The following is a 72089-nucleotide window of genomic DNA, read 5'->3' as shown; positions in this document are numbered from 1 at the left end:
CCAGTCTGCCGTTACCACCGCAGCCACGCTCACCCAATGGGCCAAACCCACCCAATGGGCCACATCCACCCGGCACCCGACAATGCATAAGTGGGTTTTGGGTTGCAGTTTGGGCACTCGGTCTCTAAAAGGTTCGCTATCACTGTATTATACTGTAATTCCATTCATAAAAAGTTTCCCTATAGTCTTTCCATCTTCTTTTATGTAACAATTGACAGTGGTGAGATGGAACTTTCTAATTCTCACTTTGGTGATGTATTGAGTGTAACAAATAGTCTTGGAGGTATGCATATCTTTCCTTAATTGCTTTCCTGCCAGGCCTCTAGTCTGCACTCCAGAGGTTCTTAAACCTTCTGTCCAACAAAAAAAATGGTGAACCTGCCAGAGGAGAATTGATCTCTCCAGAGCTACTAAAATAAACTCTAAATGGAGAGCTACTTATATTGGTATTTTTATTTACAGTACTCAATTTAACAAGTCCTTATTGATAATCAAACAGTAGAGCCACTCCACCGTAATAGCTATCCCAAAAAAGGGTGACTATATTAGTCACTTGATTGAGTAGGCGGATATAGAAATTGAATGAACAAATTAAAGAAAGAAACAAACAAACAAATATCTTAAACTTATTCACTAGATGTGCCAACAAAAAGTCTCAGCAACTGAACAAGGTTTAAGCTCAGACTACCCAACTGTTCTTCAGAATATAACACTATATCATCTGGCATATCTGCTCCAACCTCACACAGGGGATCTCTCTAAGCTGCCTTCATTGACTTGAAGATAGATTTTGCCTCACTTCCCTGTGAATTGAGGAGAAAATTAGCAGCCTCATCTGTAGATGGTTGCTTCTTCAGTTGATAATGATGCTTTAGGAAAACACTTCTATACACATCAATAGAATAGAATATCTTTATTGTCATTGTGTAACTCACAACAAAATTAAGTCAATTACAATTACAAAAACAATTACTTGCATAATGGCAACATGATGAATCCTATCTCCATACTTTAGGGAGTTAAGCAGGGATATATTTTGGCCCTCTTATTATTTAAGTTTTAAATAAATTTATTTAAATTTAAGCAATTTTTTTACTAAATGGGAATTATATATACACGACCTTGGCTCACAGATCAATTCTTTTTTTATAAGGCAGTAGTTCCCAACCTTTCTGGCTCCACAGACCGACAGCAGTGGTGGGGGGAGGGACTGGATGGGGAGGGGATGGTTTCCCCACACGCAACCTAATCCTGCATGTGCACAAATGAAGCTTCACACAATCACTCACCACTTGTACAGACCAGTTCCCAAAGGGCTGCTGACTGGCCCGGGGGTTGGGGACCCGTTATAAGACACTGCTCCTGCTATCCTATTGCTGTCCCCACTCTATTTAGGTTGATGCTAGTATTATTATTGCAACATAAAGTCAGAAATCAGTTATTCCTAAATGAACATGGTTATATTCTTTAAGTGCCATCTCATCAGTTGTAATGGTATGTGAGGATGACCTTGGGAGACAGGAGGAAGAGCTACAGACTAGACAACATCATGCAAAAGATATCTCAGTCCACAGAAGGAAAAGGGATGGAAAGTGTCTCAGAAGGTTTTCTGAGCATCTCCCTAGTTTTCTGGAAAGTAAAAGTTATGGTGGGGGAGGAATGCTTACAGAATCTGTAAGATTTTGTTACCGCAGTATTGTTTTTGTTTTGTTTACAGTAAAGGTAGTGTTTATGGTTTATGCTTCTTTTCTGGGCTACCTTAAACAACTGATCCTTAGCCTAGTTTTTCATGACTGATAAATAGTCTCTTCTTGGAAGAAACCAATAGATCTTGATTTGACTCTCAATGACTTCCTGCATATGTTAGGGTTAGAAAAAGCCGTGGCTGAGACAAAGTACAGAATATTTAATTTAGACCTATAAAATTATACAATCAAAGCTTCATATCATTGCTCAACTGCCTTCATCAACACTCCCTCCTATCATCTTAAATACCTTATCTTCAAAGTGAGGGACTAGAGATTCAACATCCCTTTTCAAAAAAAGTTTGTGTCTGCATTTATACATTTACAGCCAATGTGCCAAATACAACCCTTGTTGAAAGAGCCAGACATGCCAATAGTTACTCACACCTTGACTGGACTCCAGTTCAACTATTGCAATTAGCTCTATTTGGGGCTACTCAGAAATTGCAGTTAATACAAAATGCATCAATTAGGCTGCTCACCACTGCAAAGTATGGAGATAATATGCTGCTTGTATCAACTGCTTCCCTGGTACAATTCAAAGCATTGATACTGCTGCTTAAAATCTATCTGCAGAATCACCTCTCCTGCTTTGAACCTGCCTCAATACTTAGATCAGCAGAAAAGGAACCTTTGAAGATCCCTCAGTTGTTATGGAATTGACTATCTAGTAGACAGTAAAGGACTTTCTCTGGCACAACTCCAAGGCCATGGGATTTATTCCCAGCCTAAGAAGATACATTCAAAGTTTCCTTCTATCATAGAAAGTCTCATGATCCCTGCATGATCTCACAGGATTCAAGTTGGTTATACAAGCAGCAATGTGACATTATCCTTACCACTCAGTTTGAGTAAAATAAATAACTGAAATGTAGAAAGCACTTGCTTATTGACAAACATGTGTACCAGAATTTACAAGCGTCTTTCTAATCTCTTTTCTTAAAATTCTCTTTATTAGTCTGTTCTGAGCCTTTAGTTAGAGATTGTTCTGAACATAAACTCAAAGTCTGCACATACTTATTTCCTAAAGTTCTACAGGGGCATCATTTACTGTCACATGAATTGTTTTTTTCAATCAACATCCTAATCCTCATGCACCATAGTATCATAATTCCAAAAGTGTTGTTGAAAAAGAAAAGGAAGGGCTCACAATGCAGAGAACTTCAAAATTGCATTTCCATTGCTTTAGAGAAAGAAGATATTTTTTTCTGGACCTGACAGCCAAATCTCCCTCACTCCACAAAACTATTTCCTCCACCCTTGTTCTTTTTGGGTTCTTTTACCGTGTTTTCCCCAAAATAAGACTCGGTCTTATTTTTTTTTTTTGGGCCTCCAAAAGAGGGATTAGGTCTTATTTTTGGGGGATGTATTTTTTTCCCCACTGTCTCATCTCGTGGTGGCAGCCTCAACAGCCCTGTCCAGCAGAAGTCTGCGTGATTGCCGCCAGCCCGCTTCTTCTGTGGCCGTTCGCCGTCGCTTGTGTGTATCGCCCCCAGTCTCCGTTTCGCTGGCAGAGGCCTTCAGGAAAGGCCTTTGCAGCCCAGAACGGAGATCTGGGTTGATGCGGGCGTCACCCACGGTCTCCATTTTGCCTTCAAGGTCTCTGCCAGTGAGCCGTGGCGAGTGGCTGCAGAAAATGGTTGATGGTGGCCACGTGGACTCCTGCTGGACGGGGTTGTTGGTGCCGCCGCCACAAGGCAAGTATCAGGGTGTGGGAGGCATGGCTGTGGCGGTCCTGAGGTAAGCGGGTGCAGGGCACGTGGGCAGCTCCACCCCACACTCCACCCTAACTTGATTTTTATGCTTGCGCCTCGTCTCACCTCGTGCAACCAGACGGTGGGATGGAGTGGGCGGGTCTTAGCTAGGGCTTATTTTGGGGGTAGGGCTTATATTAGGTGCATGCGTAAAAATCAAGCTAGGTCTTGTTTTCAGGATAGGTCTTATTTTGGGGAAAACACGGTAGGGCCTCTCTTCTTCTGTGCCTAGAAGACTACTGGGAGACTCTCACTCTCATTTAGAAATCCAAGCTAATTGCTAACATTCAGTTTTGGAAAGGAAGCCAAGGGTTGCACAAAGGTACGGTAGATGAGAGCCCTAGGTTGCTTCTCTCCTGAAGCAAAGGAAAGAAATAAGAATAAGGCAAGAGCAATTTCCAAACTCATCTGCAGTCCAACGATGTTAGTGGAGGCTTTCACAGTCCTGCAGCTTCAGTTAATAGGGAAACCTTTCAGAAAGCTGGCCTAGGCTGCGGCACTAAACTCCAAAATCCCATGCTCTGCCTCATTAACCTGTTGCTATTTCTTTGTAGGACTGCTGGGATTCTTATTGCACCAGGAAACAGCCATTGTTCGCACACTGTAAGAACTCCCATTCATCCAGACTTTCACGCTCCTTTCTTTTAATCTGATCACTTTTTCCTGAACTTTTAGCAAATTTTTGAAAATCAGCTTCATCTTAGCTGATACCATAGCTTTAAATTTACTACTATGCAGCAGCCAAAAACAAATAAAAAAGCAGAAGGCAACATGCTAATGCAAAGTAACTAAGGGCTAAATTTGATTTAATGCTTCATTTATATCAGCCAGTCTGTTTGTGAATCAGTTGTATTATATATTACATATTATATCAGTTATCTGTGAATAAAACACAAAAGGTGGGACTAAATGTAAAACAAAATGGGAAATGGAGCATAATTCCATTGTTTACTTTTTCATATTTGACAAAATGATGGCATAATTAAGAAACAAATCCTGCTGACAGTTACAGGTCATAATGATCCACAAACGGAAGAAGTCCAAACTATTTAAGGCTAATAAGTTCAAAATTAGAACTCTTAATTGTAAAGAGTTCATAACCAAGACCTTTGCAAGAACAATGACAACAATACAAAGAGAAAAAGAAACAATCTATATCACAGTCCCAAACGTGCTTCGTCAGGAGGCAACTGGACTTTTTTGTTTTTCTTTGAAGACATTTCACTTGTCATCCAAGTAGCTTCTTCAGCTGTGACTGGATGGTGGGGAATGGAAAGATTTATATTCTTTGTGGACAGCTGGTCATTTGCACTCTTTTAGAGCGTTGTTGAGGCCATTTGGCTTCTTGGATGAGAAACGAAACGTCTTCAAAGAATAACAAGAAAGTCCAGTTGCTTCCTGAAGAAGCGTCTTTGGGACTACCATGACCTGGATGACTGAGAATCTCCATAAACCTACAACACAACTGAATTGAGATACAATGCTTAATCTAGAGCAAGAATGATATTAGGAAACAGACCAGTCATTTCATATCACTTTGTTACCTTTTGAATGTTCTCACTCTCTATATATCTAGAGCCATGGTGGCGAACCTATGGCACGCGTGCCACAGGTGGCACGCAGAGCCCTCTCTGTGGGCACACACACCATCACCCCAGTCCTAGGCCTTCAGCTGGGTTTTATAAAACCTTTTCGCTTTAGGCCTTCGCCATGTGCAAAAAAAAAAAAAAAGGTTCAATCAATTTCAACTTCTCGTGGGAAAAAAAAATCTCACAAAGTTGGTATTGATTGATTAAACTTTTTAGTCCCATCCAGTCTGCCGTTACCACCGAAGCTACACCCACCCAATGGGTCATACCCACCCAATGGGCCACACCCACCAATGGGCCACACCCACCCGGCACCCGACGATACATAAGTGGGTTTTGGGTTGCAGTTTGGGCACTCGGTCTCTAAAAGGTTTGCCATCACTGATCTGGAGAAACTGTATTTAGTTTTGCAAAAACAGATGTCATAAGAAAATATTCTAACCATACAACATCTGTAGATGATGATTTGCTATGTAGATCCTGGGAATGTGAATATATAAGCTAATTAGGCAATTAAAACCCCAAAAGGGCCCCAGGTCTGGATTTAATTCTGTCTGAACTAAAATAAACCCAGTTTGAATGATGTTGGCTATACTTTTCACTTAGGTTGATAAAACAGCGTCTACACCTAAAAAATGGGGTACGTAATAATTCCTATCTGGAAAAAGGAAAAATGATGATCAAGCCAACAACTGCCCAGTGAGACTATTTAGAGGTCAACTAAGGCATGGTAATTTCATTTTAAAATTAATTATATATGGCCAAACTTACAAATAAAAGTCTTTAGCATTTACTCTTTGGGGATTTAGTATCTTATCATCCATGTTGGAAAATCTCTAAAAAGTCTCCTATATGCTGAAACGCTTTTATGGGAGTGCTGATCCTGGAAACATATTTTGCTATACTATAATTTTTACTCAGAAACCTGCAATGAGTTGGTAGCAGCTATTCTTAGCTCATTTTCAAGTCAGACAAAAGAATACTATGTGCCACTTCTTTGGGCAGGTAAAAGTCCCAAGATGACCCTTGATGTTGTAACATTTATATCTATAGCCTGCAACTTCATTTTTTATTGACAGCAAAGTAGGTTAAGCATGATGACAGGCCTTTTTAGCATACATGCTATATTTTAATTTTTATTATACAATCTCTCTCTTTGAAGTATGGATCAATCGTGCCTAATACAGTTTGCAAAGGATCCAGGAACAGTGCACAAAATATGTACAGCCTAAAGGACAGAAGAGAAAAAGGTGACATGACTGAAACCTTTAAATATATTCAAGGTGTCAAAAAGGTTCTAGAAAGCAGTATTTTCAATATTAAGCAAAAATCAAGAACACGGGGGCATAAACTCAGACTGAAAAGAAGAAAGTTCAAAAGTAATGTTAGAAAGTATTACTTCCAGAAAGAATAGTGAACACTTTGAACCAACTTCCAGTGGAGGTAATGGGTCAATCATCAGTAACTGAGTTTAAACATGCTTGGGATAAATGCATGTCCATCATCCTACAGAAATAAAAAAATATTTAAAAAAATAATTAAAAATATATAAATTAAAAACAAAACAAAATATTTCAAAGAGCATACTTGATGGACCATTAGATCTTTTTCCGCTGTCAGTTTTCTATGTTTATATGTAATGCTCAGTTTCTTTCAAAATGTGAAATGTAAACAGATTGCTTGCCATGTCTACTTTTGCTAAGGAAAATTATCTTGTGAAAGAAGAAAACCAGATCAATGTATACTTTCGAGAGGAGAGGGGAGAGGGGAGGGAAAGGGAGGGCGTGGATCTTTTCCAATTTTGAACAGATGCCATTTGTTTCAGAATGTTCAAAGAATAGGATTTTGGCTTTATGGAAAACCTCTATTTAAATATTCCATTTTACTTAACAAAGTCTTTCAGAAAGCTTTTACCAAAATAATTTCCACTATGTACAGTAAATATTACAGATCAAAGCTGTTCTGCTGAATAAGAAAAGTCAATAGACAGTGGGGAGCAGGGGTACAGAGAGGGCGTATATAATTTCAACCATGTGCAGATAGACCTACAAACACAATTAGGACTGACCAAGGCAGTTAAGTGAATCACATTCAAGTTTACACCTTTTTTGCCATGTTGTTAAGTGAATTTATGCAGTTGATAAATGAATCATGTGGTCGTTAAGTGAATCTGGCTTCTTCCATTGAGTTTGTCAGAAGCTTGCTGGGAAGATTGCAAATCAAATGGCAACTGCAAGACCCTGGGATGCTTCAACTATTGAATTCTAAAGCTTCCTACTTCCATTATATATTCAAGATGGACAGTGATTAATATTTATATGTTACTTATACGTAATGGTGTAGGTCTATACATATGTTGTATATAGTATATTTAAATGTGTTATGTATGTGTACACTTTGAGAGCAAGCAACTAAATTTCATTTTTAATGTGTGCCATTGTACCCACAATAAAAAATGACAATAAAGGTTATCTATCTATTGTAAATGCATACCAGTTGATAAGTGCTCAAGTTTTGATTACATGACCATGGGGATGCTAATGTTCCAAAGCACAGATACTTTTTTCAATGCCATTGTAACACTGAATGGTTGCTAAATGGATTATTGTAGGTTGAGGACTACATGTACCAAAATTATAGTTAGATGGGTTAACAAATGTTGTGGACTAATAGCTTTGATGCACTTATTTGCAGGACTGCTTATAGCAAACTATTTGCTGGGCAGGTAGGAATGTGAGGCACCAAATAGTGACCCTTACAAATGACTTCATATGCTTTCTGAGTATATGGAATATATTATATGGATATATTAAATGAAAATGGGTTTTTCCATTTAAATGAATAAAGTGAGAATCAGGCACTTAAGTGCATGCAGTAGAATATAAAGTCAAGTTTCCCTCATTCAAAAGTACAAAGTGTGCATCTGTGGGATAATGTTTGCATGTGGTATTGGATAAAAGTGAGTGATTAGTATATAAGAGTTATGTTGAGATATATTAGGAAAATTCATGAGCACTGAATTATAAAACAAATATATAAAGAAAAGGTGAATGGTCTAAAAAAAGGGAAGAGTCATGACTGAGGAAACTGATGAGATCCTCTAATAAAGAAAAACAAGAAGTTTAAAAAAGAAAACATATATGAAGCTGGTAGAAGCAATTTTAGTTTGCAAGGGGAAAAATATGGGAAACTATAGTGAATAGAGTTTTGAGGTAAAGTACTTTTACTGTGTTTCCTTTATCTCATGATTTTAATTTAAAACTCAGAAGAGTTTTGCATACCCCAAAAGAGAATCACACGATGGGTAGGGTGCACAGAAACAGTTCTCTTGGCTGCTTCACATATTACTGTTATTTTATTTTACAGATTATTTCATATATTATTTTTATCTGTATGCATGTGATAGAAAATCTGTTTAGAAAAAATGTATATCACAGAGGTAGACTTATAAAGACAGCCATGGAACTGTCGGTCGCTGCTTGCTAAGTGTATACATTTTGCTGCATTGTAAAGGAATGTGTCAATTGGCATCCATTGCTGAATTCCAGAAATGAAGCCCTCGGGCTAATTTCACTTCAGCTCTTGACCTAACTTCAAAACATATGCAATTAATCAGTTCAGACTCCTGGAAGAGCTATTTGTCCCTTTCCTTGAGCATTGGTTTGAGAAGGAAACAGCAGGGAAAGCATGCAGAGCACTGACCATAAAAGGCATCTGCCTATTCTTTTTAGTAGTGAAGCATCATGTTGCATTTGTCTGCTCTTTCCTCATACTGAATCTTAGTGCAGGGGGGTCCCCAACCCCCGGTCTGTGGACTGGTACCGGGTCACAGCATGCCAGCAACTGGTCCACACAAACAAGCAAAGCCCCATCCTTGGGATGCAGGCAGCACCACAAAACCATGCCCTCTCCAGTCCGCGCAAAAACCTTTTCCCACAGAACCGGTCCCTGGTGCCCAAAAGGTTGGGGACCTCTGTCTTAGTGCATGTCTGTCTACTGGAAGGACAGGGTGAAAATGTAGGGTGCGCTCAGAGTCACATGATTGGAAGGGAGGCGGGCAGAGAATGGAGCAGTCACCAACATTCTGAGCCACAGCCTCTCCCATGGTGAGATATATTTTTTTTAATCTGCAGCGCCATGGCTGATCTATCCTATTTTTCAATATGATCTTTTTCTCACAAACACTGCCTGACATAGTACATTTCATTCCATTTGGTTCAGTTTTGCATTGTTAAGTATTTGTTATTTTTATTATTATGGTTCATCACAGTCAGCCAGATGTTCAGACTGGCGTTGGCATTTTTGGCCACCTATCTAGTCCTTCCCACGGACTTGGAATAGGCAGATCTGGATGTTCGATGCTGTTACAGATATTGTCGTAGGATGTAAGCTGTTCCAAGTAAAGCTACCTTTTGCAATTTACTGATGGTGAATTTGTCAATGCCAATGGTGTTCAAGTGGTGCTCTAGTTGTTTTGGGATTGCACCCAAGGCATCTATTACTATTGGTACTATCTCTGCTTTCTTTTGCTACAGCCGTTCCATTTCTATTTGCAGAACTTTGCATTTTGTTGCCCTCTTCAGTTATTTCTCTTCTATTCAGCTGTCTCCAGCTGCTACCACATCCACTATCCAGACTTGTCTTTCTTATTGTTAACATTGTTAAATCTGGCATGTTATGTGGCAGGTGCTTGTCTATTTGAAGTCTAAAGTCCCAGCACTTTAGCTTTTTCATTTTCTATATCTTTCTCTATTTTATATTTTTATACAGAGCTCAAATTAGTGAACATATCTAATACTCCAGTCCCTTATTTTCCCCATAACAACAACAACAGTTGGGCTGAGAGACTCCCAAAGTCACCCAACTGGCATTCATGATTAATGCCAGCCTAGAACTCACTCTCTTGGCTTTTAGTTTGGCATTTTAACCTCTGCAGGTAGTCCTCGACTTACAACAGTTCATTTAGTGACTGAAAATACTGAAAAAAGCAACTTATGACCATTTTTCACACTGATGACTGTTGCAGCATCCCCATGGTCATGTGATCAAAATTCAGATGCTCGGCAACTGATTCATATTTATGATGGCTGCAGTGTTTTGAGGTCATGTGTTTTGTGACTTTCTGATACGCAAAGTCAATGGGGAAACCAGATTCACTTAACAACACTGTGACTAACTTAACAACTGCAGCGATTCACTTAACAACTCTGGCAAGAAAGTTTGTAAAATGAGGCAAAACTCACTTAACAAATGTTTCACAGCCACAGACATGTTGGGCTCAATTGTGGTCGTTAAGTCAGGGACCTTGTACACCAAACTTGAAAAGAAAAAAATATTTGATTTCCAACACTTCCGTTGGGTTAAAAAGAATAAAGAGAGCACTGAACGAATCAAAGCAACAAGTCTTTGATCTCGGCCCCGCCCACTTCTTGCTTCTGCCCCGCCCACCGCATGGCTCCCAACAGATTCCTCTCTGAGGTAAACGTGGCTTTCCTCACGGTTGCCTGCAATCTGCGGCCACATCGAATTTAAGAGGGGGAAAAAAAAAGAAAAGTTCCTGAATCGCCTGCCTGGCTCCTTCCCAGGACAGCACTGCTCTAAACTTATTTACGGTTCTTCCATGTGTCTGACATAAAGTGTCTGCCGCCACGAATACCAAATATTGTCCCCCTCCTCGGCACTCTCCCGGCTTGTCTCCACTGCCCCAGAGAACTTCTCTTGGCCCCATTTTGCCCGCACCCTCAGCTCACCAACTCCTCGTACACGCACAAATCTCCCTTACATTTGCTCCAACCCCAGGCGGCGTATTTCCTTAGCTGCCCCCCCCCCCCAAACTCCGTCTCTCCCCAGCCCTTCTGCAGCACAGCCCTCCGCCACCCGCCACCCTTTTTTCCAAGAGCCTCCGCCGCCTTGGCGCGCCCTCTGGAGAACCTGGATTCCGCCTCCACTCGGTGCTGCAGCTGGTGCAGGGAGGGCGCGGTGGGATTATCTCATCCCTCCTTTCTCCGCCCGGGAGGGAAGGGGATGCAGCCTTCCCGAAAGTTATTAAGAGACGAAGAGAAGGACCCTACAGTCTCTCTCCTCCAAGTAGCCGGGAAAGAAGCAGCAGCAGCAAGACCGCGGGGGCAGGCGGGAACGGCGGCCCGGAGGGTGAATTTCACCCGAACGCTTGCAATGAATGAAGAGCTCGGGCGCTGTCAGATGTATTCGGGACAGGCTTACCTGTTGGTCATTCCAGCAGCCGCGATTCCCAACATCGCGCAACCGGGAGAGCAGCAAAGTCCCTCAGCCTAAAGCAACTTTCCTCCCTCCCTTCCTTCCTGGCTGGGTCGGGCGCTCTTCGCCTTTTCCAAGGCAAGTTCCGCGCAGTAGCTGCAGGCGGGGCCGCCCCCGCAAAGCAACGCAGGAAGCAGGAGGGAGCGGTGAGGCGGCGGCGGCAGCAGCAGCAGCAATGGCGCGTCACTGCCCACACCACTCCAGCCCCCTCCGCCTGTCTTCCCGCGCCCGCGGCGGTGAAAAAAAAAAAGGAAGGCCGGCGCGGTGTCCTCGGGACGCCTCGCAACCAACCACCCCCGCCGCCAAGAGAGAGTTTCGGATGGGCGACCGCTGGTTTCTGATCGTGGGAGCCTTTCTAAGAGTTGTTCCTTTCCTAGCCCGTGCGAGAGATAACTGGCCACCCACCCCTGAAAGTTGCCTTAAACCAGGGGTAGTCAACCTTGGCTCTTTTATGACTCGTGGACTTCAATTCCCAGAATTCCTGAGCCAGCTTAGCTGGCTCAGGAATTCTGGGAGTTGAAGTCCACGAGTCATAAAAGAGCCAAGGTTGACTACCCCTGCCTTAAACCCTAACAGGGCCAGACCAAATTCCGCGTGTCCCCTGTATCTGTGTGGTTGACCGTTCGCGCGCTTTTGAGGCGCGGGCGGGGGGGGGGCTTATTTATTTATTTGCCTTCATTTGTGCTTTCTCTTGCGTCGAATCCTCGCCCAACGCCCCCCCCCCTTCCAATCCTGGACTCGAAGTTCTACAGTGGGTGGAAAATGTTCTTTTTCCTAAATCCTACTTAGGTTTTAGGACGCTTCAAGGCAAATAATTATAAGCAGGAAGCCTGGTCGAAATCATTAGAAATCTTTCTGGACATTTCTTCCGATTCTTAAAACCTATTTTTTTTTTCCTTACGTCAGAGGATCGATAATGGGTGGCCTCAGATGTTCCCATCTGAAGAAGCCTGAAGAATTGAGATAACAGTTGCTTTTCTGGATGCCCATTTACATTAAGAGTATGTCTGAATAAAGACTTTGATTACCTGAATGGCCTACTGAAGTCACAGAATTGTATTTTGTTTGTGGTCTAGAATAGATTACGTCACCCTTTTAAATAAAGAAACCATTAAGACTCAGAATAGCAGTCTGATATCTTTAGATTAGCAGCGTCTTCATCCTTCAGGGATTTCAAATAAGCAAGACAAGAACATGTATCAGTATTAGCTAAAGTTTTGATAGCTGGTGACAGCAGTAGTATGAGCTTAATAAGAACTTAGATAAGCAGTTATTGTACTAAGAGTTCAAGGTTACAAAGATTTGCCAGCAACTGCAATAACAAATACATGCCCAGAAGCAGTTATATACTTGTTAACACAGCACAAGTGTCATCTAAAAAATTAAAATGTCTCCAAACTGCTATTAAATTGAGCCTGCCTTCATTTAACCAGAACAATAATTGGGATAACAGTCTGAGGAGAGATTAGATAGGATGTGAACTGTGAGTTTAGCAATATGGCAGAAAGAATATCCACAGCTTCCAAACTGAAAGATTTGAAAACTATTGGCTTTCTAATTCATACAACAGATATACCAGAAGAATATTATAATAATAGGTGAATATTTGATCATTCAAACTATATACTACAGGGCTTTTCAACCAGTGGTACGGGTATTGCCTATGGTACATTGGCACCTGGCAGGTGGTACGCGACCATCCTAGAAAAGTGGTAGCAGGGGAGGGGAATGAGCTGAACCAGTGGCAGCACCGCACAAGCCTGAGTAGGAGAGGGCTGGAGCTGCAGGGCTGTCGGCTCAGTGGAAGCGCCAGGATCAGCGCCAGGCTCCAGCTGGAGCTCGGCGCTGATCCTGGTGCTTCTGCTGAGTGCAGAAGAAACGCTGATCAGCTGGAATGTTGCAACATCTCCAGGGTCTTGTGATTTACATTCAGATGCTTGGCAACTGATTCATATTTATGACGGTCACAATGTCCCAGGGTCATGTGAAGTGACCAAAACCTGCTGCAACCACCCAGCAGACGGGGGGGGGGAATAAAAACCAAACACCCCCCACCCCACCCCCACTGCCAATCTTCAACAGAAATGCTCACAACAATGAAAACCTCGGACAGGAGGAAGAGCACCGCCGGGTGGGCAGGCAGGTGTCTTGCTCGGCTGTGCCTTGAGGGGCACTTTTTTGAGTGCCATTGTAACTTCGAACAGTCACTAAGTGAACTGTTGTAAGTCAAGGACTACCTGTACTTTATCACTTTTTTTTTTTGATCATCAAGTTTTTGACACCTTACTAGGCGACTGGTGGTATTTGGATGTTGCCATATTCTAAAAGTGGTACAGTGGGTGAAAAGGTTGAAAAGCCCTGATATACTATACAAAACTATATACCCCACAAACAGTGGTGGGATTCAGTCAGTTTGCACCACTTCGGCAGAACCGGTAATTTTTTTGTTGCCCAGGCTCAGAATGGACTTCCGGAAGCGGCATCCACACAGAAAACCGGTTGTTCACATATGTGAATCCCACCCCTGCCTACAAAATACTACAGGCATTTGGGAAAATGAGGTTAGTAGATTCAGTTGCTTTTCACTGTACAGGTAGTCCTTGACTTATGCCCACAATTGAACACAAAATTTCTGTTGCTAAGTGAGACATTTGCTAAGTGAGTTTTGCCCCATTTTATGACCTTTCTTGCCATAGTTGTTAAGTGAATCACTGCAGTTGATAAGTTAGTAACATGGTTGCTAAGTGAATCTGGCTTCCTCATTGATTTAGCCTATCAAAAGGTTGCAGAAGGTGATCACATGATCTTGGGACACAGCAACAGTCATAAGTATGAACCGGTTGCCAAGCATCTGAATTCTGATCACATACATCAGCGGTTCCCAACCTTTTCTATACCCCGCACCCCTAGAACGCTTCTGATATATTCTCGCACCCCTTACAAAAGTAATACCTGGTTATGCATATGCACTATAATTTTGAAACTTCTAAACCCAAGTTTTCGCACCCCTTGGGATATTGTCTTGAGAACCCGACATACATGAACATGGGACTGCTACAAAGGTTGTAAGTATGAAAAATGGTCATAAGTCACTTTTTTTAGTGATCTAACTTTGAACGGTTACTAAATGAACTGTCCTAAGTCAAGGGCTACCTGTAATCAGAGCCAATGTTGACTCTCTTAACTTACGTGAGCATCACCTTTTACCACAATATCTTACATTTATTTACTTGGCATTTTGATGATTTAAGATAGTGGGAGGAAGGGCATAAAATATAAAAACAAAATTAACTAATTAACATCAACATAACAATCCAGAAGTCAGAAAGGTAATGGTATTTTAATTTTGCCATTATATTTTAAAATGATGAATTAAAAACCAGACCAAATTGAAAACACAAAGCCATCCGATGCTTTGAAGAATTCCCTTGAGCATCTGGTATACTGAGTTGGAGAGGCCATTTTGAGAAAAAAGCTTTTGCAATTTTCATCTTGGAGACAAGTAGTTCAGCTGGTGTTTATCCTTTAAATAATCTAGTCCAAAACCACATAAAATACCTGGAAACACAAAGGGGGGATAGAAATAGTCACCTTTCACTGTGCTAGATTTTGTTTAGAGGTAGTGATGCCTTCTTAAACCAAATTCAATAACAACTGAAGCAACGTCCTGAATAAAAATCCTATTCATGCCATCCAGCCACTATGTTGATATCTGCATGCAGAATCTACTGTACAGTATGTAAGTGTGTATGTGTGTGCTTTTGCATGTATGTGCACCTTCAAGTAAATTATTTAACTCCCTGCAGTTTTCTTGGCAAGGTTTTTCTGAAGTGGTTTGCCACTGCCTTCTTCCTAGGGCATACAGAGAAGTACTGGCCCAGGGTCACCCAACTGGCTTTGTACCTAAGGCAGAACTAGAACTCAGTTTCCCAGTTTCTAGCCTCATTAACCACTGTACTATCAAATATTTATAATTACAGATTTTAATATTTATTAAATGAAGAATGATTTTATACACATTCATAGACTATTTCATTTGACNACACGCTCTCGCACAAGTTGAGCTACGCGTGCACATGTGTGCTGACCTGTGACTCGTGCAAGTTGAGCTGTGTGCACGCCAGCTCATGCAAGTTGAGCTGTGTGCACGCCAGCTCATGCAAATCAAGCTCACATGGCCTGGTTCCGAAGAGGCCACGACCCGATAGTGGGCCACAGCCTGGGGAGGGGGGGTCCCCTGGCCTAGAGGTGGAGATTCTTGGAAGGTTGAGAATTCAATCTTAAGTAGCAACAGATGTTTTCTCTCTCAGGGCTCAAAGAAAAAGATATCTCTAAACTTCACATAGATGTCAGTAATGGCATGTGGCCAGTAAATGCTCAGCTCTGTTCAGTTGCCCTGACTCTACACCAAATAAAGGGATTACAGGGTTGTAAAAAAAATAAATAGAATATTTCATTCATCAGTGTGTAGGTGTTGCTGCTGGACTCCTTCAGTATAGCATTATGTGCAAAAATTTGTCCCTTTATTTGGATTTGTTAGCTAGTGAGCTGCAACTCTTCCTTATTTGGAGATATGCCAGCAAAAGGACTTCTGAATCTAACACAGAGATCAAAATAGTTTTTAAGGAAACTCTGGCAATAGTCCCCAATAAGTAGGTACTGCCATTGCCTGCTTCTTAAGGTTGACAGAGAAGGGCTGGCTACAGGAAAAATAAGAGCCAACCATCACCAATTCACTAAAACAATACACTGAGGTTATAAATACGGACAGGTCTCCAAGACATCTCTTCATGATAAATAAGCAGCTAAAGAACAGGAAAGCTCTTATGTGCTACTTTCCCAGACATTCCTATTGTTGAGTTCAAGTCCCATGACACACACATGCACACTCAAGGTAGACTGGCGTAACCAAACCCCACAGAGCTCCATTAACAGTCTCCACATATACTTCTTTAAAGGATGAAGTGTGAGAAAAATACCTTGCCAGGCAATAGTGATTGAATGAGGAACAAGGTGATATTCAGATGGCTGTGAAATAGCATCAGCCACCTCCTATAGCTTACTGATTTAGGGCAGGAGGTTAGAAATGTAAAGGGAAATATTGACCCAGCCACCTTTAGTACATCTAGCTATGAAGTTATTTTATGCAAGCAAATAAAGGTAGTACCTAGGACTTCATCCATTCTATAAACACCGAGGAGCAATTTCTTACCACCATCCCAACCCTACCGTAGCAAACAGGAAAAGCCACCAGAGGGTATCTATCTTCCCTCAGCCTCAAGAACCAGCTAAATCACAAGAATGCTTTCTTCAGTGGGAGCCCAAATGAGTAGTCATCCCAGGTTTGAATTCAGCATGTAGTTTGACTTTGAAAATTGGTCTTAGATGTAAACAAATCAATAGCTGGACAACAACAACAGAGCAAGGATGGCAATTTTTTTGAAGTATTTTTTTCCCCAAAGAAATTATTTTGGCCTCTGAGGCCTTCATGGGGCATAGAAATAATATTGCCTTGTAGTTGGGTCTGGGCAACTTTCAGCCTTTGTGTTTTTTGCGGAGAGGATGGTATCTAATACAGTATGTCCATTCCAAATCCTGACAATGCCAAAATAAATAAGGATCTTGACATCATGGTACAAGTTCTGCCCATTTGCACTTGTGTCACAATATTGCATTGAAAATAATTTTAAGCGATGGAATTTGCGCTACAATGTCTCAAGAGGTTTGCCTCTTTTCTTCCCTGTGGTTGACCACAGATGCAAAATAGATGCATTTATCATGATTTGTAAAGAAAAAAGCACAACAAATATGCCACTAAGCAAGAGTCTTGCTACTTGTTTTCAGCAACATGATCTGGGCTTCCCTTGAGGCAACATAAAAAGAGCAGGGCACATGCAGTCCACAACCTTATGACTGCCCCACCCCAGCCATTCATAAAGGTGGGCAAATATCACTCTCTAGATGCTGCTGACATCCCTCAACATTGTACTAAATACACTTACCAAGAGTTTGGAGTTCAGCAAGATCCAGCGGTGGCACAAGTTTGTCAACAAAAAATCATGACTTATTTTCTGCATGGTAGATTTAGCTCTCCTGTCTCAAACATCACCTTTGCTGCTGTTACAACCAACCTCACCCCTTTACATGCCAGAACATCCCAGCAGTTTTCTCACACTTTATAATTCTACCCATACCACATGCACTAGTGCAAAGCTTTGGCAGCAGTTCATAATGAAGTACTCAGTTGTTGTGTTGTTCTGCTCTGCAACCACTTCTGTTCATCATCTGGATTCACATATAAAATATTTTTGGAGTTTATATTTCTATAGAATATAGAGACTGTTGTGCAAGGCAAAAGAAGCAAATAATTTATTTTAAAAAACATGGTAAAACATGGGGAACTGTGGCAGAGGGGAAAAAAAGGTTACAATCTTATAATTAAAGATGTCAATTTTGGCAAATCCACTCCCACTTCCAGCACTACGCCAAAAGCCTCAGGGCTCCTTAAAACTCTATGAAATGTTTATCAATAACATTTATCTTGAGCTATCATCTTCAACAAATGGCTGACAGAACTTAAAACTGCTTACTTTCCTCAATGTACTGTATTACTACATTCTAAGTATTTTCTCCAAGTACAAATCACACAGTTCTTTGCATAATTTTAAAACAAAACCTTAGTTTATGTATTTTATTGTATTAGATTTAATGGTTTTTGGGCTCCAAAATTACTCTGGGTAGCTTGAATCTTAAAAGGGTAAAGTAAAATAATAAACAGAGGAAACCATGTATGTCCAGACAAGAGAAACTCCATACACTATGAAAACTGCACTCAACAGGAGATCAGCAGCCACACTACTCCAATGCCTGGGAAAAGTCAGTTTTTAAAGACTTCTGGAACATCATCAAGATAGGAAAAACATGGATATCTGCAGAAATGTTTCCTCTGGCTCTGCATTATAATTCCAAAATCTTCCGTCAAGTTCTGTTTCCAACCACTTCTAAATCAATCTGAAAATTAAATCCATAAAGCTTTTCTTGTGTATCACAAGCTCAGTCCAACCAATTGCATGCTCCTGCAACAGGTACTGCACTGTGAGAATCTCTAGACCACTACAGTATGACTTGTTTAGATTGAACTGAGCCTCAGCTTTCAGTGCATTTGAAGAAAAAAAACCCACTTAAAACTACATTAAGCTACTGATTAGGAAATGGTTGTACATGTAGCATATTGGTGACACAAATTTTATTTACAACTATCATCTCATCATCTCATTCTATAGCTGAAAGAATCAGGGAATGAGATAACCAACACATGTTTGGACTCCCAGTTGGCGCCTGTGTGACATATTCAAGTTTTTTTCAATGTACAATTTGGTAAATCCATAGGATGGATATACAGTCACAAAAGTTTCTACCCAATTCTAATGCTATTTTGTATGATGAATGAAATGTACCTTTTAATTCCTCTGCAATCGATAATAGATGTTTTATAGTGCTGTCTTATACAGTAGTGGCCAAAATTGTGGAAACCTTTTGGGAAAAGTGTACTTTTGAGGTTTGATGGCTAATAACACCACTTTTTTTGTAGTAGTACTATAAAATTATATATCAATGGAAAGATAATTTAATCAAGAATGTAATGCAACAAAGTTTGTTCAATTATCTGTACTGTATTCTTTTAAAAGTTATAGCCAAATAACCAGAAAAAGGAAGCACAACTTGCTTAGGTTGATATCAGGTAGCTTTCCTTCATCTGATTGTAGCCAATGAGCATGAGTGTTTAGAGAGCCAATCAGGTGTCATCTTGTTTTGGCAATGAGCCAATCAGATGACAGTAGGATTCAGTTATTGATGTCAAGTATTGAAGCTGAGAGGAGGACATTTGTCAGTGTGTTATGTGATCGCTATCAAGTTGGTTGGGTTTTTTGTGTTCTTTCATTTAGTGAGCTTGTAAAATGTAATAAAATTAAATTAATGGTGCAAAGAGTTGACAGATTTCCCAGAAAGCGATGTAAAATAATATTATTAAGTGAACAAGGCTACAGTTATAAAGAAATTAGAAGAAAAATTGGTGGAAACTTAACCAAAGGTGGCATTTCTACTGTATACTTTTCCCAAAAGGTTTCTACAATTTTGGCCACCACTCACTATATCTGTGTTCATTGAGCCCACTTGCTGGAAATGATTGAGCCTTCACCCAAATAATTTGGAACGCTCTGAAATAAAATGTGCACAGTGCACATGAATACAGGTTCTTTAGTTTCTGAAGGGATTTGAAAAAGAATGGAAATAATACCACATGAGTCTGCAGCGAGCCCTTCAGAGAATTAGCTATGCATGTTGACATTTCACATTGTATTTGAAGGAGTGAAAGCAGATTCATGTGTTTCCTAAAATAGCACTTTAAAAAGGTATGCAGACATATTATGCCCCGCTGAACAAAAATAGAGCAAGATTACATTTAATATATTGACAAAGGTATGTTAGTGATCAGTTTGATTTCCTTTCTGATTCACTGCCAATAAGAATTTTATTTCAGCCAGTTGCCTTGGGAATAAGCAAAACAAAACAACCAAAATGGAATATTGCCCTTTATTACCCCACCCATCCAAATCTATGTTTTTAAAGAATTTATCCATGAAACAAATCTTCAGGATTCACCCAGAAATTAAGTAGTGTTCTATATTGATTCCTGTATTAGTATTAAAGTATTTGTTTAAAATATTAGATGAGCATCCCACAAGCCAAAATATATATTAGCATATAACTGATGATGTGCTCACATTTAGGTAGAACACTGCAATTTTCTTATATCTAAGTGGTTTTTGCTCTGCCAGTGTGACACATTAGCTTTAAAAATATTTATGGCAGTAATCCAATAAGTCTGATACAAAAGTCAAAGTTAAGCAGCGGTGCAGTTTTGGCAACTCTTGATGTTCTTTGGTAAGAATCCAAAAAAACACATAAACCCAACTCAGTAAATCACAAGTGAAACATCAGAACCCCATGTGAGCAAAATATATTGCAATATACTCCATGTCCATCTGTAGCTTCAAATCTACTCTATCTTTAAACATCTCAGGTGCTTTTGATGCATGAGAAAGGCAGCCTGAAAGACTGTTTTTGCTAAGGAGGGCTGGGGCTATTGTTCTTTAATTCCTCCAGTTTAAAGAAGGATCAAGGCATTTTTTTTAAAATGATGCCAGAACTTATACTATTTTTTCTTCCTATCCTAAGATGATGGAAAACATAATGGAAGCCATTTTTGACCACTGTCCAGCTAACATTCAAAGTATCAAATAATCAAAAAGATTTGTGCAAATTCAAAAAGATGTGGTCCAGAGTTACGCTGCTTACTCTATAGTGCATGGAAATGGCAACTTTACTGTTGTTNACACGCTCTCGCACAAGTTGAGCTACGCGTGCACATGTGTGCTGACCTGTGACTCGTGCAAGTTGAGCTGTGTGCACGCCAGCTCATGCAAGTTGAGCTGTGTGCACGCCAGCTCATGCAAATCAAGCTCACATGGCCTGGTTCCGAAGAGGCCACGACCCGATAGTGGGCCACAGCCTGGGGAGGGGGGGTCCCCTGGTCTAGAGGTGGAGATTCTTGGAAGGTTAAGAATTCAATCTTAAGTAGCAACAGATGTTTTCTCTCTCAGGGCTCAAAGAAAAAAATATCTCTAAACTTCACATAGATGTCAGTAATGGCATGTGGCCAGTAAATGCTCAGCTCTGTTCAGTTGCCCTGACTCTACACCAAATAAAGGGATTACAGGGTTGTAAAAAAAATAAATAGAATATTTCATTCATCAGTGTGTAGGTGTTGCTGCTGGACTCCTTCAGTATAGCATTATGTGCAAAAATTTGTCCCTTTATTTGGATTTGTTAGCTAGTGAGCTGCAACTCTTCCTTATTTGGAGATATGCCAGCAAAAGGACTTCTGAATCTAACACAGAGATCAAAATAGTTTCTAAGGAAACTCTGGCAATAGTCCCCAATAAGTAGGTATTGCCATTGCCTGCTTCTTAAGGCTGACAGAGAAGGGCTGGCTACAGGAGAAACAAGAGCCAACCATCACCCATTCACTAAAACAATACACTGAGGTTATAAATACGGACAGGTCTCCAAGACATCTCTTCATGATAAATAAGCAGCTAAAGAACAGGGAAGCTCTTATGTGCTACTTTCCCAGACATTCCTATTGTTGAGTTCAAGTCCCATGACACACACATGCACACTCAAGGTAGACTGGCGTAACCAAACCCCACAGAGCTCCATTAACAGTCTCTACATATACTTCTTTAAAGGATGAAGTGTGAGAAAAATACCTTGCCAGGCAATAGTGATTGAATGAGGAACAAGGTGATATTCAGATAGCTGTGAAATAGCATCAGCCACCTCCTATATAGCTTACTGATTTAGGGCAGAAGGCTTGAAAGCAGGTTAGAAATGTAAAGGGAAATATTGACCCAGCCACCTTTAGTACATCTAGCTATGAAGTTATTTTATGCAAGCAAATAAAGGCAGTACCTAGGACTTCATCCATTCTATAAACACCGAGGAGCAATTTCTTACCACCATCCCAACCCTACCGTAGCAAACAGAAAAAGCCACCAGAGGGTATCTATCTTCCCTCAGCCTCAAGAACCAGCTAAATCACAAGAATGCTTTCTTCAGTGGGAGCCCAAATGAGTAGTCATCCCAGGTTTGAATTCAGCATGTAGTTTGACTTTGAAAATTGGTCTTAGATGTAAACAAATCAATAGCTGGACAACAACAACAGAGCAAGGATGGCAATTTTTTTGAAGTATTTTTTTCCCCAAAGAAATTATTTTGGCCTCTGAGGCCTTCATGGGGCATAGAAATAATATTGCCTTGTAGTTGGGTCTGGGCACTGGAATTTCAGCCTTTGTGTTTTTTGCGGAGAGGATGGTATCTAATACAGTATGTCCATTCCAAATCCTGACAATGCCAAAATAAATAAGCATCTTGACATCATGGTACAAGTTCTGCCCATTTGCACTTGTGTCACAATATTGCATTGAAAACAATTTTAAGCGATGGAATTTGCGCTACAATGTCTCAAGAGGCATTTTTGCCTCTTTTCTTCCCTGTGGTTGACCACAGATGCAAAATAGATGCATTTATCATGATTTGTAAAGAAAAAAGCACAACAAATATGCCACTAAGCAAGAGTCTTGCTACTTGTTTTCAGCAACATGATCTGGGCTTCCCATGAGGCAACATAAAAAGAGCCAGGGCACATGCAGTCCACAACCTTATGACTGCCCATCCCAGCCATTCATAAAGGTGGGCAAATATCACTCTTTAGATGCTGCTGACATCCCTCAACATTGTACTAAATACACTTACCAAGAGTTTGGAGTTCAGCAAGATCCAGCGGTGGCACAAGTTTGTCAACATAAATTCATGACTTATTTTCTGCATGGTAGATTTAGCTCTCCTGTCTCAAACATCACCTTTGCTGCTGTTACAACCAACCTCACCCCTTTACATGCTAGAACATCCCAGCAGTTTTCTCACACTTTATAATTCTACCCATACCAGATGCACTAGTGCAAACCTTTGGCAGCAGTTCATAATGAAGTACTCAGTTGTTGTGTTGTTCTGCTCTGCAACCACTTCTGTTCATCATCTGGATTCACATATAAAATATTTTTGGAGTTTATATTTCTATAGAATATAGAGACTGTTGTGCAAGGCAAAAGAAGCAAATAATTTATTTAAAAAAAACATGGTAAAACATGGGGAACTGTGGCAGAGGGGGAAAAAAGGTTACAATCTTATAATTAAAGATGTCAATTTTGGCAAATCCACTCCCACTTCCAGCACTACGCCAAAAGCCTCAGGGCTCCTTAAAACTCTATGAAATGTTTATCAATAACATTTATCTTGAGCTATCATCTTCAACAAATGGCTGACAGAACTTAAAACTGCTTACTTTCCTCAATGTACTGTATTACTACATTCTAAGTATTTTCTCCAAGTACAAATCACACAGTTGTTTGCATAATTTTAAAACAAAACCTTAGTTTATGTATTTTATTGTATTAGATTTAATGGTTTTTGGGCTCCAAAATTACTCTGGGTAGCTTGAATCTTAAAAGGGTAAAGTAAAATAATAAACAGAGGAAACCATGTATGTCCAGACAAGAGAAACTCCATACACTATGAAAACTGCACTCAACAGGAGATCAGCAGCCACACTACTCCAATGCCTGGGAAAAGTCAGTTTTTAAAGACTTCTGGAACATCATCAAGATAGGAAAAACATGGATATCTGCAGAAATGTTTCCTCTGGCTTTGCATTATAATTCCAAAATCTTCCGTCAAGTTCTGTTTCCAACCACTTCTAAATCAATCTGAAAATTAAATCCATAAAGCTTTTCTTGTGTATCACAAGCTCAGTCCAACCAATTGCATGCTCCTGCAACGGGTTCTGCACTGTGAGAATCTCTAGACCACTACAGTATGACTTGTTTAGATTGAACTGAGCCTCAGTTTTCAGTGCATTTGAAGAAAAAAAACCCCACTTAAAACTAGATTAAGCTACTGGTTAGGAAATGGTTGTACATGTAGCGTATTGGTGACACATATTTTATTTACAACTATCATCTCATCATCTCATTCTATAGCTGAAAGAATCAGGGAATGAGATAACCAACACATGTTTGGACTCCCAGCTGGCGCCTGTGTGACATATTCAAGTTTTTTTCAATGTACAATTTGGTAAATCCACAGGATGGATATACAATCACAAAAGTTTCTACCCAATTCTAATGCTATTTTGTATGATGAATGAAATGTACCTTTTAATTCCTCTGCAATCTATAATAGACATTTTATAGTGCTGTCTTATACAGTAGTGGCCAAAATTGTGGAAACCTTTTGGGAAAAGCGTATTTTTGAGGTTTGATGGCTAATAACACCACTTTTTTTTGTAGAAGTACTATAAAATTATATATCAATGGAAAGATAATTTAATCAAGAATGTAATGCAACAAAGTTTGTTCAATTATCTGTACTGTATTCTATGAAAAGTTATAGCCAAATAACCAGAAAAAGGAAGCACAACTTGCTTAGGTTGATATCAGGTAGCTTTCCTTCATCTGATTGTAGCCAATGAGCATGAGTGTTTAGAGAGCCAATCNAAATGATGCCAGAACTTATACTATTTTTTCTTCCTATCCTAAGATGATGGAAAACATAATGGAAGCCATTTTTGACCACTGTCCAGCTAACATTCAAAGTATCAAATAATCAAAAAGATTTGTGCAAATTCAAAAAGATGTGGTCCAGAGTTACGCTGCTTACTCTATAGTGCATGGAAATGGCAACTTTACTGTTGTTACAAAAGCAATTGTTCCTATCCAAATTGTATAATTTTCCACTGGCCCCAACACTATCCATAATTTTATTGCACCAGCAGAAGATAAAAAGTTTGTCCATTTTTGTGTTCCTGCTTAAGGTTGCCAAGGACTCAGTATTGAAGCGGTTGTCCTAGCATTACTGTTCAGGAGGAGAAATAGATGGAAATTTCTAGTGATCCTGTTGAAAATGGTAAAAGTAGTCCTCGACTTACGATGACGATTAGGATCATTAGATAAAGTAGTTAAGTAAGTTGCATCCAATTTTACAACCTTTTTATGCTGCAGCGATTAAATGAATCATGTGGCTGTTAAGCAAATCCAGCTTCCCTCATTGAGTTTGCTTGTTGGAAGCCCCCTAAGAAGATTGCAAATGGTGATCACATGACCCACAACACTTAGCAACCATTCTAAATATGTGCCAGTCTTCAAGTGTCTGAAGTTTGATTTCTCTCTCTCTTTCTCTCTCTCTCTTCTATTCTTCTGGAAACAGCTTTACATACTTTAAAAATAGCAGCTCAATAAGCTTTTACAAAATATCACATTTTGCATCCATTATTTTAATTTGGAATCCCTGCCTTGTCACATTACCTAAAATCTTTCTCTGTAGTGTAAGATATATTTAAGGCATGTGGATAATAAATTACATTTAAAACTTTTGTATTTTAATATACCAAACATAACAAGTGAAAATGAAAAGTAATAAACAGATATATGCACAATTTATTCACAGTCTGAAATTATTAAAAAAAGATTTGAAATGATCAAAAAGACAATTTCATATTGTCACAGCTATTAATAAAAGTGTGTAGATAAGGAAATAATCAGTAGCAAGTTTTCAGGAACTTGTGGAACTAGTAAACTATTAATGATGGTGCAGATTTTCCTTCTCAGTTTAAGCATGTAATGTACATGACAGGGGACAAGCCAAATTACTGACTTGTGAAATTCACACTGTTTGAAAAGGAAAAGACACATCCAATTCCACCATATATTATAGTGGTTGTCCAATTCCACCATTCTAAAAATGTTTGAAAAGTGAGCTCAGTTTAAGCATATAAGATGTTCCTCTTCAGTAATAATAATTGTGTGACATTTCTTGATCATATCAGAAGTGTCTTTGCACCGACAGTAGGAGAGGAGAAGCTAAGCATTGTGGCTGTTCAGATCCCAACCTGTCTTCGCAGGTCAGCCACGACTTTCATCATCCTGGTCTCCTCAATATGTTGGAGGTCAATGAGCACTTAGTGACAAACTTTAACATTTTAAGCAACTTTCCCTACTCATTGCTCTTCAGATATTCTGTTTTAATTCTTTGAGACCACACTGGCTAAGAATTCTGGGAAAGGAACTCCAACATGTTTAGAGGAAACCAAGATGATGAAAGTCGTGGCTGACCTGTGAAGAAAGGCTGGGATCTGAACAACCACAATACTTAGTTTTCCTTCTCCTAATGTCAGTGCTATCAAGGCTAAGCAAAGAGACTTTTATATGATCAAGAAATGTCACACAATTATTATTACTGAAGAGAAACATTATATATGCTTAAACTAAGCTCATTTTCCAAACACTTTCAGAATCGTGGAACTGGCCAGCCCTATAGCATATAGTAGAAATGTGTTGAACTAGACAACACATAGCTATGGGCTGTGTTCTCATGTTATACTTCAATGATAAAGGATATTTTCTCCTCACTCTTATATCGGAACGTCTATGAAAATTGATGATGACCAACATATTTGGTTGAATAGGCATTTCTGAAATGGCCTTGCCATTAAAATGTCATCGCTTAATGACTAAATATTTCTTCTTCCATATAATAATTACACTATTTTAAGATATAGGATATTCACTGGAGAAAGGTGTTGAATAGGCACTAAATCATTTCAAGAACAGTTATCTACAAAAGTTTAGATTTCATTCACAGACAACTCAGGGCACAATAGCATCAGCAGCTCCTTCATTATAGACAACCAGTATAACCAAGATAATTGTTTCTTAATCCATCTTAGTTTTGTGCTGGCCTCTAGCAGTAACCTATTTGACAGCACATATAGCTGGACTCTGAGGTATTCTGTAAACAGTAAGTTGCCCCTCCAACAGCTTCAATCATATTTATTCAAATAAATGGATTTTAAATTATTAATGGATCTTAAATTTTGTGGGCTCTAAACCCAAGCTTTTATGTATGTCAACATCTTTTTTGTCCACAAAGAAATCCAATTCTGAAGGAGAATGCAGATAAAGAACAAGAATTACAAAGGTAAATCTGAATGTGGCAAAATGGTATCTTGACAAACCCATAAAAACTACATTTCAGTGTTTTTTCTTTGGCTAACATTCAACTTAGATAATTCCGAGCAATTATATTTTGGATTCATCATTCATAGCAAAATATCATTTTTTATCTTTAGATATTACTTAACATAAGCAATGTATCAATGTTTCCTTTGAATGCCAGAAGAACGCAGTTTCCAACTGATTTCTAAATGATGCATATTTGTTTTTAATTTGATTTTTAAAAGTTTGCTCTCAGTCTTTTTCAAGTAGCAATTGAATGGACAATGCAATAATCTGTCAAAGCAATGCCCCAACACAAGATGTATATTATTAGTCTAAAGAATCATTAAATAAGCTTGGGAAAATTCTTGGTGTTAAGTAAAGTGAATGTGCAGAAGACATTCACTTTATTTTTGCATTCAGCTTTCAGTTCCAGAACAATAAGCATTTTAAAGCTCAGCAAAATCTTTTTTTTTTTTTTTAGTTTGGGGTACTAAAGAAATAAAGCTTCGAGCAGCATAGGAAGTCTGTAGTCAGCATTTTCTGTCAATGATAGGCTTACCACAGATCACCAAACTGAATCATACTTCTAGACAGATTAAAAGGAGGAATGCAAGTGGTAGTTCAGCCAAAGTTAATATCCTCTAGACGGTTTGAACTGCAACATATAGAATTCCAGAGCTGAATGTTTTAGAAGTTGTATTGAATCTACTACTGGTGGACAGCAGATTGTGGAAGCCTGCTACTGTTAGAAATTCCAACCCGGGAGGTTTGGAAACATACAAAATTTTGCTCTGTAAAAGTTTACAGATTCATTTGATGAATGACACAGTCACACAGATGGTCTCACCAGTCAATGAAAAGGACAGCTCTTGCTAGGAGGAAAGGTCACTGAAAACCTCCATACCTGCACTAAAAAGGAAGTCAGAAACTGAGACTACAAGACATTACTCCAAGTCCTTCAACAAGTCTTATTTAGAATATTATTTCTTAAATAAAACCAACTGAGGCAGTTGTGGGGAAACCCCAAAGAAGAGTTACCCGGCTATATGCTTCATTCTTTATGGTTGAAATTCTTCCCAGTGCAGCTGCTGATTTTGAATGCAGGAACAGTAAAAACTCATCGGAGTCCTGACCAACTGTGTAAATACGATGCCCATCCAGCGGTCTGGGACAGGCTTTCTTCGTCACCTTACAAAACACAACACAACCCATATTGGTTTTAAATATCCAGCCCCAGATTTAAATGACAAGACATAAAGCCAATTCAATCTTTTAGTAAATTACATTATACTTTTAATGTGCATACTTAAGATGATTAGTATGATTAGAATCACATTAATTACCAATGGTAGGAGAGCTATGTTAGTTAGATACCAGAAGGCATCTGATAGCACCTTTTTTGACTAACACATTGAATTAAAAGGCATCATTTTTTTGTGAGCTGTAAAGATCCAGCAGTTAAGCAAGAAGTGTCAAAGATCTGCCATGAAATAGACACTCTCCTGTTCCATACAGATTGATTGGATAATGATTTTCAGGGCACTTGGTTCAATCTTTTTTTAAATGAATAAATTAAAAAAATATATTGAGAAAGAAAATCATTCTAAAGTTAAATGTTTTGAATAATTTGAACATAAGTAGTCACAGATGGTTTCTTAGAAGCAACAGCTTAAATTGCGCTATTGTTTTTGTTAAATAGTCTTTTTTCAAGAGTGTCAAATACAGGAAAATATGTTGCAGATATGTTCAAACATATTTTCCCCAAAAATACGACCTAGCCATAAAATAAGACCTACCTTATTTTGGGGGGTTCAGGCGAATATAAGCCCAACCCCCAAAAGTAAGCCCTACTTAAGACCCCACCCACTCCGTCCCACCGTAGGTTTTTTGGCAGGTCGGATCGTGTGCCTCCCCCTACCTTACCTGCTGCCGGTTCAGTGTTGCGGCTTGGCTAAACAGTTCACTTGCGGTGGGCTGCAGTTCCCATCAGCTTCAGGAAGCCTGGGTGATGGAAATCTTAGACCAAGTTCCTCGCAGCTTAAGCAATTTGGCTTGCTCAGGGTCAGGTTGGCTGTCACAGGAGGCGTGGCCTGTCCCCGTCCTCCAGCTCCGCTGCACTTACGGGATAAGCCTTCCACGATGGCCAACCTGACCCTGGGTGAGCCGGATTGCTTACAGGGAGAGGCTGCGTTTTGCAGGACGACTACAAAGGGCGTGCGCGGATTCCTGCAACACTGGAGGCTCCAAGCACTGCTTTTCGCGATGCTGTTTTTGGCGTGCGTCTATGTGCACGTTTGCCTCGCTGTTTTCAGTGGCGCTTTGGGGGGATGGTCTATCCCTATTCGCAGCATGGCCACTGTCCAATTGCCACACTGCCTCTCAGGAGGGCAGCGTCAGGGAAGACGGAAAGCAATCCCGCCCACCAGTTCAGCCTGGCTGGGGTGGGGTGGGAAACCGAGTGGCACAAAAAGCAGTGCTCGGAGCCTCCAGGAGCTGCAGGGATCCACGCCCTTTGCAGTCGTCCTCCTGCAATGTGCAGCCTCTCCCTGTAAGCAAACCAGCTCGCCCAGGGTCAAGTTGGCTATCGCGGGAGGCTCGTCCTGCATGTAGGCCATAGATAAAAATAAGACACTCCCCCAAAATAAGCCCTAATGGGTCTTTTGGGCCTAAAATAAATATAAGACCCGGGCTTATTTTCGGGGAAACACGGGTAACATGTGCCCCTTCCTTTAACAATGCTAGTAGCAAAACAGATTCACATACCTTGAGCTATTGCAATAAGTTTTCCTTTTTCTTCTGGGCTTAGTTGCAACATGGTGTCTATCACTGGAAGAAGTCTCTGTCTTTCACTGCCTGATTTTAGAAATATAAACTGCAGCAGGACATTCTTCAAATATTCCAGGTTAGCAACAGATTTCTCTCGTTCCTGGTTTCTTTCTAATCGCCTTATTTCATTTTTAAGAAGCTGAGAATGAAAAAAATAAACCCCAAATAAATATTTCTCAGAATGAAGACAAGAAAGCACAGAATTTATCAGGCCAAGTTATATTAGAAACATAACTCTGAAAACAATATAAGCAGCTATTCCCTGTTAAAAGATTCAAGATAGACTTAATGTAGTGTAATAGTGAGGTCAGGGTCAGTTTGTGGTCCTTGTGGTCCTTCAGGTATTGCCGAATACATTTCTCACAATTCTTAATCATTAGCTATGTGTCTCAGACTGAAAGGAATAAAACTCACATTTCCTGATTTTTCTATAATAAATTCCTACGCACAGTCAGGCAAGGATTAATTGAGCACACCAATGATCCCCAAGAAATCTGCCAGGGACTTGGAATGTTGCATTGTGTTCCTTCTGATTTGTCCCATTTGATGGGAAAATACACCGGCCTCTCTGAGTTGTTGGGGAGATAGCATGTCTATCACTTCTTCAGGCCTCCATGACTTTAATCCAGGCTATGACCTGCAAATATCTGGCCAGCATCTGACACATTTCAATCTATTTCAGGACCATGTCTCAGGTAATGGACTCTGTCAAATGCTTCTATCCCCTAAATGTGGCCTCAAGCTTTTCTTCCTCTTTGGCAGGCCGTCTACTTCCTGAGGTGTCTATGTGGTTACCAAGAGCTGAACAATACACAGAGAAGGGACCACATTTACCTCACATTCTCAGGAACATTAGAGCGTTTTATGAATAGTTCTGTAAACAGACTATACATTAAATAGTGATTATACAGCGCATGGGAAATAAATTAAATAGTTATACTAACTAAATCAGGCATGTCAAACTGCCGGTCCACGGGCCGGATGCATCATACTAAAACTGCGCCCACCCCATTGCCGGCAATGGGGAAAAAGTCATGACACATCATGTGACGTCACGAGTTTGACATGCTTGAACTAAATGAACTAAAATTAAAATCTCTAATACAAAGATTTATATGACAAATATAAATATCTAAATAAAATGAATTCAACAGTTAAGTTTCTCACTAAATCTAGGTCATATTGCAACATATGTGACATCTCTGTTTAGAAATTTTTCAAAAATAGATACCTAACTCATATCCCAGATCTAGTCCTTCAAATTGGGAAAGTGTCTTTCTTTCCAATTCAGAATTATATTTTTTATCATATCCCAGCCAAAGTTATTTTATCAGATGACAAAGTCATCATATAATTCCAGATCATATTGAAAACCTGAACCATAATTGTTTTTAACATATGTATTAATTTGAAACCATAATGGATATTAAACTAGGACTAAATCATGTGTCTTAAAAAAATTCAAACATCGTATGTTGCCAACATAAGAAAATATAATGACCCATCCCTTTTTAAATACCTTGAGGGGATCCCAAACATTATTTGAGGAGTTCAACTTAAAAGTCTGATATGAACAATTTCTCTTCCCTCTTCCATCCCTTCTGTATTTTATTTGCTTATTCATTCACCAGGTTACCTGTGTCCCACTTTTGCCCAACCAATAAAAACTTCTAACAAGAGATCCCAATATGCAAAAATAGGAATTGAATGAAGGATGCCATGACAATAAAGTGTGTGAATTGTTGTGTGCAAATAGAATAAAATATCTTTGTCATTGTGTATCTCACAATGAAATTATGTACTGTCCAAAGTGCACACTACACACAAGAATGACAAGTAAAAACATACATTATATACACACATCCTTCACATTCTATTCATCATTGCACTGCCCCTAATATTGCACTTCAATGTTGTACTATATAATAGTATTTAATATGTTTACAGCTCTGGGATAAAAACTATTTTGCCTATTTGTCTTTGTTTTTATTATCCTGTACCATCTGCCAGATGGTAATAGTTCAAAAAAACAATGTCTGGGATGAGATGAGTCTTTAAGAATGTTTTGAGCTTTCCTAAGACAGCAGGAACTGTACAGTTCATCCGGGGGGAGGGGGAGGGGAGGGCAGCCAATAATTCTCTGGGCGGTGGTAATGACCCTCCAGAGTGCTTTCCTATCTGCTACTGTGCAGTTGGCAAACCACACACAAATGCAATAGATTAAAATGCTCTCTATGGAGCAGCGGTAGAAGGTCACCAGCAGTTTTTCATTTAGTTGTTGCTTCCTAGGAAGTCTCAAGAAATGTAATCTCTGCTGGGCCTTCTTAACCAATGCTACAACATGAGCACTCCAGGTCAGGTCCTTCTTTATGATAACACCCAGAAATCTAAAGCTGACCACCCGCTCCACATGGTCTCCACTGATATTCAGGGGCTGAATGTCTGATCTATTCCTCTTATGATCTACTATAAGCTCCTTGGTCTTAGTGGTATTAAGAACCATATTATTGTCCCTGCACCACAAGAGCAACTGCTCCACCTCATCCCAGCAGGCAGACTCATCCCCCTTGGAGATAAGCCCCACCACTGTTGTATCATCTGCAAATTTAATAATAATATTGCTGCGATGAGTGGGGGTGCAGTCATAAGCGTAAAGGGTGTAAAGTAGAGAGCTCAACACACAGCCCTGTGGGGAGCCAGTGTTGCCTAATCTAACCCTCTGAGAGCAGCCAGACAGGACGTTCATAATCCAAAGGCAGATTGAATGTGAAAGTCAAGAGGTTTAAAAGTTTAGACACCAGTGTGTATGGAAGAATTGTGTTAAATGCAGAGCTAAAATCTACAAAGAGCATCCTTACATAGATTCCCTGCTGCCCCAGATGAGTCAGAGCAGTATGGAGAGTGACTATGGCATCCTCTGTAGATCTTTTTGCTTTGTATGCAAACTAGTGACTGTCAAGTGTGTATGGGAGGCAGGACACAATGTGCCTGAAGATCAGTTTTTCAAAACACTTCATGATAATAGAGGTGAGTGCCACTGGTCTATAATAACTGAGACTGTTAATAAAGGATTTCTTTGGCAGTGGAACAATGATGGAGGCCTTCAGACAGGATTGAATAGTGGACTGGGATAGAGATCGATTAAAAATCTTGGTAAAGACCCCGGCCAATTGGTCTGCACAGTCTTTAAGCACCCAGCCAGAAATGCCATCAGGTCCAGCAGCCTTCCTTGAGTCCACAGTTCTCAAGGTACTCCTCATCTCATGCTCCTCTACAATGAGGGGAGGGGAGGAGAAGAGCAGAATGTCATCAAATTCACATATACCTTAAATCTAAGTTGGAGCATGGTAAGTATAAGCCTACTAACCTTAATTTGTTCCATTAGGATAACATTGGTTGCTTCTGACTCACGAAGTAATCCACTTAAATGATCAGCACTCTTTGATGTTGTATTTAACTTCTGGACCAACTCTTGTTTTGTGAACTCTGTTTCCCATTGTGGAGGTTCTAAAATAGTTTACAAAAAGACAATTTCTGGTTAGCTCAGTACATTTTTTTAATTATATGGATTCTAATATATGGATATAACCCCAAATTATATGCATTTTACACTTATCTTTGAAAGTTTTAAAATCCAAATTTTCATTCTCACTCTTGCAAACAATATCAAAAACAATCCCCTTTAAATTTATGAACTTTCAGAATGCTAACCATCCGTTGTCCATGTATTACCTAATTTATATTGGTCACAATTGTTAAATTAGTCAACATTATAAAAATAATGTATGAAAATTCTACATCTGTTTAGAATACTATCAATTGGCACCATCAATTTAAGAATAACGGAGATTTGTAAGACAAAGGTACTTCATCGCAAGCTGGAACTTACATGGAGTTTTTTTCATTTCTTTGCTTCCCTGTATCTCTAGCTATAGTGCAATGTTTCCCAACTATAGCCATTTTAAGACGTGTGGACTTCAACTCCCAGAATACCTGGGAGTTGAAGTCCACACATCTTAAAATGTTTAAGGTTGGGGAAAACTGCTTTAGTTGAAGATGCAAAAGACCTTCAATACAAGGTAGAATCAAGATCACACGAAGTATTAGTACCACTTTATAAAACCCTAGTAAAACCACACCTGGAATATTGCAACTAATTTTGGACACTATACTACAAAAAAGATGTTGAGACTTTGGGAAATGTTTAGAGAAGAGCAATTAAAATGATCAAAGGCCTGGAGACTAAAACATATGAAGAACGGCTGCAGGACTTGGGTTTGGCTAGTCTATAAAGAAAAGAAGAAACAGGGGCGACATGATAGCAGTATTCCAGTATTTGAGGGGCTGCCACAAAGAAGAGGGGAGTCAAACTATTCTCCAAAGCACCAGAGGGCAGGACAAGAAACAATGGTTGGAAACTGACCAAAGAGAGAAGCCACCTGGAATTAAGGAGAAACTTCCTAACAGTGAGGACAATTACCCAGTGGAACAGTTTGCCTTCAGAAATCATGGGTGCTGCATCACCGGAGGTTTTTAAGAAGAGACTGGACAGTCACTTGTCTGAAATGGTATAGGTTCTCCTGCTTGAGCAGGGAGGTCCCTTCCAACTATCCTATCCTATCCTATCCTATCCTATCCATTCCATTCCATTTAGAACCTTGCATAATGAAGGGCTACTTTGACAAAAATAGCCAGGTCAAAGGCCTTTCTCCAAATTTCAAAAGAAGCCCAGCAACAGGAGCATTTGAACATCTATGGAGAACTGTAAACCAGGTTATTCCCATAGTAATATATAACCCAATGATTCAGAGGCAGAATAGCAATTAGTTCTGTCCATATCTCTTAATAATTTGTCTACTGGTTATATCAGTGGTGGCGAACCTATGGCACGGGTGCCAGAGGCGGCACTCAGCGCCCTCTCTGTGGGCACGCATGCCATCGCCCCAGTCCCAGGTCTTCAGGTGGGTTTTATAAAACCTTTTCGCTTTAGGCCTCCACCGCCATGTACACACAAAAAAAAGGTTCAATCAATCAGTCAATTTCAACTTCAAGCGGGAAAAAAAAAGATCTTGCAAAGTTGCAATTGATTGATTGAACTTTTTAGTCCCACCCAGTCTGCCGTTACCACTGCAGCCACGCCCACCCAATGGGCCACACCCACCCAATTGGCCACACCCACCCAGTGGGCCACACCCACCCGGCACCCGACCATGCATAAGTGGGTTTTGGGTTGCAGTTTGGGCACTCGGTCTCTAAAAGGTTCGCCATCACTGGGTTATATTTTAAATGCATAGTAAATTATATGCAATTTGTTGCTGAGGTATAAAATATTTCTAATGAATGATTCTGGTAATATGCTAGAAATAAACTCTAAACTCCCATGACCCACTGTATAGCCATCTTACCAAATTTCATTTCTGGAGTATTGAGAAGCTGTTCTAAGGATGGCACATAGGTACTGGCAGAAGATACAGACTCTGCGTCAGTGGTTTCCATCCCTTCCCCTTCTTCTCTAGTTACAGCATGCACATCAAGAAGAGGAAGGTCAGTGCTCCTTCTTTCTCGCAAACTTTTGGTTGGTAGATTAGAAGGAGCAGAATCTGAAAAAAAATTGAATAGAAAACAATTGAGACTATTTTTTGAGTTACAAGAGCATTATAAAATTATATAATAAAACAGCATCAAAAACACCAAGTTACTCAACAGAGCTGCTCCCCAATATTTAAGACAGAAAATGAAAAACTAATCATTTTTGTTGCAAATGAAGCCATTGCAATAAATTATCAATTATACAAAGTAAATTACTCTTTGAGATACCTCTAACTTTGCTACCTGGTGTAAACTGTCTTCAGCTGAATCTTCCCAGACCATAATAAAGTAAGTCACTTGATTTAGTGACAAAAATTAAATTTCACCTTAAAATCATTTATTTAAATGCATGTGACTTACTAAGAGAAAAATCTTAATTTAAATTTAGGCACATGAGTATGATGGATTAGGAGGTAGCCTAGTTTGATTCCCCCCCCTCAATGAATAATGGATCACTAGCTTACTTTTGGTACTTGGCTCACTTTGGAGTTGAAAAAGTTGGGTTTCAATTTTAGACAGCTGCTGCTGTAATGTTTCCACTGTCTTTCTGTGCTCCTCTTGCAGATGTCTGACTTGATCACGGAAACTATTCCGAAGAGCTTCATTCTGGGCTGTCAGCTGATTCACAGTCTGTGCATGTTCTGACTTTATTACCACATTTTCAGATTGTATTGTGCAAAGTCTGGAAAAAATCCCACCCATCCAAGTTTCAATATTAGAAAAAGTAATAAATGCTTGATGCTAAGACAGTGGTTCTCAACCTTTTTAATGCCGCGACCCCAACCGGTCGTAAGTCGAGGACTAAACCGGTCGTAAGTCGAGGACTAAACCGGTCGTAAGTCGAGGACTACCCAACCGGTCGTAAGTCAAGGACTTTCCCTGCCCGGGAGCGCTGAGCATGCGTGGTTCCGCCCCCTGCGCCGGCCGAGGCATAGCTGGCAAGCGGCAGAGACGGAGCAGGCCGACCACCAGCTGGCCCAGCCCAAGGGAGGTAAGGCACCCGCCGGAAAAGGGGNAAAAAAAAAAATGCTAAAGAAACTTACTTTTCTCGGAGTTCTGCTTCCTTTGCTACAGTCTCCTGAAGAATTTTATTGTGCCTGTCCAGCAATGTATCATGTTCGGACTGCAAAGTCTGAAGGTCTACCACGTTCGTTTGTAAATTATGTTGTGTCTCTTGCAATTTAATCTTCAGTTGTTCTATTATCTTTTCCATATGTTCTCTAAAAGAAAGGAAAGTTCACAAAACATTAGAAAATGTATAACTTGCTTCTTTAAAAGTTACAAGTTATTAACGTAAGTTAGAGATCAGCAATTTGAACAATTTTCAACAGGAAGCTTCATGAACTCTTCTCTCAAGTTGGAAGAGGGTCGTTTTGATGATCTTTAAAGTGTTAAATGTTTCAAGGCATTTTATTTATGCCCAGGATCACTGGGAGTCGGGTGGCATATACGGTATGTTCAATATTATTTATTTATTCATTTAATTTTCAGGCCTCTAACATCTTATTCTATATTTTATTGAATATTACCATGGGATCAATGTGATTTGATTGGTAACATTGCATAACAGTGTTGTAAAATAATAGTAACAGAAATAATAAATGGATTGGGTTTTCTAACATGTTTCACAAGAATGTGTACTACATGAAATGTACATGTAACAAAATTTTCTGCTATTATTATTCTGGAGAACATTTAGGTCAATGTTTCTGGTGGCATGCTGGCTGGGGAATTCTGGGAGTTGAAGTCCACATATCTTAAAGTTGTGAAGGTTGAAAAAAAACTGATCTAGGTAATGGGAGCTTTTCTTGATTCCCATCTCTTGGGCAAGTGGATCCTTTGGAACTTAATGTATATTGTTATATTGATCTTATATGAACCTATAGATATAGACTGAACTGTAGCTTTTACAGTTTAATATGTTTTCTTGAAAAAGAGTATGTAGGATCTGGAACTAAAATGACATGTTTTACATAAAATACAAACTTTGGTCAACTACTAGGACTGCTTTATGTTGTTTTTTAGATGTGACTTTAGTTGTGGTGAGATCTTCACAGAATAGTAAGGAAGAGAGATAAAAAAAAAACTCTGCAAATTTTCTTTTATATTTCTTTCTTGAAAAAAAAACAAGAGGAAGAACTAACCAGATTTGGCATATTAACTCATTCAGCCAATTTTAAAGGTAAAAATAGATAACTGATTAAATACTCTCTATTTAAAAAATCAGAATAAAAATTATCCAGACTTTATAAAAAAAATAGTGGATTCCAGATGATCATTTTTCCGTCTTCAAAGATGATTCTTGAGCCAGGGGCTAAAAACATGATTCAAATCAAAATTCAACCCATTACATGTAAAGCTTACCTTTCTTGTTTGGTCACATCAGTTTCAGATTGTGAGGATTTATTCTTCTGTTTTAATACATTATGAACACGGACTTTGTAGTTTTCAAATTCAGAGGTTATAGCAAAATGTTCTTCCTGCAATGAGACACATGATAAAATGAAACTAACTACTGGTAGTCCTTGACCTATGACCTCTTGTTCAGTGACAGTTCAAAGTTATGATGGTGCTGAACAAATGGTAGCTATGATCGGTCTTTGGAGATCTGCCCATTCCAGCATCCCAAGGTCACCTGATCATTAGCTGGGCGCTTGGAAATCAGTTTGCACTTATCACTGGTTGCAGCACCCCGATTACCATATGCAACCAGAAAGTCAATGGGAAAGCCAGCAGGAAAGGTTGCCAGCATCTCTGAGCTGGCACTCATACTCCCCTCCACACACACCCTGACTCACACTGACTCCCCACACACCCTCCCTGACCTGAATTGTACCTCCCACACACTCACTCACATTCTTGTTGACCTTCACTATGCCTCTCATGAATCCCCTTGCATCCTCCCTGATCCTGAGCCCTGTGCATCCTTCTTGACTCACTGCTTTATGACTGCATCACTTACCAATAGAAATTCCAGATCCAATTGTCATCATAAGTCAAGAACTACCTCTACTTTCTATATAAAGAGCTAAGTAACCACTTATTCACTAAAAACATTTAATTATTTTTCTTTCTTGATTTTCATAAGATAAACTATTTGAATGTAATGAATATATGCCCAATTTTATTGGAATAGGAGAAAAAATCTTTTCTTTCAAAACTACCAAGTACCAATGTTATTTCACAGCTTTCCTATACACCATAAATGATAGAATAAGTACAATGTTATTTGTAACCAAAGTGTACCCAGCTGCTTCACAGGACAATTACTATGCAAGCTAGCACAAAAAATTTGGAAGATCTGATTTTGACATGACACATTAAGACATAAACCAGTCCCTTTCTAAAGCTACATCCATCAAAAGCCTAGTTATAATTACATTCTGAGTCATTCAATTTTCCAAAAGCAAACAAGATTGGAAATTGCACATTAAATCTTCAGGAGCTTGTTACAGAGCCCATAAGAGCACTATGCTATAAACAGAGTATCTATCTTTTAGCCCAGTGAACTCCACAGAATATTCAAAAAGTACAAATATTTTAGCATCTTTTCCATCTGCTTTCCAAAATAGTCTTTGGTAAAGAAAAGAAGAAACAGGGGAGACACGATAGCAGTATTCCAGTATTTGAGGGGCTGCCACAAAGAAGAGGTGATCACGTTATTTACCAAAGCACCAGAAGGCAGGACAAGAAACAATGGTTGGAAACTGACCAAAGAGAGAAGCAACCTGGAATTAAGGAGAAACTTCCTGACAGTGAGGACAATTAACCAGTGGAACAGCTTGCCTTCAGATTTTCAAGAGGCTAAACAGTCACTTGTCTGAGATGGTATAGGTTCTCCTGCTTGAACAGGGGGCTGGACTAGAAGACCTTCCAGCTCTGTTCTGTTCTGTTCTGTTCTGTTCTGTTCTGTTCTATTCTATTCTATTCTATTCTAAATAGAGCCTATACTTCTCCAACTACTAATATCAAGTACAAAGTAGCTACTGAAAATATAAATGGTTTCTTCTTAAATCAGTCCCCACAGAAGGTAAATGTTTAAAAGCCACCTTTTAATACAGTCCTTAGAATCAAATCTTGGTAAGATAAACCTTGATAATTTCTGCTCAAAACATACACACACAGCTTTTTATACTCCGTTTAAGTGCTATACAATCAACTGAAAGTCCCTCCTTGGGTATGCAGTCTTTGGAGAAGAGTTACGACATATAGGAAAAGATACCAAATGCCTATAATACTGGATGTAAGAAATAGTGCATCAAGCAGCCTAGTCGTGATAGGCATAGACAATGAATATTATTTCTTAAAGAAAACAATACATCAGGGCGACGTGTGTTTGAACTTTTCTATTGCCTTTAATTAACATACATTCCTCATGGCATCTATTTCATGGGAAACTGATCTGAGGTCTTCAACACCATGTGTTTAAATACTATGAATGGTCCAGTTGACCATTTAGTTCCACCTGGTAGGCCAGGCTAGAAAATCTATAAGAAGCTTAAAACTACTTTTACTGAGATTGGCTATAAAGCCCAACATTTCTGTTGCTACATGAAACATTTGCTAAGTGACTTTGTCCCATGTTGTCACTTTTGCCATAGTTGTTTAATGAATCACTGCAGTTGTTAAGTTAGTAACACAGTTGTTAAGTGAACCTGGTTTCCCCATTGACTTTGCTTATAGGAAGGTCTAAAAAGATGATCACGTGACCCCAGAACACTGCAATGGTCATAAATAAGTCAGTTGTCAGGTAGCCAAATTCTGATCATGTGACCATCCGGTTATAAGTGTGAAAAATGGTCAGTGCCATTGTAACTTTGAACGGCCACTAAATGAACTGTTGTAAGTCGAGGGCCACCTGTATTAACAGAACCTTGCAAGTCTAACTGAGCTATGCCTCCTCCTTCTCCTTATACTCCAGTGAATCAGGGAGGCTTCTGCATTAAGTGGCTTCCGAAGGTGATCTGACGGCTGTGGACTTGCTGCTTTCAGCCCCTTTTTTTCTAAGTAATAGCACATCTCCACTGAGGTCCCCTTCCTTACTCTCTAAGCCAGTGTTTCTCAACCTTGACAATTTTAAGGCATGTGGACTTCAACTCCCAGAATTCCACAGCCAGCATTGCTGGCTGTGGAATTCTGGGAGTTGAAGTCCACATGCCTTAAAATTGTCAAGGTTGAGAAACACTGCTCTAAGCTGCCTACAGAATTGTTTGCAGAGGAACTGTTAGAGGCAACCGGACTAGATTGGCTTGAAATACCTTTGCTGCATTACATTCTTCTTGGAGAGCAGATACTTTCTGCTGATAAGTACTCAAAACCCGCTGATGCTGCTCTAGTGAAGTCCGCAGATGTTCCTGAATTTTGTGCTTTTCAGAAGTTAGTTCAGACAGTTGAATCTGCAAAAGTACATTTATTTCAGTGCAATGATTCTCGTTTACTCTTATTTTAAGGCTAATAGTAAACTGGGGCTGTATTCATTGTTTTGAATTGCAAGCTAATTTATTTATTGATTAATCAAATTTATATACCTGCACATTTCATGAGAAGTGACTCATATGGTACTCATGGCAAAAGAGTTTAATCAAACAAAACTCAAGATTGGCAAAGCCCTAAAAGTGTTGCCTCCAAGTAAGCAAATCAAATTTACAGAGAAATGACCAAGAGGACACTTTTGTTATATAGCACAGGAAATGTCTCCAAATGATATAGATCTTGACATGTAAATCACAAAGTGATGCGAAAATGGCTGTTGCTGCTTTTCATATACATAAAATGGAGGCTGTTATATTGATGCATGCACGCAAGATCCAGAATGTGCAAAAATCTTGGAAAGGAACACCTGTGTAATTCAGGAACTGTCTCGTGCATCTAGGCCCAATTCAGAGATCCTCTGTGTAAGGCCCACTGCTCCCTTATATTTGGGGCAATTCATCTCTAGCCAAGCGTGAGGAAATTGCCCTAAGTATCTGAGGTCCAGTTCCCAGAATGAAAATAAATGTTCTAGTCAGTGCAATATCCACAGCATTACTGGTAGTGAAAGAAACATATTCACATAGTTCAAATTTGTTCAGGGTGTTGAAAGAGGAGTGGAAGTTGTGATACACACATTCCAAGCAGATATTGGATATAATATCAATATGGATAAAATACTCTCTTTTTTACTAGTCTGAAAGGGGGGGGGATAGGATCTTGCCTTATAACCTTCCATTTGTTGCTGATTGGCTTCTAGTTCTCCCTTGAGAGATGCCTGAAATCTTAAAAGTTCGTTTTCCTGGAATAAAAATATTCATAATAATACCATTAAAACATTATTATACATTGTTGTCAGAAGACAGTAAAGCTGAATTCATAGGGGAAAACACAAACTTACTGCTTGTTTTGAGTCTGCCAACTCTTTTTTTGTTTTTACCAGTAATTGCTTGAGCTTGCCATTCTTTTCTTCGTACTCCTGTACAGAGTTTTGTAAGGATTCTAAGGAACAAAATAATTCTTGTTGCTAGCTTGTTTAGAAAACCAGCAGAAATTTAATGAAACATGATTTTCCTACTTAGGAGTTTATGCAAATTCTACCTGGATGAAGATTCTCTTTTATTGAAAAAAGATTTTCTTGTACTTTTTTATTTCAGTTTACAATAGCAAGTCACATAATTGAATAAAATTTTGCAAAAAAATTCAATGATCTATTTTTTAACTCTAATGACCGAACAATACTTTGTTAAGTAAAGCTTGTTTAATAAGCATTTGATTACATAATATTAACCATTAATTCTGGAAATATGTGTTCCTGTCTGTTAACTGGAGGCCACTGAGGTGTATTAAAATATGCCAGTTTTATAGCACATTATTTTGAATCAGAATTCAAAACCCTCTTGAATTGACATATATCCTTCTATAGGCAGAAAGTAAGCTTAATTCTAAAAAGCTGCTTACTGATTTCTTCCTGTAGAATTTCTTTCTTCTGGTTTTGTATTTTAATTTCTTGCTCAAGATCTTCAATTCTGCTACTTTTGTCCGTAATGTTTTGATTAAGTTCTTTTACAAAACGCTCATAATCAGCTATTTCCATATCCATCATTGTACTTTTCTGAGCATCCTGTATATTAAAACATTCAATACATAATTGCAGTTTTAATTTTGTTCCTTGTCTAGAAGTCACTAGCTATTTCTCTCCTATCCTAAATCAACATACTGAGTATTATTCAAATAAAAGTTAGGATTCTGAAACTACCAGAACCAAACAATATTAAAAGATGACAAATATTTAACTAGAAGTACAAGAAGTAAATAAGGAAACTACTCATCTACCTTTTTTGCTAATTCTAGCTCTTCCAAAACTTTCTGAAGATGCTTCTTTTCTTTCTGTAGTAATGTCTGAAATTCTTCTGCTTCTCTGACAGAGTGAGCATGGTCCTGCAAAAATAGTTTGGGCTCTAAATTCAAATAATCAAAGTAATTGTTTTATTTTTTTTTATTTTATAATTGTGCTATTTACCTTTATTTTTTGTTCTTTTAGAAGCTTTTCAGCTTCAAGTTCCTTATCAACTTTTGCTTTGGCTTTCTGGATTTCTAGCAGTTGGGTTTCTAACAGCTTGGCATTAGTCTGAAGAGTCTCAACACGAGTCAAGAGGTCTTCATTTGCAGAATGCCACTGTTCTTTCTAAAATAAAGAAATAATACAATTACTGGTATGACAGCAAACCATTATTACATTCTGTATATGGGAACTTCTAACAAGCTATCATTTAAATATTTGCACTGCCTAAAGCAAGAGCTAAGTTTCCTACTGTTCCCTCAAGAGCTGAGAAAGCTTAAGGTCAACACTGCGTACATCAGAGCAAAAAGTGTATAAAGGCCTTCCTCCCTTTGATTCTCATTCTCTCTCTCTCTCTCTCCCTGTTGTTTTGCCTGGGAAGGATAAAAAATATTAAATAAATTGTTGGCAAAACAAAAAATTCTCATTAAAAAAAGAAAAATGAGAATAGTCAAGAACAGCACTTCAATAAACTTTCCACAGACATTTGGCTACTCACTAGTGGCAACAAAGAGCTGGACTAAAAAATCAGAAATGTATTGCCAAAGATTGTTCTTATATTTGAGCCTTAAACAGCAGTCTACATTTTCCTCATTTTTCTGTCCATTTTTTCCACTTAGTTTTATTCCCTGCTTTGCAAATGCTAATATCAAATGTATTTACAATATATGCGTTACTAAAAAAATACCTGCTGAACTGAATTCTCCAACTGTTTGGTCAGGTCATCAATCTGACGTTCAAAATTACGAGCTCGAGTCTTTTGAAAATCCAGTTGTTCTGCTTGCTTGTCATATTCTAATAAAAGATTCTTGGAAAGCACAAGTAATTTAAAATATTGTTGATAGGTCCATAGTACATTACACATGTACAAGGGAGCATGCAACTTTTTCTATACCCCATCACCATGTTAGACAAATTGACTTTTTACCCCAATGGAAGTAAGTCTACATTTTATTTTCTGTAATCTTGTGTGAAAACTACATTGCTGGAACACTAGCATGCTTCATGGAAAAGCACCAGCTTCAGCATCATATTTATTTCTAAAAATGCCTCTGATTGCATGTCTTCCTCTTTGGCATTGTTTCAAAATGGAAGAATGAGTGACTGCTACTCAATGACTTCTCGGTCCAGAAAAAAGTGGGAAGAGACAGCATTGGAGGGACATCTGTTTTTTTTCCTGATGAAGGGATGTCTGGTATGTGATTGTATCACACCAGGACAACTTTTTGGCGAGAATGTTTTTAATATGTTCTCAAAATTCTACATGCACATACTGGACCAAAACAGCTGCCTGTTCCTGAAATGCACCTGGTAAAGGTAAAGACGCTTTACCTTATAGCTCTCAGCTCCCTGAATGATGTCCGCCATTGAAGAAGAGAGTTGCTCTTTTTCTGATTTTATCAATTCCAGCTCTTCTCTAAGTGACTGTACCTAAAGGCAGAAGAAAATGTTAATTATGGTGGCAAAGATGGTGTTCACTGAATGGAAGGATGTATTTTTCAATGATCCACTTTTTTTTAAATATCCCACAGCATTTTCGCAGTCTTTCAAAGACTCTCCAATTCTACAGGAGCATTTTCATAGCTTACAGAGGACTCAAGATACAAGAATATCTATTTAATAAATATATTTGGCCCATTAAATTCCGGCGGTCACTCAAAGTTTTAAGATTATGATCAGTACATTGCAAAACCTCACAATTGCTAACACACCTCCAAAATAATGCATCTAGCTCTTTCAATATGAATATCTTTGAGAGGAAAATCCATAACAAAGTTTGTATGATTAAGAAGTAGTTCCTGTGATTACTTGACATCTAAGTGTGTTACATCAATAATACAGTTAAGACAAAGTATTCTTTGTAGCTTTTAACCTTTGCACATGGGAATAGGAGGGAAAAAACCCCATAGCCATCTCACCAGTGCCATCGGAACTGAAAAAGGCATCAAGCAAGACTGCATATTGGCCCTGTTCTTAATTGATTTCTTAACACAAACTTTCACTCTCCAAAAATGACTGAAAGGCACATCTGTTTTATTTCATGTAGACAATGCAGTGATATGAAGGAAGGTGAATATATGTGTCCCAGAATAATGCTGCAGAATTAATGTGCTAGAGAAAAGTTCCCTGAAGTTGGGCTCTAGTACGAATCCGAAAGCTCAGAAGACAAAACGTTGGTCCTGGTGACTGACCCATATTGAATGCAGTGACACTGGCCTTGAAACAGCATCAATGTATTTTGAATGCCTTTTAATTGACTATGCTCCACCTACCTTATTCTGATGTTTGACCATAATAAACATTTGATTTTGATAAAAAAAATCCTTGAAATAAATACAGAGCAAGTAATTATTTTAGAAGTTTAAAAAGAAAAATTCTAAAATTGGCCTTAAGATGTATTTAGGGAGCCAGTTCAAACAGAATAAAGAACTGATAAAATATATCTCCAACAAATTCTGCTGAATATGCAGACTACTGTTGCTGTGTGCTCACTGCAAAATCAACTGAAAACTTTCCACCACATCCACACCCATAAATGTATGTAAATTAAGAAACAAAATAGCTTTTAGTGATCAAAGTAACTAAAGCTAGATGTTCAGATAAGCTCAACATTTACCCTTTAAAAACAACGAAATAAGATAAAAGCAGACCTTAGAAACAGAATGACATTTGATTTCTATACTCGCCCATCTCAACAAACGACTTTGGGTGACTGACAATTCAGAAACATATATTACAATTAAAATCATTACCATTACTTTAACGTATTGGTAATTATATTATCAATGTATTTGCAATGTAAATGTAATTTACAGTGTAATGTAATTACATTACCAATACTTCAACTGAATGAAAGTGCATAGGTTTCCTTTGACAACTTACCTCTTTCCTGCTAGAATCCAGTTCTTTCCTTAATTTCACAGCAACAGCTTTAATTTTATTCATTTTTTCTTCCTTTTCTTTCAGCTGTTTTTCCAAATTCACTAAAGCAAACCAAATTAATATTTTAAAATGTAAAGGCAAAAATTTTCTATAGTCAATAACTATATTAAAAAAAGATTCATTTCATTATTTATATCAACACTTAAATTATACGCTGTATTTAGTAACATTTCAATGGACTTCAGTTAGAAATGGCCTAATGTTTGACATTTATTTAGCAGCACCAAATTCAACAATAAAGAAATAATACATATCCAATGTGGTAAAAATTTTCATACTCCTTTTTCAGACATATCAAATTAAAATAAATTAAGTGATCATTTGCAACTTCATCTCAATCTCTCTTAAATCCTAAACCAGCGGTTCTCAACCTATGGGTTGCGACCCCATTTGGGGTCGATCGACCATTTCACGGGGGTCGCCAAGCAAGGCTGTCCGCCATTTTTTCCCCTTTTCCGGCGGGTGCCTTACCTCCCTTGAGCTGGGCCAGCTGGTGGTCGGCCTGCTCCGTCTCTGCTGCTTGCCAGCTACGCCTCGGCCGACGCAGGGGGCGGAACCACGCATGTGCGGTGCTCCCGAGCAGGGAAAGTCCTCGACTTACGACCGGTTGGGTAGTCCTCGACTTACGACCGGTTTAGTCTTCGACTTACGACCGGTTTAGTCCTCGACTTACGACCGGTTGGGGGTCGCGGCATTAAAAAGGTTGAGAACCACTGCCCTAAACTACAAAATTATTTTTAAAGAAGAAGCTATAATGCTCAATAGCTGCCTGAAAGCCTGTTACTTAAATTATCATTTGCATGAGTTTTGTCAATTAAGCATATTTGCTCTCAAGAGCATTATACTAAAACTGTAATTGGAAGCCTATTAATTTAAGGCAAATGCAAAGTTTCTTGCTTAGCAGAGACTGGCAGGGCATTACTCCATATAACAAACTCTAGAAAAGCATTTAATGATTTCTGTACAAATTCTTTATAGCAGTATTAGCAGTCAAAAACCCTCCCAAACAAAATATACATGAATTACCTATTTTCTCTGCTTCTGATAATTGCTGATCATGATCAGCAGAAGACTTATCCACAGACTCCTGCATTGTGAACAAAAATAAATAAGATGGCAGTTCAGCAGATAACTACTGTTGCTTGGTGAGGGAAAGCAAACAAGTCCTAGAGCAGAACATCCCATCATAATCTTAACGTAAAATGGTCAAACTGGACAATTTTTTTCCTATACAATAAAAACAAACAACAGCAGAATGATTTACAGGTAGTCCTCAACTTATAGCAGTTTGTTTAGTGATTGTTTGAAGTTACAACCGCACTGAAAAAAGTGACCTATGACCGTTTTTTACACTTATGACCATTGTAGCATCCCCATGGACACACAATCAAAATTCAGAGTCTTGGCAACTGACTTATATATACTGTATGATGGTTGCATTATGCCAAGGTTATGCGATCGCTTTTTGTGACCTTCAGATAAGCAAAGTCAATGGGGAAACTAAACTCACTTAACAACCTTGTTACTAACTTAACCACTGCAGTGATTCACTTAACAACTGTGGCAAGAAAGGTCATAAAATGGGATAAAACTCACTCATTTAGCAATAGAAATTCTGGGCTCAACAGAGGTTGTAAGTCAAGGACTACCTGTATATAGCATAAAAGACTTCTACATAAATGCAGATATTAGCATTTGGGCATTATTAAATTACAAAAACATAAGGCTTTTTCATATGTTTACATATGCCTTGATTAGTGACATTTCACAATTACAAGTATTAAAAAAGTAACTTTGCAACCAACTCTGTTGGTCTGTAAAGCAAAGGAAAACTGAAGCAAGATCATGAGCACAGTTGCAGTTTCATTTAGTATCCATTTTGCTTAATGGCCATGTTGTCAGGCCCAACTGTGATAACTAAACAAGTACCACCTGCATTTTGGATCAGCCAATGACAAAGAAACCTTTAAATGTATTAACTGGTAGTCATGAAAATCGAACTTTACACACATACACACAAACACACAGACAATCTTAATGCTCACTAAGATGAAAAGGAACCACTGAAAATTTAGCAAAGGTACATCTTTGCACTTATTCTCGTATATACATGAGCAGCAGAGAGAAATTTGCTTGCATATACTTCCCCAAAGCATTCTGATTTAAGTCTTGGGGAATAAGTCTAAAGATTTCAATAATAAAAGCCTAACCTTTAGCAAAGAAAGTTCAGCTTGCACATTTCTCAGTTCAGTCTCCTTTTGCTCCAAAATTAAGGTTAGATTTTTCTGTTCTTTTTCTGATTTTTCTTCCTGCTCTTTCATTTTGCTTTCTTGGTTTGCATGTTGTTCAGAAATATTTTCAATGTGAGCTAGAAGATCTTGGTTCTCCTTGCTGATTTTCTCACTCATGTGTTTCAACTCTTGAATATCCAGTTGAAGTACTTCTTTTTCTGAGAATGTTCCTTCCAATTCCTCTTTTAAGAGACATTTTTCTTTTTCATAATCATCCAATAGAGACCTGAACTCTGTGCACCGAGCAGCATTTTCTTCCTGGACTCTCTGCAATTCTTGCCGCAGATTAACATTTTCATCTTTCTGAGAGATCAGACTTTCTTCCTCTTGCTTCATTTTTGCCAAAAATTCATTTGCAGCCTGCAATGTGTCAACAATACCTTCTTCTTTGTTTTCATCTGGGTATTTGGAGCCCATCTTTTCATGGAGACTCTGCAGCTGACTAACAACAAGAGATTTAAAGGCCTTTGTTTCCTCAAGTACTTTAATCAAATGGTTTTTTTCTTCACAGGCCATTTGTAGTTTCACTTCTAAGCTCGCTGCTTTATCTTTGGATAGATTCCAGTCTCTTTTTTCAGATGACAAGCGGTCTAGCTCCAGCCTTGCTTGGTCTTGTTCTTCCTTCAATTTGTTATTCTCAGATTTAAGAGCCTCTATTTCAGATAACAGCCCTATTCTATCTTGTTCAAAGTCTTCCATTTGTTGTTCAGATTTGATCAGCTTCTCCTGGTTTGTTTCTTTTTCCACAGAAACACCTTTCAATCTCTCCCCCAACTCTTCAGCCTGTTGCTTTAATTGATGGTTGCATATGCTAAGAGCTTCAACTTGTTGCTGAAGTTCCCCTACCGTCTCTTGTTGTGTTTTGCATTTTTCCTGCAGCTTTTCTATTTTCTCAGCTGAGCCTTTCATTTTGTCAAGGAAGCTACTATTCTGTGAGGAAAGTTCATTTCCTTTCTCTTTCATGTGTTTTAGGTCAGACTCCTTTTGATGAAGACAACAAACCAGTTTCTCATTCTCTTCTTGAAGAGTCCCTATTTTATGCCTGAGCTCTTCTACCTCCTCTTTTTGGGAGGAGAACTGTTCTACCTGTTGATGGAGAGAACTGACCTCTTCTCGGAGGACATCCCTTTCATTGAAAGCAGCTCGGAGCTTTTTCTGTAACTCATCAACATCAGAAGCCTGCTGTTGCTTCATACATTCAAATTCTCGGCTTATCTTCCCAGCCGATTCCCCCAATTCAGTCTGCAAAGTTTCCAGTGTTTCTCGCAAGTTCTCATAACTAGCAATGGCTTCTTCTTTCTCCTCTATATGCCTCTGACATTGTTCTTCAAGGTCCTGTATTTTAAGAGTAAGTGACTGGTTTTCTCTCTCTGCACTCGATGTTATAGCTTGATTCAGCTCGCATATTTCTTTTTTATGTGTTTCTACTAAATCCTCCATTTTGAGGCTATTCTCTTTTATGTTTTTTTTGTATAGTTCTTTTGCCGACTGGAGCTCTGATTTCAGTTTTTCTATTACACAACAATGATCTTCTTTGGCAAGTTGCAGTTCATTAATTTTGAATTCCAAATCTTCCTTTTCATGAAAATAATCATCTTTTATATGTTGAACTTCCATTTCCAGTTTCATTTTAACATTGTTCATATAAGTTAATTCATCTCTTAATATACTATGCTGAGATTCCAGTTCTTTGAAAGCTTTCTCTACATGCCCAGTCTTTTCTACTATTTCTGTTTCAGCATTTCTAGTCTCATTTTGATTTTCTTCATCTTTAGTCAAGGTCTGCCTTATGCATTCCAACTCCTGTTCATATTTCTCCTTACAAGCATGCAATTCAACCTGCATCTCTTTCTCTTTTACCTTGTATTGCTCTCCCAAATCCAGCTTTAGCTTATCTACTTTAATTTGTTCTCCCTCACACAATTTAGCAGAGGCTTCAAGTTGCTGTAGTAGCTCTGATAACTCATCTTGGTGAGAAGCCTTCAGTTTGTCTAGCTCTTCACCTTGCTTATCAATTCTGTTTTGATAATGTTGAGAATTATTTTCAATATTATTTTTTAGTTTGGTAATTTCCTCTTCTTTCGATTCATTGGACAATTCTATCTGTTTCTTTAGATTCAAGATCTGCTCTTCGTAAATGATCTTTGTCTGCTGGAGCTCTTCCTGTAGTCTTCTGATTTCTTCATGCTCATTAGTATGAAAGTTAAGCTGTTCTGTGAGCTGTTCTTGTTTTTTCAGTTCTGTATGCAGCTCCTTTTGCAATGTGATTATACTTTCATCATATTTGGATTGTGCTATTAATCCTTCATTTTTAAGGCTTTCAATTTCTTTCTGGTGAGAGGTATTCAATTGGGCAACTTTCTTCTGCCATATTTCTTCCTGAGCAAGAGCATCCTAATTAAAAAAAGTAAATCAAATATGTGATGAAGCATCATAAAATCATCAGATCTATTTTATAGAAGTAACAATCAAAGGATTAGTAGGTTTTACAAGAAATATACAGGTGCAATCTGCAGAGTTATTATTATTGATGTCTACTTTCATCTCAGCTTAGAGCAGTGATTTTTCTGATAAGAGGAAATGTACATTTCATCTAAGACAGGATTTCTAAACACAAAGGAATAAAATATTTAATCCTTAAATAATATAGACTTAATTGATTAGTTCCTTTCCAATTTATTCCATTTGTAAAACTGAACGTTTTTCACTCAACTATCTGTGCATTAGTGTTTAGTTTTGCTTTTTTCTGTCATTATTTTTTTTTTCTCACACTAAGATTTGCAAATCTTACTATGGCACACTGTTGACCCACATTTCAGGACTGGAATACCCATCTGAAATAGTGTAGTTTTCTATAGCAGTACCTTCCCAATCTTGACAACATTAAGATGTGGATTTCAACTCTTAAGAATTCCCTGGCCTTCGGGAGAATGGCTGGCTGGGAAATTCTGGAAGTTGAAGTCAACACATCCTAAGCTGCCACGGTTGAGAAACACTGTCCTATACAATGATTTTATTAAACATCATGCTCTTGTGGGGTTCATACCCAGCATCTGCACTTGCCTGTTTGCAAGAGAGAAATGGGAGCCAAAAAGCTTAAATGAAAAGGTTTTCTGGGATCCAAATCTATTTAATAAACTATATTTAATGTCAACAATTTCCAATTAACTCTTCTTACAGAGTACCTCTGCTTCTTGCTGCTTTTTCACATTGTCTTTTTTCAGCACTACACACTGCTGCTGGGCTTCTGCTTTCTCCAAAAGAACCACATTCAGTTTCTCTGTAAGAGCCTAGTTTTGAAAAGAGACAAAAAAGTTATAATTATCTTCCAAAAGCAGAGATACTGTACTTAATTTTATTTATTAAAATATATATATAGCACTCTCTAAATTCTCTTTTTTTCTTTGCCAGAGACAATACCAGAACTATTCTCATCTGCCAGAGTTATTGCTTATTTGACATAACACCCAGAAATTTGAGGGGGTGGGAAGGGAGTTATTTAGCATCATGATTTGACTGTTCTCTTACATGAAAGTTATTCACAAATATTTGTTTTCATGTTAATTATAGCAATGGTATTTCAGTGAAATTCATATGTGGACATTCTTCATAAATGATATTATTACCAGGAAAGGAAAACAACTCTGTCATTACCATTAAAGTGAAAAAACTAGCAAAAACACAACTTATCAACACACATCCTACAGTCAATTTTGGTTATAGAAGATATTCATCATTAATCCCAAAATTCTGAGTAAGCTTTATTTATCAATATCTACTCTAATCACATTAACTTAGGAGAGAAGAGGCAAAATCAAGAAAGTACTTATAAACATTTTTATGGTTAGCCATATTAGGTTTCACTTGTGTTTTTCAATTAGGGCAATTTTAATCCTACACGAGCCTTAAATTGAAGTTCATATGAGCCAAGCAAACCATGGTTAATTAAACTATGTTTTTGTAAACTTTTTTCATTTTAGAGTTAGAATGCAAAACTGAACTGAGGTTAAAGGAAAATGGAAAACAGCTCCTTGTAGCTACAATGATGAGCGAGGAGGAAGATGAGTATGAGCCTAGCTTTCTACTATATTATAATATAGTATTTCACCCGCATTTTTCTGGATTTTTTTTTGTTATTCTGTTTCTCGCTGTTAAAATAAACCTACCATTAAAATTATAGACTGATCATTTCTTTGTCAGTGGGCAAATGTACAAAATCAGCAGGGGATAAAATACTTTTTTCCTTCACTGGATGGTGAGCTGAGTAATTAAAGCTAACAATTCTTTTCACTATCTCAACCTTGCTTTTTTAAAAAAATAATACATTTTTACACCAGACATGAGGCTATCATAAACAGTACTCAATTCTAAGAGCACAGAAGAAGCTAAAAAGCTACCCATATTCAGAGAAATTCAATTTAAAAGTTATTCACAATCAACCAGCAGTCTTATCTCTGGGCAAATGATGTAAAAGACATAAAGAGCAATGTGAGCTATATAACTCAAGCAATTACCATTTCTACTGGACCAAACAATGAATTTTTGGGGAATTAAACATTATTGCACCAAATGTTATGCATTATTATGAATTCATACCTGAATAATATCGTCAGTTCCTCCAGTCACAGATGCTGTTTTTAGTTTCTCAATTTCCTTTTCTAGTTCTAGGGAAAATTATCATTTGAATATGAATCAGTATCTTGTTATATTTGTATCTTGTTTTTTCACAATACCAAAATACAATCTGTAGAATTCAGCATTATTAACAGGAACATGTATAAGTTAGATTGACACTTATAGTTCTTCCAGGATGATTCACATCATGGATGCTAATGCAAATTAGGGGGGGGGGAGGAAGGATTGGCTAAATTAGAGGTCTTATAGGACGATATACCGAAAATTTATTTAAATTTACTCAAAGTCATTTCCATGGACGTGTAGACGGAAAGTGAAAGACATTTTCGTAGTAAACGAAGAAACGTTTAAACTATTGTAGAAGAGAACAATTACACAGGTCGACATTTTAGGTATTTACGTTTAATTTTACCTACGTACAAGTTTAAAGTAAATATCATATTAATAATCATACAGAACATGAGATTTGGTTCTGCTCTTCAACCAATATGTTACTGCAGATGGTTGTTCACTTCAGGACTCATAAGAAAACATTGTAATGTATAATGTAATCTTTTTTGTTTAATATCACCGTAAAACACATTTAGTTCCAATAGACTTGCAAAATGAGATCAACCTTTCAAAACCAATAATACTTAAAAGTCTTGAAAATTACAATAGACCTGCATATTCCTCCACTGTGTGTTTTAAAATATTACTTTGGCCAATTAAATAAAGTAAGATAGCTTGAAGAGCTCCATAAATACTGCTCTACAGGTCCAGTAACATAAAATCTTCAGCTTCCAAGTCTTTACTAAACTACAATAGACAATATTGAGGGGTACTAAAAATTTCGGTAATAAAATTCTGTGTAATTGGTTTAGCAGATCAAAGAATTATAAATGTCTGAAGACAGTTTTATTTAAGTCCATTTGCATCTTAACCAATTACACAGAAGGAAGTTTAAAAAGAATATCTGAACATTGTAAAAGCTATATTTTATTTTAATCAGATTATTGCATGAAAGATCAATAAAAAAATTAAAAAGTAAAATTTCAATTACTTTTCAGGATATAGTTGCAGGATGTTTCTGGTAAAAACTATATCCATCGTTACTTGCTAAATAAACAAAATAAACTTAATGGCAGTGACTCTGTATTTACATTTAAAACAAAGTTAATATTTACATTTGAAAATGAACATTTTATTAAATTAGACCTCTTTGAGTACTGTATCTCATTCTGGGCACCTTGACAAATCAGAGGAGATTCAGAGGATTAATAACAAGATAGTGGGGGTTTGCTAATATAATAAAATAAAGCCATATAATAATGTTCAAAGAATCTGGGTATGTTTAGCTTACAGAAGAAACAACTAATAGATGATAGCAGTCTTTAACAAAATCTGAAGACTTCTTATATAGAAAAGAGAGCAAATTTATTATCGATTGCCCCAGAGGTCAGGTCCAACTAGTTAAAACTACAAGGAAGCAGGTTCTGCTTAGACATCAGGACAAATTTCCAGTGCGGTAAGCTATTAGCCAGTGAAATAGGCTTTGATGTGAAATGATGAGTTCTCCTTCATTAGAGGTTTTTAAGCAGAGGCTGGATAGTCACCTATTAGCAATGCTCCATTGAATCCTATTCAGAGTTAGGTGGTGGTAGCAATCTAGATCAGTGTTCCACATTCTTAGCAACTTTGAATTGACTTTAACTATCAAACTTCTCCTGCCAACAGGTTGAAATCCATATATTTTAAAGTTGCTGAAGTTGAGAAACATTTGTTACTCTAGATGACCCTGATAGTGACTTCCAACTCTATGATTATAAAGGTGCCAGAAATGTTTGTAGAAATATACCTTTGACTTCCCTGTTGAGGCTGTAAGAGGAGAAGCTGCCATTTCTTGTCCATTATCTTGCAGCTAAGCAGAAATAAAGTTTTATATTAAAAAAAATAACATTTAAATAATTCCATTATTAAACCAGCTAAAAGAATAATTAACATTTTAAAATTACAGAAAGGGATCTTATAAATTCTGCTTTATATTTACCCCAAAATATTCAATGGTACTTGCTAAATGAATGTGGTGCTCTGGATTTGACTAGGAAGAGGTGAATGCAGGATCTATTAGTTACGTATTAAATTAGGTGTGTCTTTTTCTTGCTGCTGAAAGATTTTTGCTTCAATGACAAAAGGGAAGTGGAATTTAGGGCTAGACTGATATAGTGATTGGGGTTTCAGGCTAACACCAGGAGAGGCTAGAATTCCACTTCCACCTTAGGCAGAAAGCCAAATGGATTACTTTGATCTAGTCATTCTCTCTCAGCCCTAGAAAGGTGGCAGTGGCAAAAATGTTGTCAAGAAAACTGTAGGGGCTCCATGAGGTCATCAGGAGTTAAGACTGAGTTGAAGGCACAAAATTCTTTTCAAGGGAGAATATTAGACCTATCTGCAGGCTTCCACAGCAGCTATGTAATCTCAGAAAAAGACAGATTTTTAAATGATACACAAGCATGTGCTCTAGCTTATTGCAAAGCACTTTTTCCATATCTTATCAAAAGTACTGCATGGTCCTATTGTGCATAGTTTACCCTGGAAGAAAAAATTACAAACTTTATATACTAAAGTTCAGTTAGGAAACCAATTACCTTCTATAGATCTGATAAAAAAAAACCTGTATTGGATGTTGTGAGTAACAAAAGAATATTACAATACAAAACATTATACCTAGGTCCTAGGGTCATATGGTTCTCTTCTCTTCTTTTTCTGGGAAAGCTATGAGAAGAAAATATCCTTTTTTCTTCTATTATTTTAAATTACTGCAAGTAAATGGAACAAGCCAGTTTCATAACCCACAATTTGAATGGGCCATAGTTAGCATTAACCAGAGTTGCCACACCTAGATGATATGGCAAGTTAATAAAAAAAATTGGGCAAGGGGATTTTAAACTTTTTGCAACTATGACAAGTGAGGAGAAAGGAAAGAAGTCAAATTGTAAAGGAGTATGCTAAAATCATTCCTGTACTGATACACCATGGCATGCTATAGTGCCCACACAACTGGGTGATATTTGAACATCATGGCATCTCATTTGTAAAAGCTCTTAATGACTTATATTAATATTAAAATGCTGAAAAAATAAAAACAAATCTTAAAAGACTCCTACAGAATAAAAATATCAGTCCCTCAGCACCATCTTCTGGTAGAAAACCTGTAGTTCAGGACAAAAATGCTTACTAATAAACCAATATATTTCTGGAACTTATTGCTTATAAGTATGGTAAGGAAAGTTTAGCTCAACTTTCTTCCTATGACATTTAGAATTGATATATTTTTGTCAAATGATGAACACCCCTTTGTAAATCACTTAATCCAAAACATCTCAAATTGATCAAATAGGTTGTGTGTATGGGAAACAGTATTTAATGTCAAATAAAATATTGCCACATTGCATATTTTTTACTGCACCTACAATGCAGACTTGTAATGTCAATGTGCAAAAGTGAATCTCAGCAAGAGTTCTAAGACAGGATCAAACTGAAGCTCCACTCTTTTGAGTTACACTTTTATAAAGCAATATATTTTATTCTGACCTTCAGAATATGGAAATATCTACTCACTAGAGGCATATACATTTCCTATTACTTCAATACCATCAAAATGCTTAAAGAATAACTGACTCTGTATACAGTATTGGAATTGCAATTCTTTCATTTTTAAAATAAGAAGCAGTTTACAATGAGGTATCAGGATCAAATCTGAGAACATATTTTTAAAAATTGGTCTTGTTTCAATGCAACACACCAAAAGCTTAGAGCAAAAACTTATTGCAAAGACAGTCAACCAACTGCAAGAAGTACAGAGGAAATTATATTCAGTATTCAGAGCACATTATAACGTCTCAAACTTTGGGAATGTGTGTGTTCCAATTAGCCTTTTAATAAGCCATGAAACTGCTTCATTTAGTGGGGCAATGGGAGAAGAGTCCAGACATTATCCTATTTACTTGAATGCATGTTCTCTACTACTGGCTTTCCTTTCCACAAATCTATTACTTGAAGAAGAAAAGTGAAGGATAATTGCAAGATGCTGTTTGATTATACTACCTGGAGTTCATTATTTGTAAATAAATAAATAAATAAGAGTGGGCTTGTACGTTACACTAAACCAGTTTATTGAACAAACCATAACGAATTCACCTAACACAGTGGTTCTCAACCTGTGGGTCGGGACCCCATTTGGGGTCGATCGACCATTTCACGGGGGTCGCCAAGCAAGGCTGTCCGCCATTTTTTTTGTCCGCCATTTTTTTGTCCGCCATTTTTTTCCCCTTTTCCGGCGGGTGCCTTACCTCCCTTGGGCTGGGCCAGCTGGTGGTCGGCCTGCTCCGTCTCTGCCGNTCTCCAGAATATCCTGCTATATGGCTTTTAAATAAATTTAAATGAGTTTCAGTAAAGGTACCTGCACATCTGCCTTTCACTTTCTGTAAAAGCATCATTTGCTTCTTTGCAAATTTGATAACATCTTCTCTTGTTAATGTGTCCAGCTGTAAAATCCATAAATGCAAATTAAAATGGATGCATGTTCAAATTTCATTTAGTCATATTCATAATCATACAGAACATGAGATTTGGTTCTGCTCTTCAACCAATATGTTACTGCAGATGGTTGTTCACTTCAGGACTCATAAGAAAACATTGTAATGTATAATGTAATCTTTTTTGTTTAATATCACCGTAAAACACATTTAGTTCCAATAGACCTGCAAAATGAGATCAACCTTTCAAAACCAATAATACTTAAAAGTCTTGAAAATTACAATAGACCTGCATATTCCTCCACTGTGTATTTTAAAATATTACTTTGGCCAATTAAATAAAGTAAGATAGCTTGAAGAGCTCCATAAATACTGCTCTACAGGTCCAGTAACATAAAATCTTCAGCTTCCAAGTCTTTATTAAACTACAATAGACAATATTGAGGGGTACTAAAAATTTCGGTAATAAAATTCTGTGTAATTGGTTTAGCAGATCAAAGAATTATAAATGTCTGAAGACAGTTTTATTTAAATCCATTTGCATCTTAACCAATTACACAGAAGGAAGTTTAAAAAGAATATCTGAACATTGTAAAAGCTATATTTTATTTTAATCAGATTATTGCATGAAAGATCAATAAAAAAATTAAAAAGTAAAATTTCAGTTACTTTTCAGGATATAGTTGCAGGATGTTTCTGGTAAAAACTATATCCATCGTTACTTGCTAAATAAACAAAATAAACTTAATGGCAGTGACTCTGTATTTACATTTAAAACAAAGATAATATTTACATTTGAAAATGAACATTTTATTAAATTAGACCTCTTTGAGTACTGTATCTCATTCTGGGCACCACTATTAAAAAAACACCTTGACAAATCAGAGGAGATTCAGAGGATTAATAACAAGATAGTGGGGGTTTGCTAATATAATAAAATAAAGCCATATAATAATGTTCAAAGAATCTGGGTATGTTTAGCTTACAGAAGAAACAACTAATAGATGATAGCAGGCTTTAACAAAATCTGAAGACTTCTTATATAGAAAAGAGAGCAAATTTATTGTCGATTGCCCCAGAGGTCAGGTCCAACTAGTTAAAACTACAAGGAAGCAGGTTCTGCTTAGACATCAGGACAAATTTCCAGTGCGGTAAGCTATTAGCCAGTAAAATAGGCTTTGATGTGAAATGATGAGTTCTCCTTCCTTAGAGGTTTTTAAGCAGAGGCTGGATAGTCACCTATTAGCAATGCTCCATTGAATCCTATTCAGAGTGAGGTGGTGGTAGCAATCTAGATCAGTGTTCCACATTCTTAGCAACTTTGAATTGACTTTAACTATCAAACTTCTCCTGCCAACAGGTTGAAATCCATATATTTTAAAGTTGCTGATGTTGAGAAACATTTGTTACTCTAGATCAGTGGTTCTCAACCTTTTTAATGCCGCGACCCCCAACCGGTCGTAAATCGAGGACTAAACCGGTCGTAAGTCGAGGACTAAACCGGTCGTAAGTCGAGGACTACCCAACCGGTCGTAAGTCGAGGACTTTCCCTGCCCGGGAGCACCGTGCATGCGTGGTTCCACCCCCTGCGCCGGCCGAGGCGTAGCTGGCAAGCAGCAGAGACGGAGCAGGCCGACCACCTGCTGGCCCAGCTCAAGGGAGGTAAGGCACCCGCCGGAAAAGGGGGAAAAAATGGCGGACAGCCTTGCTTGGCGACCCCCGTGAAATGGTCAATCGACCCCAAATGGGGTCGCGACCCATAGGTTGAGAACCGCTGCTCTAGATGACCCTGATAGTGACTTCCAACTCTATGATTATAAAGGTGCCAGAAATGTTTGTAGAAATATACCTTTGACTTCCCTGTTGAGGCTGTAAGAGGAGAAGCTGCCATTTCTTGTCCATTATCTTGCAGCTAAGCAGAAATAAAGTTTTATATTAAAAAAAATAACATTTAAATAATTCCATTATTAAACCAGCTAAAAGAATAATTAACATTTTAAAATTACAGAAAGGGATCTTAGCAATTCTGCTTTATATTTACCCCAAAATATTCAATGGTACTTGCTAAATTAATGTGGTGCTTTGGATTTGACTAGGAAGAGGTGAATGCAGGATCTATTAGTTACTTATTAAATTAGGTGTGTCTTTTTCTTGCTGCTGAAAGATTTCTGCTTCAATGACAAAAGGGAAGTGGCATTTAGGGCTAGACTGATATAGTGATTGGGGTTTCAGGCTAAAACCAGGAGAGGCTAGAATTCCACTTCCACCATAGGCAGAAAGCCAAATGGATTACTTTGATCTAGTCATTCTCTCTCAGCCCTAGAAAGGTGGCAGTGGCAAAAATGTTGTCAAGAAAACTGTAGGGGCTCCATGAGGTCATCAGGAGTTAAGACTGAGTTGAAGGCACAAAATTCTTTTCAAGGGAGAATATTAGACCTATCTGCAGGCTTCCACAGCAGCTATGTAATCTCAGAAAAAGACAGATTTTTAAATGATACACAAGCATGTGCTCTAGCTTATTGCAAAGCACCTTTTCCATATCTTATCAAAAGGACTGCATGGTCCTATTGTGCATAGGTTACCCTGGAAGAAAAAATTACAAAGTTTATATACTAAAGTTCAGTTAGAAAACCAATTACCTTCTACAGATCCGATAAAAAGAAAACTGTATTGGATGTTGTGAGTAACAAAAGAATATTACAATACAAAACATTATACCTAGGCTCATATGGTTCTCTTCTCTTCTCTTCTTTTTCTGGGAAAGCTATGAGAAGAAAATATCCTTTTTTCTTCTATTATTTTAAATTACTGCAAGTAAATGGAACAAGCCAGTTTCATAACCCACAATTTGAATGGGCCATAGTTAGCATTAACCAGAGTTGCCACACCTAGATGATATGGCAAGTTAATAAAAAAAATTGGGCAAGGGGATTTTAAACTTTTTGCAACTATGACAAGTGAGGAGAAAGGAAAGAAGTCAAATTGTAAAGGGGTATGCTAAAATCATTCCTGTACTGATACACCATGGCATGCTATAGTGCCCACACAACTGGGTGATATTTGAACATCATGGCATCTCATTTGTAAAAGCTCTTAATGACTTATATTAATATTAAAATTCTGAAAAAATAAAAGCAAATCTTAAAAGACTCCTACAGAATAAAAATATCAGTCCCTCAGCACCATCTTCTGGTAGAAAACCTGTAGTTCAGGACAAAAATGCTTACTAATAAACCAATATATTTCTGGAACTTATTGCTTATAAGTATGGTAAGGAAAGTTTAGCTCAACTTTCTTCCTATGACATTTAGAATTGATATATTTTTGTCAAATTATGAACACCCCTTTGTAAATCACTTAATCCAAAACATCTCAAATTGATCAAATAGGTTGTGTGTATGGGAAACAGTATTTAATGTCAAACAAAATATTGCCACATTGCATATTTTTTACTGCACCTACAATGCAGACTTGTAATGTCAATGTGCAAAAGTGAATCTCAGCAAGAGTTCTAAGACTGGATCAAACTGAACCTCCACTCTTTTGAGTTACACTTTTATAAAGCAATATATTTTATTCTGACCTTCAGAATATGGAAATATCTACTCACTAGAGGCATATACATTTTCTATTACTTCAATACCATCAAAATGCTTAAAGAATAACTGACTCTGTATACTATACAGTATTGGAATTGCAATTCTTTCATTTTTAAAATAAGCAGCAGTTTACAATGAGGTATCAGGACCAAATCTGAGAACATATTTTTAAAAATTGGTCTTGTTTCAATGCAATACACCAAAAGCTTAGAGCAAAAACTTATTGCAAAGACAGTCAACCAACTGCCAGAAGCACAGAGGAAATTATATTCAGTATTCACATTATAACGTCTCAAACTTTGTGTGTGTGTGTGTGTCCCAATTAGCCTTTTAATAAGCCATGAAACTGCTTCATTTAGTGCGGCAATGGGGGAAGAGTCCAGACATTATCGTATTGACTTGAATGCATGTTCTCTACTACTGGCTTTCCTTTCCACAAATCTATTACTTGAAGAAGAAAAGTGAAGGATAATTGCAAGGTGCTGTTTGATTATACTACCTGGAGTTCATTATTTGTAAATAAATAAATAAATAAATCAGAGTGGGCTTGTACGTTACACTAAACCAGTTTATTGAACAAACCATAACGAATTCACCTAACACAGTGGTTCTCAACCTGTGGGTCGGGACCCCATTTGGGGTCGATCGACCATTTCACGGGGGTCGCCAAGCAAGGCTGTCCGCCATTTTTTTTGTCCACCATTTTTTTGTCCGCCATTTTTTTCCCCTTTTCCGGCGGGTCCCTTACCTCCCTTGGGCTGGGCCAGCTGGTGGTCGGCCTGCTCCGTCTCTGCCGCTTGCCAGCTACGCCTCGGCCGGCACAGGGGGCGGAACCACGCATGCACGGTGCTCCCAGACAGGGAAAGTCCTCGACTTACCACCGGTTGGGTAGTCCTTGACTTACGACCGGTTTAGTCCTCGACTTATGACCGGTTTAGTCCTCGACTTACGACCGGTTGGGGTCGCGGCATTAAAAAGGTTGAGAACCACTGACCTAACACATGAAGCCATAATCAAGCAACAGAGTGTGCCCATATTTCAGTAACTTGTTTTTGTTTTTTTTACTATATATGTGAAGGAAGTGAGAAAACCCAACATATCATAACTTCAATAAAGTTATGGCTGGAGCTAAAATAGTCCTCTGTTGTTTCTTCTTAAGCACTGCGCCCTACTTGCTCTCAGCCTGAACTAGAAAAGCTTTACCTGGTGGACTACCCAGGTTTATTTATTTATTTATTTATTTTCATTAACTTATATGCCGCCCTTCTCCCCATGGGACTCAGGGCGGCTCACAGCATGTTAAAACAATATAAAACATTATCCCCTATAAAAGCCAATTAAAAACCAAATATTTATAGCTGTGTCTTATTAAAATCATTAAAATTGTCCCTATTTAAAATTCAGGTTGCTGCTAAAGCCAGAGCTAACGAGATCAAAGGCGACTCTGTGCCATCCACAGTGCGACACACACACACACACGCACACACTCGGGCTGTGGTGAGCAGGACCTATTCCGGGCTGCTTAAAAAGAACTTTAGCCTCTCAGGTAAAATCCATTTTGCGGTGTTTCCAGAGAACGTGTGAAAAGCGGACAGAGCTGGGGACGCCACGGGTCAGAGCCGAATATCGAGCCCCTCCTAGCACCCTCCAGCGGGATTTTATCGCCCCTCGCGTAGAAAAACGGAGCCCACCCACTAACGGCGGGGACGGGGGCCCTTTTACAGCCGGAGGGAAAGCGAACCGGAAAAGCCAAGCCTCATCGCTTGCAGGCGAGCGAAACGGGGCAGGCTCAGCATCCCAGGCGGCGCCCCACGCCCTCCTTTCCCCCTGGCCGGTTACCTCCATCGCAGCGCCGATTTCGGCTGAGCTGGGGAAGCGGAGGTCGCCTTCACGCCAGCCCTGGAGCCGCTTCCGTCTTCGTCACCGTTCGTCCGCGCGCCCTCCAGTGACGTCAGCGAAACCGCCGCCAGTGCGTTCAAAGCGGACTCCACTAGGGCCGGAAACATCCAGGTGGCCGCCAGGTGGCAGCAGCGAGCGTTCTGCGATCGCTTTGTGCCCCCTAGCGGCCGCCTGATTCTTGCCGCCCAGATCTACCACTATAATTTTTAAACGCTTGCCAAATTTCGAATGTTCGGGCCTTGAATTGCCATGGCAACGGACAGGCTTCCTTACCTGTTTCTAGTCTGTCTGTACAGTGTACATTGGCCTTCGCCTCCCTTCTCTGGCATCTCCGCAGTTAGAGATGGTTCTTCTGCTGCGGTGGTGGAGTATATTAGTGCTACCACCAAGATCTCTGCATAAAATAAATATTTTTATACGGTATTCCCTTGAACGACTTTGCAATACTGTGCTTTAGTTTATAACTTCCTTGGAAGCAGCAGGGGGCAGCACCTAACCCACTTTGACTGTGGGTGAAAAGCTAAGCAGGCTTGACCCTAGTTAGTAATTGGATGGAAGAGTAACAGAACTCCCGGTGCTGTTGATTAGATTGGAAAGATTAAAAAAAAAAAACCATTTTTGTTGGAAGGAAGCCAACAAAAGTCAGGAAAATTACATACTGATGGAATCTTTAGGTTGTAGATTTTACCCTGAAGATTTATTTAAGTTTAGCCTTTGAGGCTTGAAAATAAACAAGTTACAAACTTGAACAGTGTGGGTCATGTACTGTACTCCCAGCTGAGTGTACAAATTGTCACTCCAATCCAACCAAATTAAATGTATGTTGCTGTATAAATATATACGATAACATTTTTATCCTCATGCTCTGCCAAACTAAAATGCAATGAGGAAAATAACAGGTCAGGCAAAGCCAATTGAATTATCAAGTGGGCTAATTTTCTCCCATGCAAGATTTTTGAAAAAGAAAATAAGAGGTAATCTATTTTCTATTAAATTCCCTTTCTAGGCATACTTACTCTGAATTAATTTGTATTGATTTTAGATAATGATTCCTTTTAGGAAAGCATACTTAAAATAGGAAACTCTTGTTCTTTTCCAGTTAACAATTATCATTTTACTTGCAAAAGTATGTCAAATTTATTTTCCTTCAGTAACCTCAGGTTATTCATAATATGGCCAAGTTTTGTCTCCTTACATCCTACATAAAACATTGCTAAAGAGTAGTGTGCTTTCAGATAAAGGTTTACTTAAAACCATCTTCTAGTAAACATGGATTTTACAAGGGTCAGGGCATGAATGTTTTCAATTTGTAATCCTCCCATATTTCTATGCTCCTTTTCACCCTTTTTGTTTAAAAATGAAATAAATATGTCAAAGAAGAAAAAACATCTGTTTGACTGGTAGCATTAAAAGTAGACTAGAAACACCTATATTTCCTGAGAAAGTTAACAATAGATAAAGATTTTTCTTGTCTGGTTATCAAGAACTGCTACTAATGTAAAACAAAGTATTTTTAAAGCAGGGGTCTTCAAACTTGGCTCTTTTATGACTTGAGGACTTCAACTCCCAGAATTCCTCAGCCAGGCATGCTGGCTGAGGAATTCTGGGAGTTGAAGTCCTCAAGTCATAAAAGGGCCAAGTTTGAAGACCCCTGCATTAAAGTATTTTGAAGTCTTATTTGTACTTTTTATGCAGTTCAACAATATAAACCAGAAGAGTAATAACCTAGAAACAGCTGCTGCATATCACTTTCTGAAAAAATTCATATACGAAAGGTGGAGTGATTACATCCATATTGGACAGATATATTTTAAAAGGAGTGATTCAAAGAGTGAACAAGGTAAGAAAGAACATGATTACCCATAGAGATACAAGTCCCAAAAAACCCACCAAGGGCAGAAACAATTCAAAGGCTTCATTTAAATGCTTCAAATTTATCGATAGACTTTTTGGGGTCAAGTTTGAGAAACTTTTTCATTTCAAGGAATAGTTATGAAAGAGAGAGAACAGTAATAATATGAAGGATATCCCAAAATGGTAACTGTAATACTTAGATAAATTAAGCTATGTAGCTGACTGGATTTTTACATATTTGATCAAGAATCATATAAGGGCAACATACAGTATTTGGCAGAACATAGGACATAGTGAGTTTACTTGAAAATCCTTGTGCATAGGACCAAGTTGCCTGTGGTTCTGAAAACCATAAAAAAGCTAGGAAAAGCTGTAACCCTAAAAAGATAGTCCTCAGGTGTAAATGTTTTAAGACCTGATTCAGTGGTGGGATTCAGCCAGTTTGCACCAGTTCAGTAGAACTGGTAGCTAATTTTTTGTTGCCCAGACCCAGAACGGAGTTCTGGAAGTGGTATCCACACAGAGAACTGGTTGTTCACATATTTGAATCCCACCGCTGCTGCTGATATAATCTGCATTACAATGTCATGACACAAATGATACAAATTATATAACTGGCATTCATTTGTGCAATGATATTATTACAGCATACATGTTAGGCCTTTCTTTCAGACCCAGGTGCTCAAATGATGTCAAATGTTCCAAAAAACATCTCCAAATACAAATTGCCATGGTGTATTGTCACATCCTCATGGGACAAAACTACATATGCTTATTTCCAAGGTTCTAGCACAGGCAATATTTATTTATTATCCACTTTTATTATTTTTATAAATAACTCAAGAATGAATGCTTCTTAGTAAGCTATGAATGCAAATTTAGTAAATCTAAGTTTCTAGCTGCTTGCCAATGATGTAGCTTATATGCACAGAAGAAGCCAAAAGTCAACAATATGCTCCAACTAATTTAGCATTCACACTGAAAGGATATGTAAGGTCCCAGTCCCTTACTTAAACTTGAGATACCATATCAATCTAATCAGATAACCCAAGTGGAGACTTCTTGATCAAGCAGCAGTTTATTTGATCAAATTAAGCAGCTGGGTGGCCAACAATCTGGAACGCTGGCAGAGTTACGTCCAGAAGTGAAACACACTAGAAAATTGGTAACATTGCTTTATAAACTTTGTTAACCAATGAAAATCAGACAACAGAGCCATTACATCATAAGAAAGACATCAATCATTCCTGTACACTCCCTTATTCCCTCCTTCAGTATATCACATCCATGTACATGTTTCCCAAGCTTGCATGAAATTTCTCTGGTGCAAAAGCTGATTACAAAAAGCAAGATAGCAACAGTTAGACTAAACAATTTCCCTTTGTTCCAGAACCCTTCACAATTATGGAAATATACTTCCTAGGAGTAGCCAAGTTTCCAACCAGCTATGCCAATTTTACTGAAATACAATAAAGGTTGTGATTACTAAAAATAAGCCCTCTTACAGTGGCCAGTCAATGGGAATTCTTCAGCTTTATACTAAGCCTGCTACCTGAGAAAAGCAAGTGGAAAAATAACAGTTAACATTAATAAATTTTAAAACAGTTTTTAAACCAGGACAGGGCAAGGAGGACGAAAAAGGGGATTGATGTGTGCATTGATGCAAATCATTTCCTGGGCTGCCTCTAGGATGTACACATCAATGTATGAAACACCTCTTTGTGTTCAGTTGCCATGACTGTATTGTGTTCAGCTAAGATGGGATAGTAAGATAGACTCAGATGAACAGCGCAGAAAAAAATCTGAATGCATTTCATAAGTTCCTTTCAATAGCATCCCACAAGAAAATAGTTACCTGCATATTATGTTACAGCTCCACAAGCAATAAAAGATGGAAAGACAATTAACATAATGTGAGAGACTTCTTATGTCTGGGCATTTGGACTGACTAGTCTGGTATCATTTCTACTCTAAATAGAATAGGTGCAGGTTTTCAGAGAGCCTGAAAAGATATGTATGTGTGTCAAAAGGTCAAGATAGCAATTGCCATGGCACAACTAAAGCTCTGCCCCTTTTTATGAGCATTGTGTGCATAGTGCATGCAAAAAGACCACGAGGCTTTGATTGTGGGATTGTGGTAGCATCTTGACTATACCATCCCTGCTGAGTCCCCTGACGGTTTCTTCCCCAACTTATTAACTTCCAGTTTTTCTCCCCAAACTGGACAGGAAGATGTGTTTTCAATTTCGCGGTGAAGGCATAGTTTCAGCTTTATCCAGGCCTATCAATGAATCACCTTTTATTCAAGAGCATCCTTTAGCGTCTTTAATGTTGTTTTGTGAAGCTATGAACCTAACTTCCCAAAACTCATATATATTGCTAATGTGTTGCTACAGGTTGTCCTACAGTGAAATTACACTGATATTTGTGTCCTTCCCATGATCTTTGCAGCAACTATAAATATTGCTTTCTATTTCCATCTAACCTCGGAACAGCCAAGCTTATTTTATATATTGGGTCAATTTGTTCAGCATTTTCACCCTCTCATATTTATAGTTTTAATCTATTTATATTTTTATCCTTCTGGATATATTTTTTAATCACTTTGTTCTTGAACAAAAAGTTCATAGTGAAGACTGGGAGGCACGATGGCCTTAGCTTTTGGCAGTTAGGAGCCTCAAAGGTTGTGTGGGAAAAGAACTGATGCCACTTCTTAAGAATGTTTTTGTCATTTGATATACCATAGATTTTTTTTTAACAGTATGGTCAAAATTATTTAACACAGCTTTGCTTGTACGTGTTGATGACCTAAAATGAAGCCAGAATAGAACTGGTGCTTCCATCCTTGGATTCCTTTGTCTTTAAGTGGCTTTCAATATGTTGAACAAAATATTTTTATGGACAGATCCACAGATTAGGAATTGGGGGCACTGCATTATAGTGGTTCTCTTCTTTCTTTTATAGCTAGTTTCAATTGGTGCTGAAGGGTGTGTGGGTTGCTCCTGAGACTCCTCCCTTGAAGTGTAGACAGGATCCAATGGTCTCTCCCTTCCTTTCCAACATCTATATGAAACCACTAGATTAGGTCATTTGCTGGTTTGGAGTTCAGTATCATCAGTATGCTGATAATATCCAATCATACTTTTTGATTTGAGACTGGCCAAATGAGGCTGTTAAAGTCCTGTTGAAGTGCCTTGAAGGCTGTGCAGGCCTGGATGAGGAGAAACTGAATCTGGCTGTTGCTACCCAGACTGAGTGTCTGTGGCTGTGTGGACTACCTTGAGATAGGCATTTTCCATTTTATTTTGGATTATTTTTGCATTTCCCTAATCAGGAGTGAAGAGCAACCTGGGGGTGTTCTCTTAGACTCATAGTTACTACTCAAAGACCAGCCAAACGTGTACCGCTCCATCTGGTGTGCTAGTGTGTCCTTTCCAGGATTGTTCATGGCCTTGTTGTCATGGTTTGCCTGTTGTAAATAGCTCTAGTTTGGGATGTCCTTGAAGACCAATTGTAAGCTTCAGCTGGTCCAGAATGCAGAGATGTGAGTAGCTAAGGGATTGCCACTACATGCCTTTGTGAGACCTTCACAACCTGCAGTGGTTGCCAATGTGCTTTTGAGTACAATTCAAGGTGCTGATTATTACCTATAAACCTCTTCATGGAATAGGATCCAGTTATTTGTTGTATTATTTGTCTCACTTCCCCTTGAATGAACAGTGTCATATTTACAGGTGTAGGAAGTGTAATTTCTCTGCAGTGGCACTTGCCCTTTGTAATGAAGTTCCTCCATCCTGGGACGTTCTAGATGGCCTTGAAAACAGGCCTTGGGGTAGGGTGGATGAGATTCCCTTGTTTGTGATGTTTTATACTTTGATTAGTTGTTTAGCTTGTCATATTGTAATTATTTTGTAATTTTTTTCTGGTCTAATTTATTGTAGTTCAGCATTTTTATATTCTTTATTCTGTGAGGCACCCACAAGTGGTTGGATTGAGAAAGTGTCATGATCAAATCCACTCACCCATCCATCCATCCAGTCTGAAGCATACTTCAATGTTGGTTTGATTTATTCTTCACTGCACTTTTTAAAGCATATATTAACCTTTGTGGAAGAACAAGGTAGGGATTTTAGCTAGATTGTCAAACAGCAAATCTCCATTTCTTAATAAAAAATTATGCCATTGACTGCACTGTTCTGCCAAGAAATTCTCATCTCATCCATGGAAAGCTTTTACTTTAATTAAATCTATTGATTTTCAGTATTTAATGTGATTGACTATGCTTAAAATTTATTAGTGGGCATTTTTTCATTCTAAATGTTATATTTAGACTTCCATTCCCTTAAAACCATTTCAGAAAAGATGACCTTAACACCAACTTCTTTATCTTTACTAAATTAGCTCTACTAAAATATTTTAGGGAGGCTTTTAATATATAAATCTTAAAAAAGAAACTGGGAGTTTGTACTTTTATTTCTCATATTCTCCTTCAGTACAATATTACAACTGAATGAATTCTATGGAACCGATTTATGCAAAATGTGGCACCATTGATGGATATGCCAGACACCAAATATTTGTGTTGTGCCATTTAGTATTATGTCATAAACTGTCCCAAAGGTACTTTTTCAAACGGCAACTGGACTTTGTTTTTCCTTGAAGATGCTTTGCTTCTCATCCAAGAAGCTTCTTCAGTTCTTTTGAAGAAGCTTCTTGGATGAGAAGCAAAAAGTTCAGTTGCCTTTTGAAAAGCACCTTTGGGACAACCATGACCTGCCTGACTGAGAATCTCCATAGACATATGTCATAAACTGTTTAGCTTATGTTGAACTATATAGAACAGTGAAACATCAAAATAGGAAATGTTGTATGCCATTTTGTAGTATGTCACAAGTTGCTTTATGATAATGTTTATGTCATAAAATGTTTTATAAAATTTGTCAAATTTTAATTCCATGGGAGTCATGTGTCCCAGACTTTGGACACATTCTGCATGTTAGCCAAGGTACCTTGATCCAAAATGGTTTGTCCTATGATGTACCATTTTTCTCAGTTAAAAGTTATAGGTATCAGAGCTTTAGTAGTATATGGATACACTTTTTTTTCCATAGCCAAGACAAATTTTGGTTCTCAACCATCAGTTGAGAGAGAGAGACATTTTATTTGGATCAGCAGGAGCAGAGTGGAAACATAACTTTGTTGCTTGCATGTAGCATTCAATGGGGAATGGGGAAGGGTATTAAATGTGATAAACAAGCTAGCTGTTACACTTCTCTGGTTCCTTCTGATGCCACTTTCTTCTGCATTTTCTCTGGAAGATAAATGAATTACAATAGTTTCCCGGGCTCTGCATGTGCTGCTGGAGGCACTCCAACATTAAGATATGATATTATAGTCAGCAAGGATAGCAAGATAATAAAATCTCATTAGACTCCTACAGCTTTCAAAACACTTTCTTGAAAGATATCAGTTTGTGCACATGACCTCAGGGATGATTCTTGTAAAATGCATAATATAAAGAAATGGCTAGAAATGGAAGAAATAGCATGAGAATTTCTCATTAGTAAGAAGAGATTTGGTTTTTGAAATCCAGGAGAGGTAAAAAAATAATAATGAGTGGTTAAAATAAATATTCACACAACCAGATGTCCTTCATCTCATCATGATGCTTTTCTTAGGGTGAGATGACAAGCCATTTACTGTAGGGGCAGCTGGCAGCCCTATGAAGAAAAAGAGAACTTTGCAGCAAAGAAGGGTCTTTGGCTAAAGCAGTAAGGGAGGATGAATGATTCCCCCATTTGCTCATCAATTCCTCATGAAAATCTTCACAGCCCCCTTTATTAGGACAGTCCTTTCAAGAAAGCACCCAATCAATCCTTTGTCTGAAGAAGATTATGCTAGTTGAGGATTATGAGTCTTGGCCCAGTATACAACTGGATGTGAGTGATCTGGAGAGTGGCTAGGTGGGTTGGTTTCTTTGATCCAGGTTGGAGACTCTTTATAGGAATACACTGGGGAATGAGAGCATAGGCAGGCATATCCCAATAAACAAATTGTTACCTTCCTTTGGTAGATATTGTCTTCTGCGTTAGCTAAATGGGGAGAATAGCATGGATTTTTATAGCATTAAAATCAAAGGGTTTCCCTGTCTGATGTTCAAATTGTTGACAGAGATGTCTACGGTGTGACTTATCAATGTGTATGCTGGTGACTCTCTCAAGATGTTGTAGAGCCCTATTTTTGGAGAAAAGATGATGAAAGATGAAAAGCCTTTATATGTGAGTGTGCATACTTCTTTTGCCTGACAATTTGTGCTTTAGTTGGAGTTTATGGCTGCATCACCATTAGAGTTCCAGCACATCTATTGTAATGTGCTTAGTTCCACTGTAGACCCACCAGCTTCATCAATATTTCCACTACTAGGTGGGAAAACACTTCACTGGGGTCTGGGAAGAGCTATTTCATTAGTACTGGGAGCACTTACAGCTGATGCTTCCTATTTTGGGTTTCAATAAACCTCAGCATATGTTTTTAACTATTGCATGATAAAATCCTTTCAAAAGGCCACAACATTAATTCCATGCATCACTGTAGCATGTTAAACAGAATAATAAATGGGAATCCCTCTCCTCCATGTATTTTTTTTTAAAAACACTGCTTGTTATCTAGCAAAAGGATTGGAAAGTCAAGAAAAAATGTCCTACTATATTGGACAAATTTACTATTTCATATATCATGTAGCTGAGCCCTTAACTTTAACCGTACCTAAAGTAAGTATGTGGTTACAAGCCTATCAAAGGGTTTTCAAACTAGTAGCATTGTAATAAACTGGAAATAGATGCTGTTCCCAGTTGGTCATTAACCTTCACTATTACAGGAACAATGTCTTACTTTTCAACATTCTCATTAATGAATTTGAATATGTCGTTATTGTTGTTCAGTTGCTAAGTCATGTCTAACTTTTTGTGGCCTCCATGGACCATAGCATACCAGGCCCTCCACTGTCTCCTGGCATTTGCCCAAATTCATTGCATCAATGACACTATCTAACCATCCTCTGCCATTCCCTTCTCCTTTTGCCTTCAATCTTTCCCAATATGAGGGTCTTTTCTAATGAATCCTCTCTTCTTATTTGGTGGCCAAAGTATTTGAGCTTCATCTTCAGTATCTGTTCTTCCAAAGAACAGTCAGGATTGATTTCCTTGCTATCTTAATTATTAATTTAGGCATACAGAAGAAGGAAATAAAATACCTACCTAAGCCATTTACGAAAGACTGCTGCTTAGTCTATTGATGCAAATGTTAAAAATGTAAAGTATTCCAGTTTTTTTTGCTTTCAGCCAGTGATAATGTTTAAATGCATA

General features: G+C 38.2%; 1 protein-coding gene across 1 annotated transcript; it reads right to left on the bottom strand.

The window, feature by feature from the left end:
- Positions 1 to 26325: 26325 nt before the first annotated feature.
- On the bottom strand, positions 26326 to 62912 carry GCC2 (GRIP and coiled-coil domain containing 2). Its single transcript, XM_015826210.1, has 23 exons — positions 62812 to 62912; positions 59223 to 59285; positions 57298 to 57382; positions 52818 to 52885; positions 51407 to 51511; positions 48141 to 50615; positions 46957 to 47017; positions 45871 to 45971; positions 44320 to 44418; positions 43676 to 43795; positions 42949 to 43113; positions 42762 to 42866; positions 42387 to 42549; positions 41827 to 41927; positions 41650 to 41727; positions 40715 to 40852; positions 37821 to 37936; positions 36500 to 36676; positions 35921 to 36138; positions 35273 to 35467; positions 33235 to 33374; positions 29805 to 30006; positions 26326 to 28229 (listed from the first exon to the last, which is right to left on the bottom strand). The coding sequence occupies exons 1-23, from the start codon at positions 62815 to 62817 to the stop codon at positions 28159 to 28161; spliced, it is 5052 nt and encodes a 1683-aa protein (XP_015681696.1). The 5' UTR covers positions 62818 to 62912; the 3' UTR covers positions 26326 to 28158.
- Between the last annotated feature and the right edge of the window lie 9177 nt (positions 62913 to 72089).

This window comes from Protobothrops mucrosquamatus, unplaced genomic scaffold, assembly GCF_001527695.2.
Source record: "Protobothrops mucrosquamatus isolate PMUCROS unplaced genomic scaffold, P.Mucros_1.0 scaffold3007, whole genome shotgun sequence".
Taxonomy (NCBI): domain Eukaryota; kingdom Metazoa; phylum Chordata; class Lepidosauria; order Squamata; family Viperidae; genus Protobothrops; species Protobothrops mucrosquamatus.
Note: the sequence above shows the minus strand (reverse complement) of the source record. Positions and strands in the feature narration are given on the sequence as shown.

Coding starts and splice junctions, on each gene's coding strand:
- GCC2 (XM_015826210.1), bottom strand. Junction 43,796..44,319: donor AGGGAGCTGAGAGCTATAAG/GTAAAGCGTCTT, acceptor GTGCTTTCCAAG/AATCTTTTATTAGAATATGA. Junction 41,728..41,826: donor TGGCAGACTCAAAACAAGCA/GTAAGTTTGTGT, acceptor TTTTTATTCCAG/GAAAACGAACTTTTAAGATT.